This window comes from Rhinatrema bivittatum, chromosome 3 (genome assembly GCF_901001135.1).
Source record: "Rhinatrema bivittatum chromosome 3, aRhiBiv1.1, whole genome shotgun sequence".
NCBI classification, from domain to species: Eukaryota; Metazoa; Chordata; class Amphibia; order Gymnophiona; family Rhinatrematidae; genus Rhinatrema; species Rhinatrema bivittatum.
The window spans coordinates 282620798-282681745 of NC_042617.1; the positions used below are offsets into that span (position 1 = coordinate 282620798).

The 60948-nt window shown below is 44.8% G+C and overlaps 1 long non-coding RNA gene across 1 annotated transcript; it reads right to left on the minus strand.

Annotated features, from left to right (window-relative positions):
• Positions 1-26438: 26438 nt before the first annotated feature.
• Positions 26439-59329, minus strand: LOC115088749. Its single transcript, XR_003855851.1, has 4 exons — positions 59247-59329; positions 35940-36016; positions 27107-27174; positions 26439-26571 (listed from the first exon to the last, which is right to left on the minus strand). It is a non-coding gene; the product is annotated as an uncharacterized LOC115088749 (long non-coding RNA).
• Positions 59330-60948: the final 1619 nt, after the last annotated feature.

The window sequence follows — 60948 nt, forward strand, 5'->3', positions numbered from 1 at the left end:
AAATGCTTCTAGTCAGTCAGATTTCACAGTCTTTGATCGTCCTATCTTCTGGCTAGTTTAATCTTAGTTTATTACATTTAATATATCAGTTTTCTAATAATGATCATAGCAGTGCCTTTATCTTCAGCATCACATTGTTTTTTAAGAGTAGCAGGACTTTCTTGTCAAGCCATCATCTGGGTGCAGTAGAATATATTTTGTCCATCTACTGTTGATTCAAGGATGTCTATGTTGTCAAATGTTTCTAGTAAGTGACAAGACGAAGAAGATCGGTGTAAAAAATGCCTTTATTAAAGAGTTGCCCGACTCTGGCCGATTTTTTGTAATATTGTTTGGAATATACTGATGACCAGTTCTCAAATTTCTCTAAGATTGTTTGAGCTATGGTAGTGTCAGTCCTACACACTGTATTAATACCAATGGTATGGTTAGCAACATGGAACAGCTGGACAAAGGCTTCACATCATGAGGCCTGTTATAGGGCAGCAAGGCCTAGATTAAGATGCTTGGGTGTCAGTTTTCAACTGCTGCATACTGCATAAACAATGTTCTGAGCAATACTGCATATCTTATGGGTTATATCATTATCTTCATCCCATTCTTTGTCTATTTATTTATTTATTTATTTTATTTATTTTTGGTTTTTATATACCGATGTTCCTGTAAAGAATACATATCACACCGGTTTATAAGGAAGAAACTGTCGCCTCGATGGCGGTTTACATTGAAACATTTAACAATTAACAATTAACAGCAACATGAAGGCGCAAAGAGGAACTTAGTGGCGCTTACAGTGAACATTCATGATTATATAAATATCAATGACGAAATCTTAAGGAGCTTATGTACAGAAAGGGCTGGGGGACAACGACTATGCTGATAATGTCATTCTTCCTGTTCTTAGCTCTCTGGGAATGCTTGTGTGAAGAACCAAGTCTTAAGTTTCTTTATGAAAGTACTATGGCAAGGTTCAAGTCGCAGGTCTATGGTATCTGATCCCCCAAACAACCTGAGCATGTTGCTCAGGTATAACCTGAGCAACATGCTCTTGGTCAGTGCCATGCCAGTATCAAACTGGTAAATGAGCAGCTCCCATACTTGGTGATCCCTGGTGCTCACTGCTGGCAATGCCTACCAAGGCTGAACAAGGTTAGTTTAATCTCATTATACATTAACAGCAGGAATAAACTATGCAGCTTTAAGGGGAACAAGGCAAGGTCAGGAAACACACAGTCCATAAAATCTAGTGTGCCCCCCCCTTATGAATTACCCCTATGCTCAGAGTGGGGAGCACTACATGAGAAATTATATTTACTAATATGATTTATCTTCGGGTTCGTAGCCTGAGTAGGGGATACACATGTTGAAAAAAATAAAACCCCTACTACTACCAAAAGACTTTTGATCTGTTACCCAGGCTTTAATACTGTCCACACTAGACTACTGTAATGCTTTATATTTTGGATTGCCTCAAAGTTCACTTCAGCCACTGCAACTTGTTCAGAACACAACAGCTCGTATGCTTTGTAATGCCACACGCAGCGACCATATCACACCAACTTTGTATCACTTACACTGGCTTCCTATATCATTCCGTATTTCATATAAAATTCTATCCACAATTCACAATTTAATACACAACCCTAATTCAATATGGTTATGTTCTATGTTAAGATTATACAAGCCCAATTGACAGCTTAGATCCATAGATAAATGTATGCTGGAAATCCCAACAATAAAATCCGCAAGTTTGGCAGTAACCAGAAAAAGAGCTTTTTCTGTTGCAGGACCGATTCTGTGGAACTCAATTCCTGAATACATCCGACTAACAGTTAACCGTAACGAGTTTAAAAGAGCATTAAAAACGTATCTATTTACCTGTGCATATAATATAACTGAATGACTTTTTCAATATCTGTGACATTCATCAATAACTGTTGCAAGATAATTATTATGTAATGATTTTTCATGTAAGCTATGACCTTTATGTTACGTATGACGCTATTGTGCATGTTTTAACTTTTGTGAACCACTAAGATGGATAGACTACTACCCCTAGTGCGGTATATAAAAACTTTTAAATAAATAAAAATAAATAAATGAGACAGGGTCTCGGTAACCCTGATACTACAATTCTTTGCTCTTTCCAAACAATCTCTCACTTGTGGCACCACAGACCAAATAAAATCATCACACCAGAATAAAACAGTAATTTAACCCTTTTACTAGTATTGTGTAAGTAGACAGTAAATCCAACTAGACATTAATGGGAAAAGTACAGTAGTGAAGTATAATATAAACTTGCAATTTTCTTATTTTTAAATCAAGCAATGCAAAAATAACACAGGGTATGGTCTGTTATCCCATGAAGTTAGCAAGTAGCACATTTAAGACTAATCAAAGAAAATTCTTTTTCACTCAACGCACAATAAAGCTCTGGAATTTGTTGCCAGAGGATGTGGTTATTGCAGTTAGTGTAGCTGGGTTCAAAAAAGGTTTGGATAAGTTCTTGGAGGAGAAGTCCATTAACGGCTATTAATCAAATTTACAGGCCGATACAGTAAAGTGCGGCTGCAGTTACCCCGTTTCTAACCCGCTGTGGGCGCACAATTGGGACGCGTAAGGTGATCCCGCGATTCAGTATCCGGTTTCACGCGTCCTTAGTGCTTCTTGAAACAGATGCGTATCCCTTTCCGCACGCGGCATGTATATGATATGTTAATGATCGGATTAGCTATTTCCACCACAGTAACGTGCGCTCCAATTATCTCCTTTCTAACCTGCTATTTTGCCGCGTCTTTAACTTGTTAATTTACCGCCTACCCTTTACCTGGCGTTAGTGTTGTGTTCGATCAGCTTCGTACCGGACTGCGCCATGGACAACCTGTATGTTATTGCTCTGGTGCTATTTTTCATTCGGTTGAGAAGGAGAATGAGATATGCTCGACTGAGAAACGCAGGAAATGCTCGGCAGATTGGAGAGGTGAACAGGGGGCGGGGGGCTGCAGCAAGGAGAACCCATCCGACCGGAGAACCCAGCAGCAAGACCGGAGGAGGTACGTGACCTGTTTTTGTTTAGCTGTAAAGAATGGCGTCCGTGTCTTCTGGTGCCTCTATTGACGCCGGAAGATGGGCGCCCTTAAACATAGGCGTCCGTAAAGGCGGAGACGAGAACGCCTCTACGGACGCCGGAATATTGGCGCCCAGAGAGATGGGTGCCCGTAAACATAGGTGTCCGTAAAGGCGGAGACGAGAACGCCTCTACGGATGCCGGAAGATGGGCGCCCAGAGAGATGGGCGCCCGTAAAGGCAGAGACGAAAACGCCTCTACGGACGCCGGAACAGAGCCATACTGTCACAGCGGAACCGAAGGGACGCCGAAGTCCAGGCTTCGGCGTCTGTTTAGTTCCGCCGTGGCAAGATGGCGGTGAACGAAATGCGCGCCCAATAGAGGCACCTGAACAGAGTGATATTGTCATGGCGGAACTGAAGGGACGCCGAAGTCCGGGCTTCGGCGTCTGTTTAGTTCCGCCGTGGCAAGATGGCGGCGAACGAAACGCGCGCCCAATAGAGGCGCCTGAACAGAGCCATATTGTCACGGCGGAACCGAAGGGATGCCGAAGTCCAGGCTTCGGCGTCTGTAAAGTTCCGCTTTAGCAACATGGCGAAGTAAAGGGGCCGGAAGCAGGTGGCATGGCGCTCGCACGTGCAACGCCACACCCGGACGGCCATTTTGACAAAGTTTGTCAGGATGCCACAAGGGCGAATGCCGAACTTTTCTGATGCGGATGTACGGCTGCTGGCCGAACTAGTGGACGAGGACCATGGAAGTCTGTTCTTCAGCCCTGGGCGCCCGCGGGACCAGGACAGGGCCGATGAGGCCTGGCGGGCGCTCAGGGCCCGATTCAACGCCCAAGCTTCCTTTCCGAGGGAGGTATGTTCATAGGCCTTTGTTTCTTGTTATGTTGTAATTGAAACATCATACATTTGTGGGTTTGTTTTGTATTGCTGTGTGTGACAATGGGGAAACTGACACTTGAGTAGTTAGAACCAAGCAATTTAAATTTATTTGGGTGGTTGCTTTGTATAACTGTGCGCCACGACAGGACAACTGGGACTTGACTTGTTGGAAGTTTTTGGGTACTAGTTTTGTATTGGGATGGGTGATGACAAATATTAAAATGACACTTCACACTTCACTTGTAAGACTAGTTTGGTTACAATTTATTTTTGCCTCCATATCAAAATTTGTAGTTCAACTTCTGTTTCCTTATGCTATTGTATAACCCGCAAATAGAGGCACTGAAGAAGCGGGCTTGCAGAATCAGGAAGGAGGATCCTGAGTACCTGAGGGCCCTGCGGGCCCACAGAAGAGAGTATGGTACGTGCAGTTAATAGATTTCACGGTTGACCTGAAAGCGATAAAGACATTTACTGTTTTTACCATTCTCGATCTTTGCATGCACAGCTGTGAAAATGTGCATATTTCTGTTTTCAGAGCAGGGGTCAGAGAGCGACACAGATGATGGCGGCAGTGTCGAGGGGCCTGCTCCGCCGGAACAACGCCGCGGTGAGCCTTTAATAGCATTGGCATAGTTTATGACATTTGTCACGCCGATGAAATTTGCACATGCAGATGTCATTCTTAATGGAACAGGTTATGTTCCTGGTTTCAAGGTTGCAAGGCTCTGTTTCTTACTGTTGTGCATGAATTCATGTGGGACAGCATTAATACTTACATTTTTTCTCTTTTCAGATACATCAGACGAAAACATGGGGCTCCACCCTCATACAATGCCCACCCCCATTTGTGAGCGTCCAAGTGTCATCCTGCCCGTCCCTGTTTTTCACCCCCCCCCCCCTAATTTTACAGCACAAATCCCTCCTGCTCCCCCTTTTATCCCGCCCACCCCCATTATGGAGCGTCCTACCGTGATCCTGCCCGTCCCAGTTTTCCACCCCCCCTCCTCCCCCACCCCCAATTTTCCTGTACAAATCCCTCCTACTCCCCCTTTTACCCCGCCCACCCCCATTTTGGAGCGCCTCTCCGGTATCTTGTCGGGCCCCTCCCCCCAATTTTCCCACACAAGTCTCTCCAGCCCCACATACCCTGCCCGCCATGGGAGTGGAGGAGGACATCGTCATTGACGTTGTCGGCCAAGGCTCTCCAGGGATGCCTGGGGCTGGTGGTTGGCCGGACGACGGCGTAGTGTGTGGGGAAGGGCCCTCAAATATTTGGGAGCACCCGGACGCTATGCCGTTCGTCCTGGCGCAGTTCGCCAGCCGTCTGGACACCCTGGAGGGAATGGCAGTGCAGGCGGTGATGATCCTGCACGACCTGCGTCTTGGCCAGCGGGAGATTATTGAGCTCCTCCTGAGCAATCGCAGGGGCTCAGTCCCTGCTGGTCTTGGCGCGGGCTCCTGCAGGACCGTCACCGCCTGAGGACCGTCAATGACGATGCTCCTCCTCCTCCCCCATGGCATGCTCCACCCCCTTTTTTCCCCAACGCCCACCCCCAATGACCGCCCATGTAAATATATTTTTGTTAATTGTTAAATTTTATTTTTCAAATATATATATATATTTTTTGGAATTTAAAAAGTTGGTTCGTTTCCTTTCCACAATTGATTGCATGAGACTTATGTGTTGCTACTGCAGCCATAATCAAGATCAGAATGACTGCCAAGGATGAGGAGAACATGCAGAGCATACTGGCGGAAAAGAAAGGGAGAAGTAACCGTAAGAGGAGCACATGGAATACAAAGGCAAACTGAGCTGAAACAGAAGAGGAGGACATAGAATACAAGAGAAGAACATAGAATACAAGAAAATCTACAAAACACAAGAAGATCACATGGAATACAGAGGGAAACTCTACCGAAACAGAAGAGGAGCACATGGAATACCACAGTACAATGGATCGGACTAGCAGAGGTCGGGTACATACACCAGTGCATGGGACAGGGATTGTTAGAGCCGGGGTCAGTCACAGCTGGATATGACATAGGCGTTAGAGCTGAGGTAGGGTACGTACATACACCAGTCCATGGGACAGGGATTGTTAGAGCAGGGGTCAGACACAGCTGGATATGACATAGGCGTTAGAGCTGAGGTCAGGCACGTACATACTCCAGTGCATGGGACAGGGATTGTTAGAGCAGGGGTCAGAAACAGCTGATATGACATGGGCATTAGAGCTGAGGTCAGGCACGTACATGCTCCAGTGCATGGGACAGGGATTGTTAGAGCAGGGGTCAGACACTGCTGGATATGATATGGGCGTTAGAGCTGAGGTCGGGCACGTACATACACCAGTGCATGGGTCCATGAATGCCCGAAGTCATGTCTTGGGCGTCCAGCTTGGGAACTCAAGACAGCGGGAAGGTCCACCAAGGACACTTTGAGCTGCACACTAAAGCAGCATCTTGCACGCCGTTCGTGGACCTTCCCGCTGCCTTGAGGGCCCGCCTGTATGTTCAATCTGGGCGCTCAAGGCAGCAAAAGCACGTCCGTACGAACACCGGAAGATGGGCACCCATCTCTCTGGGCGGCCAGAGAGATGGGCGCCTGTAAACAGAAGCGTCCGTAGAGGCGTTCCTGTCTCCGCCTTTACTGACACCTCTGTTTGCGGGCACCCATCTCTCGTAAACAGAGGAACGCCTCTACGGGAACGCCTCTAGGGGAAAGCGGCTTACAGCAGCCCACGCCGGCGAAGGTGGATGAACGATTTTAGCCCAGCGCCTTGCTTCGGGGGGAGAGAGGACTGGCAATCCCCGATGCCCGAGAGTAGGAGAACCATCCACTTCCTGGTACCTGACATTTGAAATGACAGGTGCCAGCGCACCCAGGATACTGTATAGGCGCCATTTTTATTAGTGGCAGCTGACGGCCCCGAGAGCGGGAGATCGCTCCCGAGACTTCCACTGGACCACCAGGTACTTGTAAAATGTTTTGGGGGGGTTCGGGAGCGTGGGGAAAGCTAAGGGAACAGTTTTAAAGGGTTGGGTGGGTCTGGCACAAATATAGAACCCTGAAGGGATGAGGTGGCACAACATGCGTGTTTAGCAAGATGGTAACACATATAGGGCATTAGCTATCAGGGCAAGCTCTTGATATCTGTGGGAGCAGTAGGCCTATTTATTTATCACTGTGTGGCATTTACTATATAGGCAGCTTTTTGGCTCATAACCTCTTCAGCAGACAAGACTTGGTTTACCCAAAATGCAATACACAGAGGACAACATGTAGGACTACACCTGGACTGCTCAGAACTAACAGTAGAAACCTGATACGCCACATGATGCTCAGCCTAGAGCAGCGGTTCTCAACCAGTGTGTCGCCAAGCACCAGCTGGTATGTGGCGGCTCCCGGTGTCCCACAGCCCCAGTTATACTTCCCTTTACCATTTTCCTGCCCCCGTGGGCCAATGTGAAGCCTCCTCTCTTCTTCCTGCCCCCATGGAAGTCTTGCCTCACAAATCTGCTTCACTTTTTTGAAGGAGTTAATAAACATGTGGATAAAGGTGAACCGGTAGATATAGTATACTTGGATTTTCAGAAGGTGTTTGACAAAGTTCCTCATGAGAGGCTTCTAAGAAAAGTAAAAAGTCATGGGATAGGTGGCGATGTCCTTTCATGGATTGCAAACTGGCTAAAAGACAGGAAACAGAGAGTAGGATTAAATGGACAATTTTCTCAGTGGAAGGGAGTGCCTCAGGGATCTGTATTGGGACCCTTACTTTTCAATATATTTATAAATGATCTGGAAAGAAATACGACGCGTGAGATAATCAAATTTGCAGATGACACAAAATTGTTCAGAGTAGTTAAATCACAAGCAGATTGTGATAAATTGCAGGAAGACCTTGTGAGACTGGAAAATTGGGCATCCAAATGGCAGATGAAATTTAATGTGGATAAGTGCAAGGTGATGCATATAGGGAAAAATAACCCATGCTATAATTACACAATGTTGGGTTCCATATTAGGTGCTACAACCCAAGAAAGAGATCTAGGTGTCATAGTGGATAATACATTGAAATTGTCGGTTCAGTGTGCTGCGGCAGTCAAAAAAGCAAACAGAATGTTGGGAATTATTAGAAAGGGAATGGTGAATAAAACGGAAAATGTCATAATGCCTCTGTATCGCTCCATGGTGAGACCGCACCTTGAATACTGAGTACAATTCTGGTCGCCGCATCTCAAAAAAGATATAATTGCAATGGAGAAGGTACAGAGAAGGGCTAACAAAATGATAAGGGGAATGGAACAACTCCCCTATGAGGAAAGACCAAAGAGTTTAGGACTTTTCAGCTTGGAGAAGAGACGATTGAGGGGGGATATGATAGAGGTGTTTAAAATCATGAGAGGTCTAGAACGGGTAGATGTGAATCGGTTATTTACTCTTTCGGATAGTAGAAAGACTAGGGGGTACTCCATGAAGTTAGCATGGGGCACATTTAAAACTAATCGGAGAAAATTCTTTTTTACTCAACGCACAATTAAACTCTAGAATTTGTTGCCAGAGGATGTGGTTAGCAGTTAGTATAGCTGTGTTTAAAAAAAGGATTGGATAAGTTCTTGGAGGAGAAGTCCATTACCTGCTATTAAGTTCACCTAGAGAATAGCCACTGCCATTAGCAATGGTAACATGGAATAGACTTAGTTTTTGGGTACTTGCCAGGTTCTTGTGGCCTGGATTGGCCACTGTTGGAAGCAGGATGCTGGGCTTGATGGACCCTTGGTCTGACCCAGTATGGCATTTTCTTATGTTCTTATGTTCTCTTGGCAGGGTGATCGACAACAGATTGCTAACTCCGCCCTCCTGGTGGGGTGACCACTAACAGATTGCTAACTCCTCCCTTCTTGAGGAGTAAAGCACAACAGATTGCTAACTCCTCCCATCTTGAGGAGTAAAGCCTAACAGAACAATGACCTTGCACCAACCTGACATCTCCAGATATGTGAAGCTATGTGTGATGGGATAGTTTAAGGCAGGAGACTCTCACACATCTAAACTGTTGGCCTGTATGATATGAACATTTGATGAGGATAGATGTGACTGCTGTAAGAGTGCTTATAAACTATACAGTCATGGTGACATGTCAGAGGTCACAGCAAAATATAAGTGAAGGCAGGACACTATCTGATTCTCAATCCTGCCTTCATTGAGCTGGACATACATCCTCCTGTTGACTCCCTGAGAAGCCAACTCGACTTACATGACATCCTGACAGGCAAGGCCCTCACGTGGGGGAGCATGCAACCACAGAGATGAAAGGTACCTTGGAAGGAGCTGTGCACATACTCTAAACCAGTGGTTCTCAACCTTTTTTTGGCCGGGACACACCTGACAGATGGTTCTCACATGCGTGACACACTGAACATGTGACCATCACGGGGCTAAATGTAAACATGCACTCTGCATCCACAGGAATCCCCTCAACCCTCAGCAATGAGTACAGAGCAGAACTAGGGCATTACCTGTACAACTCGCCATACAAAAAAGATATTCTGGTTCTGATGACATCTCAGTAAAAGCAAAACAAACTCCTTTACTACCGGGCACAATAGCCTTCCTTATGAAATAATAATAATAATTTACCACTAATGCATATCCTATTGAGAAAACACAACAAATAAGATTGATACAAATGCCTACTTGCTAGTTAAACACCTCACCTCGGTCACACACACTTCACCTAGTACAGAAAAACCACAAATTATAAATATAGAGACAGAAACTGGAATAGAAAACAGGAAAAGCCACTCTGCATGCAGTGCGAACCTGGAGAAATGGAAAGAGAAATACAGCACCTAACAGACTCTCAGGATTTGCAATAATGCACACAAAGTTACACCTGTATTATGGAACACACAAAGTTACACCTGTATTATGGAACACACTCAACAGTAACAACCCTATCTAAGAAATACAACTATTAAACCAGGCCCTAAACACTAATACATTTCCTATTGGGAAAACAGAATAAGCCAAGCTGCTATAGAACCCCACACAGAAATAATCGTAAAGCTATACTAAAAATGTTACAAAACAGCTGCTGAACAGAATAATATCCAACAATTAAAAACTCATAAGAAATTATTTAAGCATGTCCAAATATCAATAAATATTTCAAAACAGCAGACATCGCATAATACCCAATAATTAAAATGGCAGTCAATCAAGAAAAATAACTTTAAAAAGCCACCTTTACTTACGCTCTCCAGCAACTCTCCTACTCCTTTCCCTTCCAGGCCAATAGCACTCACCAGAAGCAGCAAGGGCTGCTGAAGCTCTGTCCTCACAGTCCTCTTCCTTAGCACCCACAACCAGTCACCCCCCAATTAGACCCCACGACCAGTCTCGGTCTCTCTCTCACACCAGTCATCTTCCTGACCAGTCTCTCTCTCTCACACAGAAACACATCACCACCCTGACCAGTTTCTCTCTCAATCACACTCATGGTCTCTTATATACAAGCTCTCAATCATACACAAATGCTCTCGTACCCATTCACACCAGCTCTCACCCAGAGGCTCTCACCCTGGCACCCATTCACACCCACAAGCTCTCACCCAGGCATCCATTCACACCCACAAACTCTCACCCAGGCTTCCTTTCACACCAGCTCTCACCCTGGCACCCATTCACACCCACAGACACAAGCTCTCACCCAGGCTTTCATTCACACCCAGCACTCAGCCAGGCACTCATTCACACACAGACGCACCAGTTCTCACCACAAACTTCTTTCTTCACTGCAGGGATGGGCTCCAGTTCCGCCGCAGCTTTAGTCCTGCTGGCCTTCTTTTTTTGCCACCACAGGAACGGGCTCCCGTGGTGGCCTCGGTCAGGGTCGGGTTTCCTCTTCGCCGCCACGGGTTGTGGTGGCCTTGCTTGGTCGGGGTCGGGTTTCCTCTTCGCCGCCATCGGAATGGGCTCCCATGGCGGCTTTGCTTTGTCGGGGGTCGGGTTTCCTCTTCACCGTGCGGCCTTCCTTCGTCGGAGTTCAAAAACGTCTATTCCTCCCTCCCCACCCCCGGGCATTCTGATGCCTGCCTCACCAACCAATCAAAGGCTTCCTCCCTTCTTCCTACTCCCACTGGTAGGGAGGAGGCTTCCGATTGGCCTGCTCGGGGGCAGGCAGAATGAAGGAGGCTTCCCATTGGGCAATGGGGGTAGGAAGAAAGGAGGCTTCCAATTGGCCCGTGGGGGCTGGAAAAAGGCAAAAGGAAAGTAGAACGGGGCAGTGGGACACCGGGAGACGCGACACACCTGCCGGTGTTTGGCGACACACCAGTTGAGAAGCGCTGCTCTAAACTGTGCCAGATAGCACAGCTGCTTTCACCAAGGCTGTAATGGAAAGTGTGCTCCTACAGCACTGTGATGTGTGTATTACTGTTGGCATGTAGCTCCAATTTTCTGGACACGTAAATCCTGTCCAGCTTTGCAAGTATGAATATGCTGCCATTTGATCACATTTCCTTAAATGTATTTGAAGCAAAACCAAGATTCTCGATACCTCCAGGCATGGTAGTAAGATGAGGACTAGATGTACATATCCTAGAAATCGGTATGGAGTTCTAAATCCTAGTGTACAGTGGCTCTTTAACTACTAAGACACTGGTGTGACGTTGGTCTGGGCATGCCCATGTGACTGTAAGCACACACCCAGTACAGGGGTATTACTTCACCTGCACACCTTTAAGCACTTCAGAATGAGGGTGTAATATTGGAAATCTGTCACTCAAACCTTTAACTGTCTACCTGTAACTTTCGCATGAACATTTCACCTTCACAGCTATTTCAGATTTACAGCATTTGTATAGGTATAGCTCTCCAGGGTCAAGGACCAGGAGGGGTGGCATCACACTTATGGCTTATGTTCTCAACATGTGAGCAGTGAAATGCGGTCCACTGGCGAGGGCTCGCAGGCCACACCGTGCTAGGTAGTGTAATGCCACACGTGCCTCTTTTACCATCACTATCAGGCAGAACACATGTGCCAGCGACATGTCTTTCATGTAATCTTTACTTTCACAACTGTATTTCAAGTACAGTCTAGTGGTGCATTGTGAAGACAAATCCTGAGTAGCCGTACGTGTTTCATGCAACACGATGACAAACAAGGCCAAGCAGTGAGAGAAAGAAAGAGGATAGCGAGGAGAGGAGCATCTAACAGGCTTCAGGCACCTGTCCCCTGGAAGGGGAAGTGGTAGGTGAGGCCTATCAGGCAAAGTGTCTTTGTATAAGATTTTGCCGAATCTGGCTGCCACTCAGTGTGGTCTCCTGGGCTCATGCAGGGAGATATGGGGGATCCTGGGGGATATCCAGACATAGGTCCATTGGTACTCCATGGAGTACAGCCAGATTATGGAATGTGCAGAAAAGCAACACTATCTTAGCAACTTTGGGTGGGGCATACATTAAAGCTCCACTCGTCTTGTCCAAACAGCGAAAGCGACTTTTTAGGTGCGATCTATGACACAGCAGGTAGCACATACGGCTTTGTTGTACCTCGTCTCTTCTGGTGTGTTGGGAATGGCAACGGGCATGAGAAGCCAGGGTCTGCAACCGAATCCTGCATTTCCTGCGGCAATGACCGAAGAAACACATGAATGATAGCACTGTCACTTGCAGATGTGAGTGGCAAACCACACCATCCAGTAATACTATATAAGGTAGCCTGTACCTTTGCTGAGCCTTAAAGTCTGATTGACGTAGCCTAAGTGCCTTTCACATAGTTGTTGGCCACTATATGTGCAGGCTAGATATAGCCTAAAGGAGCTCATCTGTTCATGACTACTAAATCAGATGTGGTTATTGGAAGTACTTCATGGCAGGCCCTTGCAACCCAGCAAAGGCTACTGGTATGTATCTTCCTGCCAACCTTGAAGAGATACGTAAGAGGTGACACACCCATGTTAGCACCAAAAGCTGTACCTCATGCTGTGCATGTGAATGCCTGTGGCAGCTCTGCAGTCTGTCCTCCATAGAAACCCATTAGTGAGCCCACACACAGGAAATCTGGCAGGCCACCAACATGCACAGGACACTGCTCGTAGTACAGGTGTGTGAAGCTGTACAGAAACAGTGTGCGACAATCTTCCTGCTGCCTCTGTAATGGCCCGCATGTGATGGTGCTGTGCCAGCAGAGTGGACAGTTCAGGCTTGTAATTTAACAGTGACATTATAAGAGCTGCCAAGGGGAGGATAGGAATAGGGCCATTTTGGTAATAATGAAGACGTGCAAAGTGTATAGTGGTTCCTCACTCAGCAACCTGTGCATTGTTTGCCGTCACTGAAGTGTTGCAGTACATCTCCTCCCTCTGATGGGGTGGAATGATGGCCATGTGAGTGCAGTAAATTGCTTCCACAACATTGGGAAAGTTGTGCAAAGACATCAAATCCTGACTGTCATGAAGAAATGTTATATAGTGAGGAATACAGGCAGTGACTGCTTTGATGACCTGGTTGAGATGGCATGAGAAAGTGGTTTCAGACATTCCCCCCCTTGACTCCTACTGTGATTTGGAAGGAACCACTTGCAGTGAAATGCAGGGTGGCCAAGAGTTTGGTGGGGACGGCGTGGAACCTTTTGGTGACCGTATCCAGATCCCCCTCGGATCTCTTCATATAATTCCAGGATTGCCCGAGAGCTGATCTGAATCCTGCTGACCCCAAAGTTCTCTGGCATGCCCCAGCAAGGATGTTCGCGGAGGAAAGACTCGCTCTCAGTATCTCCGGCGCCGTGGTTACCTGCATGCCGGCCGCTGGGCCGGGGCCTGAGCCCGCACCACTGGTGCCTCTGCCTGCACTGCTGGTACTTCCCTCGAAGGTCTTGGAACCGCCCTCGCCTGTTCTTCTTCCACGTGTCGTCATCTGCGGTGAGCCTGGCAAGGCATCAAGCATGCCTCTACACGTACGCTTGCCACAAACAATATGGCTTCAGGAAGATTGACCCGGTAAAAACAGGTCTTTTTATTGGGCTAGGAAGGCCTGGTAGGTGTGTCTGTTATCAATGGATTTTTTTACCACGCGCGATAATCGCCACGATAATAGCACGATCTGCGATATAGGCCACAATAATTACTTTTTTGACCGTACCGGCAAGAAAAAAAGGTGCGGTTATTTCCCGCAATAAAACCCACAATAATGTGCGATGCATTATCGCATGCAGTGCTAGCAGACCCTATTTTACAATAACCCCGCCCAAACTCCACCCACTTGAATGCAAATGCACAATTTGCATATGCAATTTGCAATGCGCTGTTTATCACTTGCGTTACAGCATTAACGATAACGCCATACCACATGCAATAACGGCCTATCGCAAATTGATGAATGACCCTCTTAGCCAGATACGAGCTGGCATTCAGCTTTATCTGGCTAAGTTAGGCCTGCCTAGCAAATCTAAAGGTAACTGGATAAACCTATCTGGCTTTTAGATAGCCGGGCATATTCATGGTGCAACTATGTTAGCCAGATGTGTTTATCCTGCTAACTCAACTGCTTAGTGGCTGAATATCTACCTCACAGAGTCTGCTACAGTGACCAGAGGTGGATGGGTGTTGGATAGTGCTGTCTATACCACCTAGTTTTGAATCATTGCTTTCTTAGTCTTCATAAGAACATCTTTGATGTGAAGGTGCCACTTTATCACTACTGAATCTATATGTCCTGACTCAATTTAGGATATGTAGTTTACTATTACACAACTTCCACCTCTGATTACTGTCATTTAAGGCACAATCTTCCCCTCCATGGATGCTATCCTGATTGGTGATACAGCAATTTGGCAAAATACATAACAAGAGTCCACAGTACCAGGATTGATTTTTCTCTTGATGGTGAAAACAGGTTCCTTTTCAGAAGTATTGTCATCACTGTACTGTGTGTGGCTCTCAGGGAGTTACCGGTAATCAGGGCTTAAAGAGGAGGCAATGTTTGCCACAGCAAAAAAATTCACATGGAAAGAGAGTTGTCTATTACCCTTATGTGATAAAAGCAGTGCTTTCTAAGAACACAAATGCATCTTGGATCCCAAACAAGGGGGCTGATGTAAGAAGCCCTGCGTTAAAACTGTGCTCTCAAATTCAGTGCAAAGTTTCTTAAAGCAGACCCTAAAAAAAAAAAAAAAAATTCACTCCGGATGCAGCAAGCAAATGTTAATGCATCAGGAATTTAAAATGTGAACAAACACAAATATGTGCAGACAAACCTCAGTTAAAATGTGTGCTCAGCTCAGGCTGATCGCGCATTTAAACTCGGATGGAGAGAGTCTCTTGGACATGATGCACACAAAAGACTTTTGCCCAAATTATGATATATGTTTGTTTTGTGCTCACAGAGCATGATTTTTGTGCACAAAAATGCTTTAAGCGCAGAAACATTTTTATGTGCACATCGATCATATTTATGAACCAAAAACATGCTTTGTGTGCACAAAGCATGATTTGCAATGCATACAAATTCTGATTACAAGTCATGGTGTTTGAATTTCAGCTACTGCCTGCAGACTAACACTAGTGCTGGAAACTTTACTGCACCTCTGACGAGTACAATTTTCAGCGCTATGAAAACATGAGGTGGATTCTATATAAACTGTTGAATAGTTGTAATACGTTCCCATAAATATTACATATAAAAAGAGGTACCTCTCTGCATTGGGAGAGGGGAGTAATAGTTAATGCCATCATTAGCATGGGATTTCCCTGCGAGAGTGCTAAGCAGCATGCACAGTTTTACACCCTTAAAAGAATAAAAATAAATTAATTAAAAGAATAAATAAAACTTGCTGGGCAGACCGATGGGCCACTTGGATCTTTTTCTGCCATCATTTGCTATGCTACTGTTGCACGCACATTTTTTTGGCGCGCAAAACTCCTTGCTGCATCGAGAGTAAAGCTCGCACCCCAAACAAAAAAAAATGTGCGCAGTTGCAGGAAAAACTTGTGCACTTATTAGATTGGGACCCCAGAATTATAGTCCAGTGCTGGAGGTTGCCTGTCATAAAACCCCTTCACATTATAGTTATTAGAAATTATTTTGAGAGAATGATCTATCAGCATTGCTGTCCTACCCCAGGCATATAAGTGATATGACCGTCTCTCCTATTTCCAGTCATAACCGTCAGTATTGCTCAGACATGGACAATCAATACATCAAACCGTAGGGAATAAGGGGGCTACTTTCCAAAGGTTTATCGCACGCGATACGGCCATATCACGTGCGATAACCCTCTTTCACATGCGAAAAGGCCCTTTTCGTGTGCGATAGCATGCAAATTAGATTGGGGCGGAGTTGTGGCTGGAAGGGGGCGGAGTCGGCGGTCTCTTTGCTGCCGGTGATAATGTTACTAACATTATCATCGACAGTAGCGCACCGAATAGCACCACTTTTCACAGTGGTGCTATTCGGTGCGAAAGCTGGCAGGTGGCACACTGCGGCTGCCGAAATCGCACCGCCGTGGTGCGAAGGCTGCGGGCTTTCGCAGGCCCGCCCCTTGTTTTCACAGGATTCATCATTCTGCGAGGAATGATGAATCCGGGCCTAAGCTGGCTAACACATTTGCAACTGGCTTTAGTTAGCTATGTGCGATGAGTAAAGCAATATTTCACTTCAAAGCTGTTTTATTTTAACTTTATTTCTGATATTTTTGTAATCTGAGCGCTTGTAGCATTTCACCTATCCAACATCCATTTCCATTTCTATTGGTATGCTTGGTAGCTCCATTCCTTACCTTCATTTTGGTGTATAATGTGGTGAATTTTCAAAACTTTACGCACAGAAAAATGAGCATATACATACATAAGGAGCCTCTACTCTCGTATTCCATATTTTATAAAAGTAAAAATTTTGTGTGTTTTCACTTTTGCGTGCATGTGTACACATGCAAAAAGGGGCGGGCTGGGGGTGTTCTGGGGCGGAGCCACCACTTGCGTACATACGTTGCTATTTTAAAAAGGCACTTACATGTGTGCATTTTCCAACTAACTCATGTATGTTTACATCTGCTCATTATCTGGCAAAAGTGACATTAAATGTGTTTATTATGCAGCACTGCGTGGGAGACCTGGATGGACTAGGGGGGGTGGACAGTTCAGGCCGAAGAATCAGAAAGGTCTCAATGACCTGGAGAAGGACTGGGCAAACTGGTGGACTAATTGGTAAACTGGTTAATTTCATTTAGGTGCACATGTTTTAAAATTGGCCAAATTATGGGCCGTATTTTCAAAAGGTTAAGCGTGTAACCGGCCTTACGCACGCCGGGCTTATTTTCAAAAGGCCTGGCGACGCGCGTAAAGCCCCGGGACGCGTGTAAGTCCCGGGGCTTTACTAAAGGGGTGGGGCGTGGGCGGGGCAGTCCGGGGGCGAGGCGGGGGCATAGTCAGAGGCTCCAGGCACAGCGGCCATTTGCTACTGTGGCAGGAATCGCGCACTGGCAGTTGGCCGGTGCGCACAACTTGCTTCAGCCCCAGGGCTGAAGTAAGTTTTGGAACAAAACAAAGAAAAAAAAAAGGTAGGGGGGAAAGGGTGGGGGAGATAGGGGAAGGGAAGGGAAGGTGGGGTGGGGGTAGAGAAGTTCCCTCCGATGCCGCTCCAATTTCGGAGAGGCCTGGGAGGGAACAGGGGAAGGCAGCGCGGCTCGGCGCACGCAAGGTGCACAATTGTGCACCCCCTTGCATGCACTGACCCCTGATTTTCTAACATGTGCACGCCTGTGCGCGCATGTTAGAAAATCGGGCATACATGTGTGCATGCCGGGTAGCGTGCGCACATGTACGCCACGCGCACTCCTTTTAAAATCTACCCCTATGTGCGTAAATCAGGACTTATGCGAGTAAATCCTACTTTACTTTCACATGTAAAATATATACACATAGGGGCGGATTTTAAGAGCCCTGCTCGCCTAAATCCGCCCAAATCCGGGCGGATTTAGGCGAGCAGGGCCCTGCGCGCCGGTGAGCCTATTTTACATAGGCTCACCGGTGCGCACAGACCCCGGGACTCGCGTAAGTCCCGGGGTTCTCCGAGGGGGGCGTGTCGGGGGCGGGCCCGGTCGTCGCGGCGTTTAGGGGGCGTGTCGGCAGCATTTTGGGGGCGGGTCCGGGGGCGTGGTTACGGCCCGGGGTGGTCCGGGGGCGTGGCCGCGCCCTCCGTACCCGCCCCCAGGTCGCATCCCGGCGCGCTAGCGGCCCGCTGGCGTGCGGGGATTTACGCCTCCCGGAGGGAGGCGTAAATCCCCCGACAAAGGTAAGGATGGGGTTTAGACAGGGCCGGGTGGGTGGGTTAGGTAGGGGAAGGGAGGGGAAGGTGAGGGGAGGGCAAAAGAAAGTTCCCTCCGAGGCCGCTCCGATTTCGGAGCGGCCTCAGAGGGAACGGAGGTAGGCTGCGCGGCTCGGCACGCGCCGGCTATACAGAATCCATAGCCTTGCGCGCGCGGCTACGCGCGTATCTACTAAAATCCAGCGTACTTTTGCTTGCGCCTGATGCGCCAGCAAAAGTAGGCCAAATCGCGCGGTTTGAAAATCTACCCCATATATTTTAAAATGGGTAGTAAAAATTTGCAGGTTCAATGCACTTGCACATATTTGCATGTAAACCTACATGCATGCATATGTCATGGAGTAGAGATATGCATATTTTATAAAACACGCATATATTATATATGTGGGTTATAAAATACTTGCATATATCTGCTCACGGCCATATATGCAAGTATATGCCACAACACACATTTGTACTGGGACCCGTGCTTTTCAATATATTTATAAATGATCTGGAAAGGAATACGATGAGTGAGGTTATCAAATTTGCAGATGATACAAAATTATTCAGAGTAATTAAATCACAAGCGGATTGTGATAAATTGCAAGAGGACCTTGTGAGACTAGAAAATTGGGCATCCAAATGGCAGATGAAATTTAATGTGGATAAGTGCAAGGTGATGCATATAGGGAAAAACCCATGCTATAGTTACACGGTTAGGTTCCATATTAGGAGCTACCACCCAAGAAAGAGATCTAGGCATCATAGTGGATAACACATTGAAATCGTCGGCTCAGTGTGCTGCAGCAGTCAAAAAAGCAAACAATGTTGGGAATTATTAGAAAGGGAATGGTGAATAAAACGGAAAATGTCATAATGTCTCTGTATCGCTCCATGGTGAGACCGCACCTTGAATACTGTGTACAATTCTGGTCACCGCATCTCAAAAAAGATAGAGTTGCGATGGAGAAGGTACAGAGAAGGGCGACCAAAATGATAAAGGGGATGGAACAGCTCCCCTATGAGGAAAGGCTGAAGAGGTTAAAGTTGTTTAGTTTGGAGAAGAGATGACTGAGGAGGGATATGATAGAGGTGTTTAAAATCATGTAAGGTCTAGAATGGGTGAATGTGAATCGGTTATTTACTCTTTCGGATAGTAGAAAGACTAGGGGGCACTCCATGAAGTTAGCATGGGGCACATTTAAAACTAATCGGAGAAAGTTCTTTTTCACTCAACGCAGAATTAAACTCTGGAATTTGTTGCCAGGGGATGTGGTTAGTGCAGTTAGTGTAGCTGGGTTTAAAAAAGGTTTGGATATGTTCTTGGAGGAGAAGTCCAATACCTGCTATTAATCAAGCCGACTTAGAAAATAGCCACTGCTATTACTTGTTGCCCTGGGAGTGGACCCTTGGCCTGGAGCAGGATTGGTACGGCCCTCCGGTCGGACCCGGAGAGCACCTGCCATCAGGAGGCGGAGCACAGGAGGAGACAGAGGCTAGCTGGAGCTTCACCAATAGCAACCCGGGGTTCCCTCAGGTTGAACCCTTGGTTACCTGGGCCGCCTGGTCTTAGGTGGGCCTCGCAGGGTTTCCTAAAGAGAAAGTTCAAAGGAGTGCCCACCACGAAAAAGGGTGCGCGGTAGGTTTTCAGATAAGGAGAACCTGAGGTCGCAGGAGGCCAGAATAGAGTGTCTGAGTGTATGGCTAGAATCAAGGTCAGAGTCTATATGCAGAATGGTCAGCCAGGCAGGGCTAGTAGCAAGGTCGTAGTGAGGTCAAGCAGGAGGTCGGGTTCCAGATGGCAGATGAGAGTAGTCGGTGTTCCAGGCAGAGGTCAGGTCAGGCGGCAATCAAGGATAGTCGGAGTTCCAGGCAGAGGTCAGGGCAGGCAGCAATCAAGGAGTAGTCATGAACAAGCAGAGATCAGTACCGTGAGATCAGTCCGAAGGGTAGTACCAGGAATGGAGAGACGAAGGAGCAGGAGACGCTGGAACGGGAGACGCTGGAACAAAAGAGACTGGAACAGGAGACACAGGAAACGCAGGAAGGCAAACTTGCTATCACAGCGTGATCGATCCGATTGCCAAGGCGAGGTCCTGGGGACAGCACCTCGCTATTTATGCTGGGACTGAGTGACGTCATCGGGGCGCGTCTCGGCCGGGTTTCCCGCGCTAGTCCCTTTAAAGAGGATGATGTCGGTCGCGCGCGCACCTAAGGGTGGGGCCGAGGAGACGCTCGACGCAGAGCCCCGGGACGCCGAGGGAGCCTGAGAGCAACGAGGGCAGCCGGGACCGGCAGAGGAGGTGAGACCGGAGCTTGTAGACGGCTGGGAGAGGTGAGCAGGCCTGGCCGCGGAGCGGACGCGGCCGGGAAGAGCAACATTATTAGCCTCAGTAGCATGGGATAGACTTAGTTTTTGGGTACTTGCCAGGTTCTTATGGCCTGAATTGGCCACTGTTGGAAACAGGATGCTGGGCTTGATGGACCCTTGGTCTGACCCAGTATGGCATGTTCTTATGTTTGAAAGTTATTCTCAGTATGTCCAGATTGGTTTATTAAATTTGGAGCTGTGACCATTTTCCCAAGCGTAGCCTTACCCATGGCATTTGGCAACCTTTTGACCTAAACATTGGCTTTTAAGAATGTCATCAACCTACACGTCATTTGTCACCCTATGTACAAATGATCTAGCCTGGATGACAGCCTTTAAAGCACAACACCTAGAACTCTTTTTATGAAGCATTTTTTAAGGAGTTGGGCCGCTTAACTTCAGGGCTCTATTTAGTCTCCAATTCTTTTCCATATCCGTGTGCAGCCTTTGGTGACTTTAATTAAAGAAGCAGGTATTAAATTTCAGATCTATACTGACATTTTTGAGCTGTATCTTCCTTAAGGATGAAACCATGATGAAGCTGTTATAAAATTAAAAACAATGGTTAGGAAACATCTCAATCTGGATGAAGCAAACTAAACTGAAACGGAATCTCTCAAAGACTGGGGTGTTATGGATCAAGAAACTTTCAATTTAAGTTCTTATGTCCTAGGCTAGGCTAGAAGAGGTTTAAATACCGTGCTATTCACAATCCATGTATTTTAGAACATAAGAACATAAGAAATTGCCATGCTGGGACAGACCAAGGGGCCATCAAGCCCAGCATCCTGTTTCCAACAGAGGCCAAAAACCAGGCCACAAGAACCTGGCAATTACCCAAACACTAAGAAGAACCCATGCTACTGATGCAATTAATAGCAGTGGCTATTCCCTAAGTATAATTGATTAATAGCCATTAATGGACTTCTCCTCCAAGAACTTATCCAAACCTTTTTTGAACCCAGCTACACTAACTGCACTAACTACCTTCTCTGGCAACCAATTCCAGAGCTTTATTGTGCGTTGAGTGAAAAAGAATTTTCTCCGATTAGTCTTAAATGTGTTACTTGCTAACTTCATGGAATGCCCCCTAGTCCTTCTATTATTCGAAAGTGTAAATAACCGAGTCACATCTACTCGTTCAATCTACCTCTCATGATCTTAAAGACCTCTATCATATCCCCCCTCAGCCGTCTCTTCTCCAAGCTGAACAGCCCTAACCTCTTCAGCCTTTCCTCATAGGGGAGCTGTTCCATCCCCTTTATCATTTTGGTTGCCCTTCTCTGTACCTTCTCCATCGCAACTATATCTTTTTTGAGATGCGGCGACCAGAATTGTACACAGTATTCAAGGTGCGGTCTCACCATGGAGCGATACAGAGGCATTATGACATTTTCCGTTCTATTTTCCGTTCTATTAACCATTCCCTTCCTTTAGATTTAATTATAGATGATAGTCTTAGTATGATCTCCCAAGTGTCAGCTTTATCAAGGATTTCCTTTGCCCAGTTACATCTCATTAAGCAATTTCATCCATTTTTCAATAACCAAGGTCTGGCAATGATTATGCATGCATTAATAATTTGACTTGATTATTTTAACTCATTGTTTTGGGTGTTGCATAAGCAGTTACCCAGAGGCTCCGACCGATACAAAACGCATCTGCTTCATCATTGGCTGAATTAAATTTTAATGATCATAATCTCACTCTCAACATTTTACATTGGTTACCTGTTCCTTTTAGGGTGAAGTTTATGTTGTTAATGATTGCTTTTAGATTATTAATTCCAGATCACTCTGTTTGTGCCATATAACCCAATCAGGTTGCTTAGATCTGCTAACGAGGCACTACTCCAGGTCCCTTCCATAAAGGAAGCTAAGTTAAAAGGCTTTCTTTGTTATAATTCCCAGACTCTAGAACATCTTGCCAAGCAAAATTATTCTATCAAAGGACCACCTGAATTTCAGAAACTACTGAAGTCATAATTATTTACATCTGCATTTTAAATTATTTAACTACAAGTCTAATTATTTTTATGGTTAATAAGACTGCATTTGACTCAGTTCATTATTTAAATTTGCATTTTAAATTATTTAACTATAAGTCCAATTATTTTTATGGTTTATGGGGATTGTATCTTGACTTAGTTAATTCCTTTTCATCAGAGCTGATGGTGAGTTGTGGGAGTGGTTTAGACTTCTGTTAATATTTCATTCTTAAGTTTTATGAGCTTCTCTTTTCTCTGTTTTCTAGAATATTGTTTTATTTCCAAATGTATTTGTGTATTTCAATCTCTTTGTATTTTGGTGTATTATATTTTTTTTATTGTCCAAATGTATGTTTTATTTATTTTTATCTATTATATGGTGTTTTATATTTTGTAACTTTATGTTTTTATCTTGTTACCCTGCACAGGGCATTTCATATTTCTCTGGAAAAGTGGTTTAGAAATCCAAATAAATAAAAAATCTAGGAGCACGGTATTGTTGATTCTCCAGAAGGCTAGAAAGCAGAAACATATAAGCAGCTGAAGAAGGGGGGAATGGGTCCTAGATCAGGCAAGACAGAGGAGCATGGGGGAAAAAAGGATGAGATTTGCATGGGAAGGAGGAAAGGACTGGTCTGTCAGCAGGTTTGACTACAGCGCCAGCCTGCTGGGAAACCTTACGGTGGGCCCATGTGGTAGTCTAACCCTGTCTGAATTTAGCAAAGACTTCATGGTTTTGAAACTCCAAAATAATATTGAAAATCCTTTAAAAAAAAAAAAAAAAAAGAAACCTTTGGATTTAACAGAATCAGCCCAGACAGAGGTTTGCAAGAATAAAGTGGACAATTTTCCTAAGCTTCTGTGGGGATCTGAGAAGCAGAATTAATAAAGGATAATTCCAGCCTGTGGAGGCTGAGCGTGATGGACAAACGTCATTTTCTTATACATTTAGGGGCTCAGGGCTGCGTGGCAATGATTTTGGTTCTGGAAGAAGCTTGGCCCACGTAGTGCAAACTGCTCGGAGATAAAAGGGGCAAAGCAAGGGCGCAATTCACAGCTGGAGAAGTGAAAATGGCTGATTAGGGGCCAAAGCAATCGTAACTTTGACATGTTGATGCAACATGGGCTGATTAATGAGCTGTTTTTAAACACAATCACATGAAATACTACCTCCTTCATTCTACACCCTCTCTCCCCTTCTCCTTTTCCCCAGGACAAGATAAAAATGGCACACTGGTTGAGAAAAATGCCTCCCACCAGGGCAGAATCCTGCCTAATGAGGTTCTGCTCCCCTCTACCCTCCTAGTTAGAGGTCATGCAGGTGGTCAGCAGAGAAATATTACTCGGAGGCATGTGCACTGGCTGTCAAAGAAATGAATGACACAGAAAAGACATTTGAAAACTCGGGCTAGAAATTTGGAAGCCTGGAAGAAAAATCTATAAGCGGGCAGAAATCCTTTCCTAAGTCCTGATCAAGAGCGCAGGCAACAGGGGAAGTCCTCATCCATGGCTACATATCTTTTCCTTTTTTTTTTTTTTGTAAATCTGTCTTATTCAAGTCACAGAAGAAAAATAGGGGTAGATTTTCAAAGGGTTACGCGCGCAATCCCCGAAAACCTACCCCTGCGCGCGCCGAGCCTATTCTGCATAGGCTCGGCAGCGCGCACAAGCCCCGGGATGCGCGGATGTCCCGGGGCTTTGAAAAAGGGGGGGTCCGGGGGCGGTCTCGAGTCCTCCGGCACAGCGGCCGTGCCCGGCGCGCGCAAGATACGCCTGCAACAGGCAGGCGTAAAAAATAAAATAAGATGGGGGTGGGATTTAGGTAGGGCTGGGGGGGTGGGTTAGATAGGGGAAGGTAGGGGAAGGTGGGGGGGAGCGAAGAAGAGTTCCCTCCAAGGCCACTCCAATTTCGGAGCGGCCTTGGAGGGAACGGGGAAAGCCATTGGAGCTCCCCTCGGGCTCGGTGCACGCAAGGCGCGCCAATCCTGGATTTTATAACATGCGTGCGGCAGCGCGCGTATGTTATAAAATCGGGTAGCGCGCAGAAATGTACCCCGCGCGTGTAAGATTTAAAATCTGGCCCATAATGAACAAACATGATCACAGTAGTTGTGTACAATAACGCAATTAAGGGGTTGATTTCATAAAGTTGCACGCGACCCCCAATTTTATAACATGCGGGCGCAGGTGCGCGCATGTTATAAAATTGGGGGTCGGCACACGCAAGGGGATACACAATTGTGCAGCTTGTGTGCGCCGATGCCCGCGGCTTTTCCCCGTTCCCTACCCCCTAGCCTGACCTTTCTACCCCTTCCCCTTGCCTTCCCACCCCCACCCTTAAACCTAACCTAAACCCCCTCCCCCCCCCAAATTTGTATTTTATCTGTTGCGCCTGCCTGGAGGCAGGCGCAAGTAGCGTGGGCCCGGCCCGCGATCCCCCAGCACAGCAGCAAATGGTCCTGTGCCGAGGGCCTCTGGCCCCGCCCACTCCCCGATGCCCCGGGACATACGCACGTCCCAGGGATTTATAGGCGTGGCCGGGCCTTTTAAAATAGGCCTGGCGCACATAAGGCCGGTCACGGGCGTAAATCCCTGGTATTTATGCGCGTAACCTTTTTAAAATCTACCCAAACAGTACAACCAATAAGCATCGATGACAACTAATATTCCTCTGCAACTTTATAGTTTACTTCTTTCAGCATTCCTCTCCAAAATAACAAGATGCATACCCCCCCTACAATTACTCACATCCAAACACACAACATTCACACTCTCATTCAGTCTGGCTGATTCTTAACACAACCTTTCGGGCTGATGCCATACCTTGCGCTGGCTGCAGTGCACGGTTACCCTGCAATTGGACGCACACTTTGGACATGCGTCCATGTTCCCCATTGCAAATCAGCACAGCGTCCGTTTCCCTAAGTGGCTGACAGCCACCTCTCCAGGCGCCCGCTGCCAAGGAAGCGCTAAGGGTGCGCAATTTCCCCTCGCGCCTCCTTTTTACCACGATAGTCCATTTGCATGTAGCATTGGGCGCCCCGGAGAGGTGGATCGGCGTGCGGGCGCTCAATCATGAGAGCCCCTTTAACGTACGCCGCTATTGCATCGGCCCATTTGTTAGCTGTTTTACAAGTTTTGCATATGATTCTAAAATAGTCTGACAATTTTTTCCCACAAACAAAAATACCCATGCATCATTATTATCTGTTTAGGATGATGCAAATCCTGTTTCTGCAGAACTTCCATATGCCTCATCAGATCTTTCCAGTCCCTCACATGTGGCAACACATCGGATTTCCAGTGTAACAAAACATGTTGTTTTGCTAGCATAAGAGCTACAATGATGAATTTGTTGCCCCCCCCCCCTCCCTGGAAGAAGTTGCAAACTGTTATCCATTAAATGTAAATATAATAAAGGCCCTGACCGAGGGATCTCACAATCTAAGACCTTATCCAACAGACCACAAATTTGTCCCCAGTACTTTTGCATTTTAACACAACCCATAAACATGTGGCAGAGTTCCTGTCTGAACAGTACATTTATTACCTAGGTCTGATGCCCACAGATACATAATACTGACCAAGGATCTAGTAATATAGATCCCATATAAGAGCTTAAATTGAATCTCTCGCAAAAAGGTGTTCATATAGCCATGAAAAGGCCAGCTTCAGATCCCCCTCTTCTACTATTACACCCAACTCTTCTCTCCACTTCCATGCGAAATGATGTAAGCGAGAGTCTGGCAAAGTAGTTTTTAAACGATCAGCCCAGATTGCAATTTTATTAAATTTAGGAATGGTTTCCAGAAAGGTTTCCTCCTCATCTGAGAGAGACAATAAGCCCAGATCCCCCTTAGCCAGTTGGAAACAATGGTGCTTTCTCTGTAGGTACGCGAAGGATTACCCGTGCGGTATCCCCCAGGTCTCTTGTAGTTGCTGAAAAGAATAAATAGACATCAAATCAGCATCAATCTATTGTGACACAGAATGGAATCCATTGTTAGCCCAGTCCCAGAATACCCGACTGTCCCTCCCTGGCAGAAAGTCATGAATGGGGATACAGAAACATTGCAACTAATACTTTTCCTCCACCAAAACCATGCTTTGCACAAGGCTTTCAACCAAAAGGGTGGGCAGAGTATAGAAGCCAATTTAGACCCTGATATATGAAGTAAGTTAATAGGATGATATGGTGTGGACCAATCATTCATCAGCTCCTTAACATCAAATTTTTTCTGATTAGTGACGTATGAGACATAGGAGACAGGAAATGTTATAAACCACCTTGCAATTTTCCCAGCCGGCGCGTGTCAAATTTGATGCACACACATTTGCACCCCCACCCCCCCACACACCCTTCCAAATGAAAGAGCCTATGGCTGTATTAAAAGCCATCAAAATCTTTATTTTTAATCCAGAGCTGTATCACCTGTAAACAATATAGAAATCTAGGGAGAATGATCATTTTTACCAAGGCACACCGCTCCATAAGCGACAAAGGCAGGTCTTTCCATCTCTTCAACTGCAACTTAGCATTCTCTAGAATGGAGGTAAGAGATTATAATCATAAATCTCTTTATCCTGTCTCGCCCAAGTGATCCCCATGTACATCAGACCACCCCTTGCCCAAGCCAGTGGAAACTCCCCCTTCAATCTATCAGGCAGAGAACAATCCAGAGGAAATGCCTGGGATTTATCGTAATTAATTTTGAGACCAGCAAAAGCCCCAAAAGCATCAAGGATGTGCACAATATGGCCCAGGCAAGTCACAGGGTTATCCACAAATAGCAGCATGTCATCTGCAAACAATCCTAATTTCACCCTTTTATTTTGTATGTGTATACCATGAAAAGATTCCAATTCACACAATTTTATAGCCAAGGGCTCCAAAGACAGGACGAAGAGCAATGGTGATTACGGACAGCCCTGCCTAGTTCCCTGGCCCAGGGTAAAAGAATGTGAGAGTACCATTTACCAGCAATTGAACCTGTGGCTGATGATATAATAATCAACTCCACTGAGTGAATGGGGTACCTAGGCCAAATTTCTGCAACACCCACATTAGATATGGCCATGCCACACAATCAAAACCTTTGGCGGCATCTAAGCTGATCAACATCCCTTCTTGTCCAATATGTCGAGGGGACTAGGTCGCCAGGATTGCTTTTAATAAATTGTTATGAGAAAGCCTGCCTTTGACAAAGCCAGACTGATCCTGTGATACCAGGGTCTGAATGACAGCATTCAAGCGGGTGGCAAGCACAGCTGCCAAGATTTTCAGATCCTGGTTCAATAGCAATATAGGGCGATAGGCCTCAGGGCAGCTCGGATCCTCACCCAGTTTGGAGAGTAAAATTACAGATTACATCAAAAGAGCAGTTTTGAAATGCAGCAGTGGACCTAAGTCGCAAGGGAGTTAAAGTTTTGTCTCCCAGAATTTTATAGAATTCGGGGCCCAGATCATCGGCCAATGTCAGCAGTTTGATAACCAAAAAAATCTTGGCCTCTGTAAGAGGGGACTCCAAACTGTGCCGAACAGTATCAGACAACTGGGGGATATTCAAGTCATCAAAAAATGCTTGTCTGTTTTCTTCCACAACGGTGCCGCTGCATAGACCTTTTCATAGCACTGCAGAAAAGCTGACAGTATATCAGCAGTTTGCGAGTAAGGACAAGAATTATATTTAAGATGAGTAATCAGACCCCCTAGGCCCTTTATTATTTTTTACCAGCTTAGCTAATAGTTTGCCTGGTTTGTTTCCCCATTGATACAATCTGCATTTATAGTATACTATATGGTTTTGTGCCTTAATGATCAAAACCTCATTAAGCTTGTTATGATTCTGCTTGTGGGAACAAGCCCACAAGCAGCCTCCTACCTTTCTCTGTTCTCTGCCAGCCTCCCGACATCACTGGAGCCACTGCTGCTGATCGCCATTCCTCTGCGGCCTGGAGGCCGCCGTCAGTCTGCCGTTTCCCCGCGGCAGGGAACCGCCGCCGTCCGGGTCCTTTCGCGGCCTGGAGGCCGCCGCCGCAGCCGCTCCTCTTCGTGGCCTGGAGGCCGCCGCCGCAGCCACTCCTCTTCGTGGCCTGGAGGCCGCCGCTGCTCCTCTTCGTGGCCTGGGGGCCGCCGCCGAAGCTCCTCTTCTTGCAGCAGGGAGTCGCCGTCATCAGGGCTTGCTTCCTCCTGTGCGGCAGGACACCGATCTCCAAGGTCCTGCCCTCCTCTTAGGCGTGCAGCTGCGCCTCCTCTGTCCATTTAAAGGGCCAGCAGTGGGCAGTCCTCCTGGGCTCCTCCTGCTGACGTTCCAAGGCATTTCCTCTTCAGCCCTACAAAAGGGCTCAGCCTTCAATCAATCTTCGCCTTTGCAAGGAGTCAGTCATGGAGTTGGACTGCTCCTGGATATTCAGTTCCAGCTCTTCATTCCAGGAGTCCTCCGTGATCCCTCTTCACTTCTTCAAGGCACTCTGTTTCTCGTTGGTCCTCCTTGTCTTCGTCCATGGTTCCTGAACCTCCGTTGTCTTCTTCGTTCCATGTCCTGGTCTCTCGATGGATCCCGTCCTCTTGTCTTCAGATGTCCCAATGTCTTTGTGTCTCCAGATGTCCTGATGTCACCGTGTCTCCAGTTGTCTTCTCGTCTTCAGGTGTCCTGACGTCTCCCTATCTCCGGATGTCCTGATGTCCCCTTGTCTTCGGATGTCCAGACGTTCCAGTCTCCTGATGTCTTCATCATGTTCCAGTCGTCCCTGTGGTCCTCCTCTCTAGAAGCCCCCCCCTGTTGTCCAGATGCCTTAGATGTCCTGATGTCCCGAGGTACCAGTGCCCATTCATATCCGATGTCCTACATTCTAGCCCTAATGTTCCAAGTCTCGCTTCTAATGCCCTCTGTCAGGTTCCAATCCTGAAGTTCCGTCAGTCCTTAAGTTATAGGTTCAGCTCGCTTGTCCCGGATCTCGTCTCCAGCTGACCATTTCCTGGGAGTAAATCTGTTCCTATCTGTGTCCGTTTCCTGGTGGCTGGAGTCCTCTTCTGGCAGGATTTGTCTTCGAGTACTGCCCGGATTCCTCCCAGTTCTTGAGCCTCTGTCTTCATCTGAGTATCCTGAGTTCTTATCTTCGTCTAAGTCTTCCCCAGTTCCAAGTCCTCATCGGAGTATCCAGAAGCCTCGCCTGACTCTCTAGAATCCACCTCTGATCTTCATCTACATCTGAGCGTCTTGTGTCTGAGCTCCAAGGTTCCTCTTGTCCTCGTCTCGTCTGAGCTCCCAAGTATCAAGCGTCCTCGTCTCGTCTGAGTCCTCAAGCATCCTCGTCTTGTCTGAGTCCCAAGTTCCACATATCTTCATTCCATTTGAGCCTCCAAGCTTCCTCGCCTTCTTCAAGCCGTCAGCCTAGTACAAGGCCAAGGTCCCGTCTTGTTCCAAGCTCCAGTACCATCGCCTGTCCTCGACCTCTGTCCATCCTGCCGCATCTACTGTTACCCAGTGACAGGTCCAAAAGGGCTATCAAGTGGCCAGAGGGCTACCCCAGAGACCAGCATTGCGTTGTTGGGTCTCTACCGGTGCGTGCAGGTTCGGCGGAAGCTAGGGCGGTGGTCAGTCTGCTCCTCCCATGCTTGGACACATCTTGCCTGCTGCGGCGCTTCCACAGAGCTCCTCTCTGCAGTCACATCATGATCCAAAGGCACACATCTCCCCAGAATCGGGAACACTCCCTAGCGCTCCCTCCCACAGTTCCCAACAAAGCTCCCTTCTAGCTGTCAGCAGCTCTTCCTTAGCATCTTGGGAGAGGTCACCCATATGCTGCCTTTTTAAGATTTGGAGATGTTTCATGAGACTTACGATCTTTTTATCTCTTTCCTTTTTTGTGCTGGCTTGGTAAGCTATTATTTTATTTATTTATTTAAAAACTTTTCTATACCGTCGTTTAGTAATGCACCATCACAACGGTTTACAAATAGGCACGTAAATACATTTGGTTTGGTTTATAAATTATCTAGAAGGTGCCAATAAATTTTTCGGTTACATGTTTCAATAATATAATCTATATGTAAAATGGATTGGTAATTCCATTTATATGATTAATAGGATAATCATATATGTTTTATACTGTCCTCTTAAAATAATACTTAATTATGAGAAAAAATAATAAAGTAAGCAATTTCGCTATTTGGTGACTTCCAGCTGTATGTAGGTGTTCTTTGTTTGTTCATAACTCACCGACCTTCACTGTGAAAAGCATTTTTGAAGAGCCATGTTTTTAAACTTTTTTTGAAGAGTTTAAAATCTTTCATTAGTCTTAATTCAAGTGGTATTGTGTTCCATAATATTGGACCCGCTAATGATAGTGCTCTCTCTCTAACTTGGGTCAGTTTTGCTGTTTTGACCAAGGGTATGGTTAGTAGAGCTTTATTGGCTGATCTGAGATTTCTCTGGGGGACATACAATTGTAGTGCAGTGTTTAGCCAATCAGCATTTTCATCATTGATTAGTTTGTGAATTGTACAAAGCGTTTTAAATTGCACTCTTTGTTCTATTGGCAGCCAGTGTAATTCGGCAAGTGAGTGATATGCCCTCGTATGACCACCTTAGCAGCATTCCAATATGTTATATTATTAACTTCTGGGGACTTATTAAACTCTACATACTCATCCCATTTTTGTTTAAGAAAACCTTTAAAGCATTGATCATCATATAACCAGGGAGACATCTTCCATTGTGCTATCCCTCCCTTCCCCATGGTACCCACTAATGAAGATATCACCACGTCATGATCCGAAAAAGGGACAACTGCGATAGTACTGGATTCCAGTCTAGCGAACAAGGTCTCCGCCATTAAGATGTAATCCAGCCGAGTGTAAAGATTATGGACATGAGAATAATAGGTAAACTCCAGCTCATCTTGGTGTAATGTACACCAGATATCAATTAATTGCAGCTCTTGACAAAGAAAACGAATGCCAATATCAGCCTGTTTTTTTCTCTGAGTTTTAGCTGGCCTGCAGCCCACCCTGGGGTTGTCAGTAATGTTAAAATTCCCTCCCATGATGATGACATAATAGAAACATATAGAAACATAGAAATGACGGCAGAAGAAGACCAAACGGTCTATCCAGTCTGCCCAACAAGCTTTCACTTTTTTTTTCCCCCATACTTATCTGTTTCTCTTGTTCCTTGCAAATGACTTTTTGTTCTATTTCCCTTCCACCCCCACCATTGATGTAGTTAGCAGTGCTGGAGCTGCATCTAAGTGAAGTATCTAGCTAATTGTTTAGGGGTAGTAACCGCCGTCATAGCAAGCTACTCCCACGCATGTTTATCCAGCCTGTGCAACTCAGTCCTTGTTGGTTGTTGTCCGAATATAAATCATCTTTTCATCATTCCCCCTGCCGTTGAAGCAGAGAACTATGCTGGATATCATTGAAAGCGAATTATCAGGCTAATTTGGTTTGGGGTAGTAACCGCTGTATCAAGCAAGCTATTCCCCTGCTTTTTTGTGGATGCAAATCCTTTTTTTTTTCCATTTCCTCTTCCCATTGAAGCATAGAGCAATGTTGGAGTCGCATTAACTCTGTGTATGTTTATTTAATTAGGATATTAATTTCCAGGTAGTAGTCGTCATTCCCGCAAGCTGCCCCCATGCCTCTCCACTTCATTCACATCCTCTATACTTTATGGATCCACAGTGTTTATCCCACGTCTCTTTGAAATTCTTCACAGTTTTGGTCTTCACCACTTCCTCCAGAAGGGCGTTCCAGGCATCCACCATCCTCTCCTGAAGAAATACTCTCTGACATTGGTTCTGAGTCTTCCTCCCTGGAGTTTTAAATCGTGACCCCGGTTCTGCTGATTTTTTTGCAACGGAAAAGGTTTGTTGTTGTTTTTGGATCATTAAAACCTTTCAAGTATCTGAAAATCTGTATTATATCACCTCTGCTCCTCCTTTCCTCCAGGGTGTACATATTTAGATTCTTCAATCTCCCCTCATAACTCATTTGATGAAGACCCTCCACCTTTTTGGTCGCCCTTCTCTGTACCGCCTCCATCCTGTCTCTGTCCCTTTGGAGATACGATCTCTAGAACTGAACACAATACTCCAGGTGAGGCCTCACCAAGGACCTGTACAAGATCATCCCACTTTGCGATTTTTGAGATTAACTTAATAAAGAAGACGTGAGAATACTTTTTAGGCACATAGACACTGACCTATAATACTTTCAGGCCTTGGAACATTCCACACACTATCATAAATCTCCCCTCTGGGTCACTGATCACACTGTAACAAAAAACACCTTCTTATTGATCAATATTGCCACTCTCCTCTGATTGGTTGCATAAGAAGAAAAGAAGCAATCTCCTACTCAATCTCTCCGCAGCTTTTGGTATTCTAAATCATTTAAGTGGGTTTCTTGTAAAAGAGCGATAGTGGTATTTTTTGCTTCAATTCAGATAATAGTTTCTTCCTCTTAATGGGAGAATGCAAGCCAGCTATGTTGAGGGCGCAGACATTGATATTAGCCATACAAATTATTATGGAAAACAAATTGCGACATAAAAAGTACATTTTGAAGAGGACAGGTCCCCTAGCCTAGAACTCTCCTCCTATCCCACAGACTCTCATAGGTGCCTGCTGCAGACCCACACAGTAGGAGTTCAGAATCAGTCACACAATCACACATATATACCATTGCCAATCACACCACTAAACTGCAAATCCCCATAACTCTCAGACCCAAAGTTCCGTCCTGCTCCAGACTCCGACATGGTTTCTTCAATGGAAGTCTCCTTTCTGCGTCATATGTCATGGAACAGGAATCATAACCTTGATGCTCCAGAGAACTGCAAAGTAACTGTAAAAAATATTATTAACCTGCGAGATGTAGCCATCAAGCGCTGTTCTTCCCAAAGTACATGGTCCAGCTCAAGCTCCACAAACAAGCAGAGCACGCCCAGAGTAGAAATAGGGCTGGAAATCCAAAGGGCTCAAGATACGTCAAGTATCACAATTGGGAAAATCAACCCCTAATTGGAAGTCCTGTCACATTTCTTTGAGAAATTTCTCAATGTCCTCCAGACGATCGGCTCCTTGATGAAAAACTTGCACCTGGTGGGATACTGCAGAGCAAAGCAAATTCCTTTATTGAAAAGCTGCGTGCAGTATGGAGTGATTGCTCGTCGCACCGCCATGACACGTGTGGAGAAGTCCAGAAACAAAAGAATTTTGTGACCCTCATAAAGAAGCTCTTTCTTCTTCTTGGAGGACTCCAGAATTTTAGCCTTATCAATGAAATTGAGAAATTTTGCAATCGCTTACCAGGGCTTGTGATCATTCGCTGATTAAGGGCCTAATCTATATGTGTGCTCAATGATCTGCCACTCCAAGGTCACCAACCCTAAGGCCTCCGGCAGCCACTTCACAAATCACAGCAACAGAGCTTCACCTTGGAGGGTTTCAGGCAAGCCCAGCACCCGAACATTGTTCCGCTGACTGTGATTTTCTAACTCATCTAGTTTGTTTTCCAGCTCTAGATTTTTTTTTTGCAGCGACACGATGGAGGCCTCGGCACCATCTTCCCTTTCCTCTTGCCGGCTTACCCTTGCATCCATAGCCATCAACGCCGTGTGATTGTTTTCCAATTTATTGTACAATTCGTCTAGAGATGACTGCAACTTTTGCAGCTAATTGTTTAGAGCCGCCAAGTCTGCCTTAGTTAGCAGACTCAGCTACTTCTGAGGTATGCATGTCTGCTGCCATCTTGTCATTCTGTAAAGCCAACTTTTCTACTGCCGCTTTTCTCGGTCTCCCTGCCATTCAAAAGATGTAAATCTCTAGCAAAGTCCATCTAAGTTTCATTAACAAGTAGGTATCCCAGTTGGTACTCAATTCGTAGGTTGAGAGGATTGAGTAAAGAAAAATTCACAGACCTCCGAGGAGCCGAGAGTGCTGACAACTGCTCAGCTCAGCGTCATCACCGGAAGTCCCTCCGTATCTTTTCCTGGACTAATTTACCAATGTATAATGCACTGAAACAAAACTGCACCAACACGATTGTCTACATAGCCATTTTGGCTAAAATCAAACGTGAGGTCTGAGCCATGAGCCGAGGATGCTCCCTTGTCTTTTTGGCTGAGGTTGACTGCATATATAAGATGGGGAGTTGACGTCCTGTCAGCTGGTCCCCTTTGCTCCCTCACTAAACCAGGAGGATTAAACCTTACAAAAAAAACCAAAATGAAATTGCTGCAGAATACATACTGATAACACAGAAAAGATACCTACTTGCCAAAAGAATGCACAGATTATTAACATTTTTCTCTTCCTTCACCTTGTACTCTTTGTAATTAAAGATGTCCACATTTTAATATGGCTAAAAATGCTTAGGTTGTAAAATTTTACATGCCCGAGTTCACATTTCAGCTATTCTAGCTATATCCAAGCTTTCTGCATCAGAGTATGCATTCTGATAGTATTCAGATTAGCAGTTCTTGCTCTGAAGTAAAGAAGTGCTTTTACAGGGCTCGATTCACCCAGTTTGAGGCTGGAAGTGAGGCCGTTGTGAATGACTATTCAGGGAAGATCTGATAAACATTTTAAATTCTGTTCACTGACTACTAAGCAAAGGCTGTGCAGGAAACTAAATAGCAGCAAATTGGGCAATAATGAGTGTCCAGCATCTGGGTCTGGGCTGGCTGAGAGCCACAGACTGCATCATCAGCCTCATTACAATATCCATGACCCTCATTATCCCTTCTCCAACATGCAAAGTCACTCTCATGGCACTGGTCCCCTGTAGAAAAAATGTAGATAAAATACACAAAGCATGTGCAGTAGAAACTCAGGGAAAGAAGCCAAAAATGCTTATCCACAAGCTGGTCTCATTTGCATGCTCTCTAACACTTGTTTGGCCTGGCTCCATAGAAATCAATGGGTAAAACCCCAGCCCTACCACATCCAGCTATGACAGTAAGAGAAGTTCACAGGAGACACCAGAAACATTTCCTGCACGTCTCACAACAATTTCTCCGCCAGGTACCTCCTGTGTCATTGCACCACCATGGCTGTTGCTGCAGAAGGGGAGAAATAAAAACAGTGGTGCCAGCAGGGCAGTGCCAGTGCGAGGGTGTCCAGCTACCCTAGGCGGTGACGTCATGATGACGTCATATTCCTTCACATTCTCTCCCCCCCCCCCCCCCGACCAACGCATCCCAGCGCGCGAGTCCTACAATTTCAAACCTGACGCCCGACTCCTTCGCGTTAAAAAGAATACTGCCCTCACGTCTTGCAACGGTACTCTGCCCACTTACGGTAGTCCACCTAATGCCTCGCGCCGGCCTTGAAGCAGGGAGAAAAGCAGTAGCTGTGTCAGTCATCAGGCTGGGACCTGGGGGAGAAAAGAATAGTAGCTATGTCAGTGCTTGAGTCAGGAGGATGGGGAAGAACCGTAACTGTGCCATTACTGGGGCTGGCAGAGAAAGAATGATTGTTCTAGTAGATACACGGAACAGCCACCTCGTAGAGGGATCTGAATTCAAGAAAGCATGACATAAACAGAGATCTCGGAAGAAATGGTAGGGATTGTAAAACTCAGAAGTCGGTGTGGATGGGTAGACTAGATAGGCCATAATGGTCTTTTTCTGCCGTCATGTTTCTATGTTTCAGGAATGCCCTGGGATTTGTTCTAAAATTGAAAAGAAACATGACAGAAAAAGACCATTATGGCCTATCTAGTCTGCACATCCACACCAATTGCTCAGCTTTATAATCCCAATCACTTGTTCAGAGATCCCCTGTGCATGTCTCATGCTTTCTTGAATTCAGATACTGCCCTTGAATTCAGATACTGCCCTTGTTTTCACCAATACCTTGTTTTCACCAATACCCTTTCTGTAAAGAAATGCTCCAGTAGATTACTCCTGAGTCCTCCCTTTCACCCTCATCCCATGATCTCTTGTGCTAATCTAGAGCCTCCTGTGCATGGTAATTTCTCTATCATATCTCTCGTATCCCACCTTTCTTCTAGGGCAGTGGTTCTCAACCTTTCTAATGCCGTGACCCCGTAATACAGTTCCTCATGTTGCGGTGACCCCCGCCCTCGCCCTGCGAGGGCGGGGCAAGGGCGGGGCTTTGGTCATATGGGGCGGGGTTATGGATGGGGTTGGATTTTAGTGCATACTTATTTATTATAACATTTATAAACAGAACCACCATTCCTCATAAAACAATAAAATTAAGAAACATAAAGCATCAGTTATAATAGTAAAACCATACTAATAAAAGAATATTTTAAAATTACTGATAAATAGAATTTCTATTAATTAAAATCATATACATTTTTATAATTTCCCAAACACCAATAATATTTCAAAACAGCACATATATCAAATAACACACAATAATTAAAACTAATAAGGATTTTAAAAAGCCCCTGCTGTCCATACATGGGAGCTCTTGATTTCCAGTCACCCTGATATTGTCGAGGATTAGGAGGTTATCCTCTCTCTCTCACACATACTCACATGTCCATTCTCTCTCACACATACACTGTCACATACATACACATTCATGCTCTTATACCCACCATAACCTCTCACTCTCACAGACACTGACACACTCTCAGGGTGTAAGACACTCTCTTCCCCCCCCCCCCCCCCCCCCCCCACTCACACACACTCTTACTCCCCTGGATTTTCTCATACACACTCATGCTCTCACTCTTACTGGCTCCCTCACAACCTCAGAGCCTCTCAGATAAAACTCTATGCAGCAGAAATAATGCTGAATGTTGAGAATTGTGTTATGCAGACTAATCTGGAAAATGCACTAATTTCTACATGAGTCATAATGAATCAGTCCTCAGCTGCAGGCTTCAATTGATTATCCTGGCTCCCTTTAATTTAATGTTTGCCAAATACAGTTCATGTGTAACAGCAATCCTAATTCTCCACCAGATCAAGCTGATTTCACATCCCACTTCATACTTTGTCACCTCCAGCTGAGTCAAACAATTAATCTAATTACTGCCACTGCTGCCACGTGGCTATTGGGGAGGTGCTGATTGCTGCTATTGGCACTGAAGCCCATTCTGCTGCCTCCTCTGTGCAGGCCCCCTGGGTTTCCACTTCCTCTATGTTGATCTCGTACATTGTGAGATCCGCATAGAGAAAGTGCTACTCTTGCACATTCCCAAAGATTACATGTACCAATCAGTAAAAAGTAATTTATTTTTTTTTACATCTGCTTCCCTTTATTTTTTTGCCATTTCCTTTTATATTGCCTTTTGTTCTGTTTCTTTTCTCTCCACCTGTCTTCTTCCCTCAAACACACAGTCAGGTTCTCATTCTCACATGCATTTCTCTCTCAAACACACATACACACACAGGATCTCACTGTCACATGCTCTTTCTGTCATGCAATCATTCATACACACAGTCTCTCACTGGCACAGGCTGTCTGAGTCTCACACACAGGATCTCTCACACCCCCACATGCTGCCTTGCTCAAGCACAGGCTCTCACTGTCACATGCTGTCTCTTTCACACACACAGAGGCTCTCACATGCTGTCTCTGCAAACACACACAGTCTCTCAATTCACTCTCACACACAATCTCTCAACTCATCTCATACTCGCACACACCTCTCTCTCACCTCTGGGCCTCTTCTTTACGGGTTACCACAGGATGGGCTCTGCAGCGGCCCTAGTCTTCCCGGCCCCGCTGCTCCTCTTCTGCACGCGGCTGACGCGCCTCCTCCTTCCTGCCCGTGCGGCTCCGGCAACATTTGTCTTCCGGGGCAGGGCGGGCAGGAAGTAAGTAGGAGGAGCACCGCGAAGCGCTCCCTTTTGGGGTTGGAGGAGGCAGGTCTCCAGCTTCGCCCCGCCTCCCCGCAGCAGCTGCGGCGCCGCGGACCGGCAAAAAACCCCAACGGCCCGGTACTGGTCTGCGGACCGGGCCGTTGGGGTCGGTCCGCAGATCAGTTTTGGTCGAACGACCAAAACACAGGCGACCCCTGTGTTTTGGTCGTTCGACCCCCGCCGGGGTCGCAACCCACAGGTTGAGAACCGCTGTTCTAGGGTATGCATATTTAGATATTTAAGTCTCTCCTCATACGCTTTACAATGAAGACCACTGACCATTTTAATAGCTACCTTCTGGACCTACTCCATCAGGTTTATATCCTTTTGAAGGTGTGGTCTCCAGAACTGTGCATAGTATTCCAAATGAGGTCTCACCAGGGACTTGTACAGGAGCAATATCACCTCCTTTTTTCTGTTGGCCATTCCTCTCTCTATGCACCCAAGCATCTTTCTGGTATTTGCCATTGCCTTATCTACCTTTTTGGCCATCTTGAGATGATCAGATACAATACATCCTCAGATCCCGCTCTTGATTGGTGTATAGTGGAATTTCACCCCCTAGACTATATCTCTCCCTTGGGTTTTCTGCAGCCCAAATGCATTCATTTTTTAATATTTAATCTTACTGCCAGACTCTAGCCCACTTCTCAAACTTTGCTAGATCCCTTTTCATGCTTTTCACATCTTCCTGGGTGTCTATCCTGTTGCAGATTTTGATTATCATCCACAAAAAAGACAAACTTTTCCCACTAGTCCTTCTGCAATATTTCTTATGAAAATGTTGAAAACAACTAGTCTAGTAACGCCTCTCTCCTTCGAGTGAACTCCATTTACTACTAACCTTTGTTACAGCCTCCCACACAACCAATTTCTGATCTAGTCACCCTAGGGCCCATGAATCGCCTATGTGGAACCATGTCAAAGATCTTACTGAAATCCAAGTATACCACATCGAATGCTCTATCTTGATCCTACTGGAGGTGCAGTTGTATGTACTACTTTCTTTCCTGCTTTGCATCTATTCTTTTCTGTGTTGTTTATAAGGTAATCTCTTTCAGCCTCACCACGAACTGCTGCGGCAAGAAAAGGGAGAGGAGGCCTCCAGATGCAGAGAGGTCCACCAATTTCACCTCCCCCCCCCCCCCCCCCAATAAGGCAATGGGATCCCACCCCCTGCCTTCCCCCACAACTGTTATATTTCATTTTAATTAGGAAAAATGTATTTATTTGGGGGTAATTTTGGAGCTCTTTGTTGCTCACGGCTTTAGCAGCGTGTGAGAGTAAATGATAGGTGTGCGAGTGCCCGTGTACAGTGTAGATCCAAGTAGTGTATACCTGGAAAAGCAGGTTTACGTTTGGGTGACTTTGGGTGAATAACTTTATTCTCCTTGTAGATCCAGGACTCTGCTGAAAACAAGATGTGTGTCTTAATCTGATTTTCATAGTCAACCCCTTTGAATAAATAATCGCCACCATTAAACTGCAGCAATTGTGGTACTGTCTCTTTAAAAAAAAGGCAGAGGAGATTGGGTAAAGGAGCCAGAGGAGACGCGTGGAGCCGGGGGCAGAGCAAGAGCCAGCTGACTGCCTCGACGGAGGTTTCCCCTGTGAGTGTGTCTGATGTCATCCTGAAGCGACGCCGGAAAGGGCTATAAAATCGGCTCCTTTGCGGCACGCAGCTGCCACCGAAGCCACGCGCACCAAAGGGGCGCACGGTTTTGCTTCGATTTCTTTGTTCCATTTCTGATTTGGCTTCCTTTATTTGCCCATCTCCAGGAGGAGCGATCAGTGGTTTTCAACGTAATCCAACTAAGCTAAGTGCTCTTCCATTATTTTATGACTTTAATTTGAATATTAATTTCCTTGATATGCCACACTCGACCCGGAAATGTCGGGTTCGAGAAAGGCTATTAATGGAGGGTACGGCAGCAACACCTCTATTGGGCCCGATGGATGCCCATATCAGGCGGGGGAGAGTTTTTACCGGGTGAGGTGTCGCTTGAAGGGAACCAGGAAGGTGTGGACTCCCTTCGTGACTCTATAATCTCTTTATCCCCGGTTGTGAGATCACCACCTGAAAACCCTGTGACTTTAAGAACAGTAACTAATGTGGAGAACCTACCGCCTATGAGGGTGACAGAGGATAACCCCGGGACATCTACGATACTAGCCGTGGAGGAAGGGTTGTCTCCCGGAGGTACAGGTGGTAATGTGAACGAGGGGCAGGTGCTACACCAAGCGGATAATTGTTCTTATGAACCTTTAAGACCTGAAATTGAAATTGTGCCTATAATCAGACCGCCTGTTTTCACTCTAGAATCCATTTGGGAAACGTTAGTGGTGATAAATAAAAACTGTACATTAGCCTTAGTGCCTTTGGCAAAAAAAAATAGAAAATGTTGATATTAAAGTTAACAAGGTATTATCTGATGATGTTATAAGAGATCTAATTATTGAATCAACTAAGGCAGATGTGAGAAAATTGCAAGAACAGAACATAATGTTAATTAAACAGAATCAATGTGTAACAAGAAAGATGGAGAACCTGGATCCGAAATAAAAATTTAAGACTGGTTAATTTTCCTAAATTACCCACTATTTCTGCATAAGAAATGTGGAACAAATTTGCAGTGGAGTTTTTAAAGATTCCAGAGCAGACTTTGCTACCTTTGAATCATATACCATATACTATCTTCCTTCTTGGAAGAAAGAGGAAAAGGATCCAGGTTTTCAGGAACTAGCTCCTTTGAATATATCAGAATTTCTGGAAACATCCCTTGAATATATCTGAATTTCTTGAAACATCAAACATTGGAGAGGCCCAACTGGCTACATTGATTATCTCTTTTTTGTTAAATACTGACAAAGATTGGGTCTTAAAGCTGTATTTCAGAAATATCAAGGAGAAATTCTATCATTTAAATGTCAGAATATTTCCTGATGTAACTAAAGAAACTCAAGCGAGAAGAAAACAGTTTTTGTTAATGAGGCCAAAGTTGCTACAGATGGGAGCCTTATTTAAGTTAAGGTTTCCATGTAAATGTTGTGTATCTTATCAACGTGTCAAATATTGTTCCTTTCAACCTTCACAATTAACAAAATTTATAACGGAGAGAACTAAAGATGAAGTATCTGGTCTAGCAACCCCATAAGTTTCACGATGTTCTCACAAATTTAGTAATTAGACTCCCTAGGTTGGAATGCGTTTGTAATTTCCTTAATTTCTTTAGATATGATTATATATGACCTTTAATAATATGTATGATCTACTCCTCCTATAGTGGACTTTGGAAACTATAGTTAAGGATAAATTTATTGCTTGGGTTTGTTTTGTTTTTTTTGTATTTTCTTTTACATTTGGAACTCTTAATGTTAAAACCATATGATGTTAAGATGTCAGGAATTTCTGATCATATATTTTTTAAATATTGATAAATGAAAAATAAATAAATAAATGGCAAGCTCTGCCTTAAGGATTCGTTCTTATTCCCTTCCACTGATATATGAAAGAGAAAAAGGAAAGAAGTTGGCAGAGCATGCCTCCCAATGAGTGAAACTTTCCCTCCCAAAGGGAAAAGAGGCTAAAAGGAGGGACACAAGACCTGTGCAAAGGCATGGGCAAATAACCCTTTTTGTGCCGGCTAGAGGGGGAGAACTTTAATGGACCCGCTATGATGACTCCCCCTCCTGCATGATGAAGTATTCAGTTGTTCAGAAATACACCAAATATTTCCTTTTATAATAGCAGATGTTTAAAAAAAAAAAATCTATGTTAGGCAGCCAAATGGAGGCCCAAACCTCAGGAGTAAATGAAAGTAAAGATCTTTCTGCACCAAGATCTCCTTCCCACTGATAAAAATTCAGGATGAAAGAGGAGGTTTGCAATGCTTTCACTAGTAGCTGAATTCTCTAACAAACTCTGACTGACTAGTGCTGAGACTTTCATTGAACTGTGAAACAATCTGAGTTTTCAGCTCCTTAGGCTGTAGAGAGAGAATGATTAACGTAAGCGACGACATTCCTACATGCGATGAGAGGGATTGGCATGCTGTCAAGCATCGTCCGTACCAGCGTTTGAACATCTTTTGAGAAGCAGAGAAAATTGTATATGTTGCTGTGTCCATAATTAAGTTTAATCTTGGGTTCTTTCTACACCTACAAATTCATGAGCAGTGATTATAAGAAGAAAAGTGAAGCTAATAAAATGCAGAGAAGGAAAAAAAAAAAAAGTGAATTAAGAACATAATTTACAGACTAGTATTCCAGGATGCATAGGTCTCATTTTAAATTGCTACACGGAGTCGAATTCACAGTATGTCACAGATGATGCTATGAAATACTCAGTGCACTGAATAATATACTGTTTACGAGGCGCTGGCTGCAGCCGGACCCATCTACCAATGACAACTGGCAGCTGTCTTCAGAGCTGCAGATTCCTTAAAAGTCTGTGGAAGGCTAGAACAGACTCCTAACAGCTCAGTCTGTGCCCACCAGGGGAATCAGTAATAGAGTAGGAGAGATGTGATTCAAATAACTATTCAGAGCAGAGGTGGGAGATGGGGAATTGGAAATGTAAAATGGACAAACCCCCACCCACCCACACTCCAGTTTTCCATTTTATCTCTCTGGGTTCCCGGGAAGCACTTATAGTTTTTGTACAGTTCTTAAGACAGATGAAATATTCATAGAAATGAGAATCATGCCTACTTGCTGTGAACCCCCAAACTAATGACTGAGAAGGGGCAGCAGAGGAAACGACCTCCTGTTACCAAATTGCAACCCGTAGCAAATCCCTTTACTTCCCTGTACCTCAATTCTTTTTCGTTTTGGGCCCGGTAGTTCCAGCTCAGTAGGACCCAGGGCTGGGATTCTGGTGCCATGAGCTTTTATTCTCAAGTACCCAGGGATCTTTATTCTCCTCTTTTAATAGACACCCCCTCCCCTCTCTCACTGCTCCTAGTCTGGTCATTGCAGCAATGGTCCAGAGGCCTTCCAGAACTCTGCATCATGGCCCCTCAATCCAGGGGTTGCTCTTGAACATGGTTTCTCTTTCTTCCCCTCCCCTCCCCCAGAGGCTGCATCCTTAGCATCCCCCACCCTAGCTGACCCAGGGTGTGGAAGGTCCGGATATAGGGATCTTCCATTTGGCAGTGCACAGAACTGCCGCTAAGCAGCTGAGCCGCCCCTCACTTCTAATCCCTGGCTCTGCCTGCCATTGGTTTATGGCATCGAGCAGGGCCGCGTATTTTGAAAAATCAGCGCTGAAATTTTGCACCACTTTTGGTGCAGGTTTTATTACATCGGCCCCCCCCCACCCCCCCCGTGTGACTTTGGGTGAATCCCTTTAGCTCTCCTTGTGCATCCAGGACACAGTCGAAAACAAGATATGTGTCTTCATCTGATCTTTACACAGTCAAAAAACATTTAAATAAATAAACGTCACCATTAAATAAAATCTCAAACTACACAAGCAGACCCTGCCAACTGGGAGGCAGCTACCACGAGGATGGGCAGCCCCTGGGGGATCTAATGATGGCATGCGCTGTCCCTGCCCTCCATCAATGGATTTTTAGAAGTTGCACAGTTCCCAGTCATATGCTGATCTCTCAAGAGAAACGGCCACGGGCTTTTTCCCAACCCCCTCCTCTCCTCTCTCTCCAGGGCCAGAGGCAGGAAAGCCCAGCTCACTGCCCAGCCTGAATGCAGGAGGGTGGTGGGGAAGGAAACACAGACAGAGCAGGGCAGAGAAACCCAGAGAGAGAGAGAGGGAGACGGAGAAGAAAAAAATGGAAATCAGGGGGGAAAGCTTTGGCTTATTTGGCTAAAAAAAAAGTGCATCACTTCTTCACTGGCCACTCTCTCACCCTCCACTGAGATACACAAAGCAATAGCAAAAATGGAAGCCATGCCACAAAATAAAAAGCTGCAATGGGTTGCATTTTACACAAACTGCAGAAGACTGAAGTAATTATTTTATTTCCCTCTCTCTTGCTCTGGGTTTTTTTTATTTATTTATTTTATACTCTGCCTTTCAGCCACTTCATAGCAAATTACATTCAGGTACTGTAGGTATTTCCCTATCCCCAGAGGGCTCACAGTCTAAGAGGCCTCATTTTCTAAGCATTTTCCCCACAGACCCAGAATGGGAGAAAAGCCTCAGTAAATCAGGCCCCAAGATTGTACCTGAGACAACGACTTGCCTAAGGTCTCAAGCAGCAGCAGCAGTGGGAATTGAATGCTGGCTTCCCCGTGCTAGGCTACTTCTTCACGCTGTCTGTCTCTCTCCCTCGCTCATCTGTCTCTCTTGAGAGCAGTTAAAAAATTTTTTTAAAAGTCTTTAGAAAACCGTCACACTTTCGGTTTGCCTCTCTCCCTCGCTCTCTTGAGAGCAGTTATAATAATAAAAAAAAAAATCTTTAGAAAACAGTCAATTTTGTCTGGCTTCTCACAAGAAGATTGCAGCCGGGGAATAGCTGAGAGTTTTCTATGTGTTTATTATTCAGGATGAGCAGCCAATTATTCTAATAGTACATTTTTCTTCTGGTGTCTGCATCATCAAATAATAGAAAATGAAACTTAGGGGATTGAAACTCTGGATTTGTCAGAATTTAATCCATCGCCCCCCCTTCCCCCCAAAACCCCGCTATACCGAGGCAGTTAACCACTAGCAGCAGGGCATCGGCTCTGCTGGCACCGGTGACGCCGTAAATGGGTGCAAAGCGCAGAGAAGACCACAATAACCCCGAAAATGCAAATACCCTACGAATGCACACAGAGGTAGGCCCGAAGCACCAGCCGGTGGGGGAGAGTAAACTGCGCCTTCCCTCCCCTACCCAAGGATAATTGTTTCAGTAAGTGACGCCCCTCCCCAACCAGCACTTACTTCTGTGGCAGGGTCAGGCCCTTTTCTGATCAGAGAAAAGATGAAATTGCTCAGCAGCAATCATGCAGCATCTGGACGGGAAAAAATGAGCAGAGAGCCAGAGCAGCAGCAGCAGCAGCAGCAAGGGGTCGCAACCCCAGATGGCAAAAAATTGGATTCAAGGGGCTAGATATCATTTCTACCTCTGTGGTGAACTGGGAGGTGTCCCCCCCGCCTCAGCAATTACCTTCCAGCATTGCGGGGTGCTTCAAAATAAGACCTAAAATTGCTTTGCATTAAGAGCATGTAAGCTTTCCCTCGCCCTCCATATATCCCTGTCTTCCGTCCTTCCTTTTCCCTGGTCTAGCCAGCTGCATGTAGAAACGCTGTGCACTCCAAGCCATCTTTAGGTTGGAGCAGGGCCTGATGTGGTAGTTAAATGCAGGCCTTTTCATGGGCTCCACACTCACTGACAGCTAAAATTAAAGGATTCTCTACTACGGGGGTAGAGGTGGGGTGGTCTCTACCCACACCTGAGATTTGGCTAGAGAGGGATCGTGGGGATGTCCTCATTCATATGCATGAGACTTGGTGAGAACTTGGCTCCAAGTTATTGAGGGACAGGTGCGCCCCTGTATCTCATGACCTGGGGCCCAATAATTGCAGGGGGTTGAGAGAACCAATGTCTGATTGATAATTAGGGGTCCACTGCAAGATGAGCTGAATTATTCAGTGGTGTTTCTGAATGCAGAGCCTTTTTCTTTAACTGACGGATACTCATTATCTGACAGCAAGGGCATGGACTCCCCCTATCCACTTCCCCCATTCTCCTTCCATGGCTCTAAGGCCCTGACAAATCTGTCATCTAATTAACTACACTGGTAATTAGGTTGGATCTGTGCAGACAGAAGGATCTGTCTCTCTTGTTAGCTGCTAACTGTGCCTGACATTTACACCCAGGAATTTCCAGCACTGACGCTTAGGGGGCAAGCTCCGCTATGGGCTGAAGTTTATAGGCAGACAAGCAACTTACTGATCATGACTACAAATCTGCTTTCTATTCTACCCCGGAACTGATCCAAAGGGACCTAATTCCCCTTTGTGCCTTTAGGCTCCATTTGGGAATATCATTGTCCCTTATAGGTGGGTCTCATTCCTAGGGTCTCCTGGTCTCAGGTGGAAGCTCCAGGAATAAAGTGATTTAGGCCAGATACACTACAGGGCTTTTTCTATTTTGTGTCTGGGGGTGGGGGTGGGGAGGGGAAGCTTAGTATTGCATCTTGCTTTCTAAGAATAAAAAAGATTTATGTCCAGGAACAAGGGATTCATATCCCAATGAACGAAATGGAATCTGGAAGTCTAAATGATTCATCAGCAGGCTAACTGCTTAGAGAGTTTTTAGGGGTGAGGGATGGTTAATCTGTTCATAGATTAAATAGAACTTCTCAGAAATAAAGAATTCACCCAGGAGCAAAAGGCAAGGCTCTCACTAAATGAAAGAAATCCTCTGGAAATGAGCTAATCCCCAAACAGATTTGGTATCTCAGACCCAAATAATGAATGCCCTTGCAAGCCGGCTCATCCGCGATTCTTCCCTTTCTTTCGGTTCCTCTCCAGAGAACTTTTACCATCATTAGGCACACAGAAGTTCACCTTGCAACCCAAGCATGAGCATGGGATCAACCTTTTTTCCCAGCAGCTAGGCTGAGGAGTGGGTCTAAGCACATCGCCAGCACGTGCCATCTCCCCTTGTAAAGGATGGGGAGCATGGAACCACCCTGCTTCTCATCTGGGGAGGGGGGAAAGCATCCTTATTTATTTATTCATTTAAAATCTTTTCTATACCGTCGCTAAGTCACATACCATCGCAACGGTTTATATGTAGGCACATAAATTAAGGTAGGTGAATGCGTACTATATTACATTCTAACAGGTGCCACAAAAGGTTCAATTGCAATATATCATAAAAGACAATCGATAGTTTAGTGAAGTAGGTCATGACCAGGCGTGCCTGTAAGTTACTATTCACAGGTAAAATTCATATTCTCTGTGTTTTACAATTACGTTTGTTGTGAAATAGAGTTGGTAGACTATTATAATGCACGTTCTGAGAATAGTTCTGGTGCTCTTCTGCCTATTCCTGTATATTTTCTATTCTCCAGTCTCTTTATAAAATGCTTGTTTAAAAAGCCATGTTTTTAAACTTTTCTTAAAGGTTTTGAGATCTCTTTGTAATCTGTTCTCTAGAGGCATTGTGTTCCAAACTATGGGGCCTGCTAGTGATAAGGCCCTTTCTCTCACTTGGGTTAGTCTCACTGTCTTTACTGAAGGAATAGTTAAAAGTGCTTTGTTTGCTGAACGAAGGTTACTGTGTGGGACATGTACTCGCAGTGCTGTGTTTAGCCAGTCCGCTTTTTCATCATGTATTAGTTTATGTATGGTACATAAGGCTTTGTATTTTATTCTGTGTTCAATAGGTAGCCAATGTAATTCCGCTAGAGTTTCAGTTATATGGTCCCTCCTTCTTTTTCCGGTTAGTATTCTAGCTGCTGTGTTCTGAAGTATTTGAAGCGGTCTTAATGTTGTATTCGGGAGTCCTAGTAAAAGTGCATTACAGTAGTCAGTGCTTAAGTTCTTAAGTTTAGCATTATTAGAATGTTTACCGCTATCAAAACCTTTTAGAATGTTATCTGTTAGCGAGAGAAGTAGTGTCTCAGTGCTGTAGTGCTTGCGAAATCCATGTTGTGATGGATACAGTATGTTATTATTGTCTAGGTGTTCTGTACCGTTTTTTCTATTAGTTTAGCTATTAAGGGAAGATTTGAGACTGGGCGGTAGTTGTTCAGGATCAGGGGGTCACTGTTTTTTTCCTTTTTGATTGGTTTTATAATTGCCCCTTTCAGTATATCTGGCATTGTTCCTTCTTCCAGGGATAGGTTTATGATCTTAGCTAATGTTGGAGAGACTGTGTTAACTGGGTTTTTTTTTTAGGTCAAATGTTGGTATTGAGTCAATTTTGTGTGGAGCCAGGTTTAGGTTTTTTAGCATGGATTCAACTTCCAGCTCAGATATCTCAATAAATGACAACCATTGGTTAACGTCTCTTTTTTGCATTTTAATTTCTTGTTTGGTAGTGTTTGGAATTTTGGTTCTTAAGTTTGGAATTTTGTCACTGAAGAATTTGGCAATTTCGTTACATTTTGATTCTGGTAGATTTTGAGGTGATTCTTGTTTGTCATTGGTGAGATTTGATACTATGGAGAATAAGGTTCTTGGGTTGTTAGCAAACTTTTCTATTTTATTGCTGTAGTATTCTTTCTTAACATTAAAGATTAGTTGTTTGTAAAAAGCTCGATGTTTTTTGTATTTAGTTAGGGTTTCGGTTGTTTTGTGTTTTCTCCATCTTTTTTCTATTGTCCTGAGAGTCCTTTTTGCATCTTTTACTTTTTCGTTATGCCAGGGATTATTTTGTATTGATTCTTTTTTTCGTATTGATTTGATGGGGTTTATTTCATCAGCTATTTTTTTGGTTGAGTCTAACCATGTTTCCGTAGCAGAACTGTAGTTGTTGTAGTCAATATCCAATATGAACTTCCATTTCAAATTATTATTTGTAAATAAATTGTAATTACAGAAGATCAGGCCCGGATTTAGACATAATCAATATAGGCAACTACCTAGTGTGCCAAATTTTGAAGGTGCCATTCTCAGCTGCACCAGGAGCCTCCCTTCTACTGTGGGCCCCTATCTGGCATCTGGGAGCTCCTTGACCCCATGGCGGGGTGCTCGACCCAGTCAGCGGAACAGATATCTGGCTGAGCCTGCCAGTAGCATATGCTTACCCCATAGATTAAACCATACATGTGTAAGTATACAGGGCCAGTACAGTGAAAGTGCAAATGACTCCTTAAATCAATTTTGGTTCCTTTAATTGTGCCATCTGTTTCCTAGATAATGGTGATAGTAAATCAATAAATGCCGGCAAGCACTGCCCTCTTGGCATGCATGCAGTTATCAGACCAAAACCATTCCAGGCTCAACCGGCTGCTTTGGTGACGCTAGATAATCTCAGGCAGATTGCATGTCCTTGTGATGGTGACAGTACATTTGGATGTCTGCACTATCAACTTTTGATGGTTCTTTCTTTGCCTATCATGGTGACCACAGGCTCTAGGGAATCAAGGTTTGTTTCCAGAGAGGAAGCCTTCAAAACAAGTATGACATTCAAGGAAGGCAGCAGGCATATAAATTACCTACCCCAACTCACGGCGGTAATGATTGAGTACACTTTGAAACCTTTAATGAGGATCACTGGAGAGCAAGTCTGGTGCCAACACCCACTGTAATTCCAGATCCAGTTTCTGGGAATGAAGGGCTCATCTACAGAAAGAATTCAGAGAACACCTGTTTTGTTTTTGTGTTCATATGTTTTATTTAATTTACAAGGATTTTTTTTTTTTTAATAAAATTTCCATTTCGTGAACATAACAATTGGAAGAATAGCATTACCATATCGTACAACAGATTTTATCTAATGATACAACAGAAAAAGTTGCAATTACAGCACCTGAGATACACAGTGAGCTGCAGGTTACCAGATTTCCCCACAATTTTCTAAGTCTGTTCTATGTTTTGATTGCAACAGCTTTATGTTTGTAGTGAAACATAATATATTCCACCAGATTTATACTATATTTCCACAAAGGAACTATTCTTCCAGGTATTAAGGCTGAATTTTAAAGTCAAAGACTGTAAAATATTGATAAACTTATTACAGGCAGAAATATCTTCTGCAGGGCCAGATGTAAGCTTTGTGTCACCCCTTAGGCAGAGTGCCAAGACAGTGGCCCCCTTTGAAGCTATGCTGGCACATAGCCCTAATCAAGCACGAGGCTTTTCTATGGCTTGGATATTTGGCACCTTCAAAATTTGGCACACTAGGTAGTTGCCTATATTGATTATGTCTAAATCCGGGCCTGATCTTCTGTAATTACAATTGATTTACAAATAATAATTTGAAATGGAAGTTCATGTTGGATATTCATAGGGACCTTCATTTTCAATTTTTTTTTTTTTCCTGGGAATTTCAAAGCTATAATTGGAAAAAAAAAATCATGATTTTTCCACTGATTTTTCTCATAAGAACATAAGAAATTGCCATACTGGGTCAGACTGAGGGTCCATCAAGCCCAGCATCCTATTTCCAACAGTAGCCAATCCAGGATACTGGAATGTGCCCAAACATTAAATAAATCTCATGCTGCTAATATTGGTAATAAGTAGTGGCTATTCCCTAAATCAACTTTATTAATAGCAGTTTATTGACTGCTATTTTAGCCAAAAGAACTTCCTTCAAAAATTGGAAGAAGGATCCATCTGAAGAAAATAGGAAACAGCACAAGCATTGACAGGTTAAATGTAAAACATTGATAAGTCAGTCTAAAAGAATTTGAAAAGAATTTGGCCATAGAGGCAAAAACATATAATAAAAACTTTAAAAAATAATATATACGAAGCAGGAAGTCTACAAGGGAGTCGATTGGACCATTAGATGATCGAGGCGTTAAAGGGGCACTTAGGAAAGATAAGGCCATTGCAGAAAGACCAAATGAATTCTTTGCTTCGGTGTTTACTAATGAGGATGTTCGGGAGATACCCGTTCCAGATACAGTTTTAAAGGCTGATGTTTCAGATGATCTGAACCAAATCATGGTGAACCTGGAAGATGTAGTAGGCCAGATTGGAAAACTGAAGAGTAGCAAATCACCTGGACCAGATGGTATACACCCCAGGGTTCTGAAGGAACTAAAAAATAAAATTTCAGACCTATTTCTAGTAATTTGCAACCCTTCATTAAAATTGTCCATTGTACCTAAAGACTGGAGGGTGGCCATTATAACCCTTATATTAAAAAGGGCTCCAGGTATGATCCAGGAAACTATAGACCAGTGATCCTGTCTTCAGTGCCAGGAAAAATTGTGGAAACTATTCTAAAGAACAAAATCACAGAACATATAGATCAGGGGTCAGGAACCTTTTTGGCTGAGAGAGCCATAAACGCCACATATTTTAAAATGTAATTCCATGAGAGCCATACAATATGTTTAAAACTAAATACAAGTAAATGTATGTATTTTATGTAAGATCACACTTTTAAAGTACAATAAGTCTCTGAAAGTATTACACCAGGCCTTAAGACACCAATACATCTCCTATTAGGAAAACGGACCAAGTCAGGCTGCTATAGAGTCCTACACAGAAACTATACGCCAGCAGAAAACCTCACCTGAATCACGTGCTGATCCTCTCCTAACATAGAATAAAGAGACCAAAACGCATAACTAGAAGCATGCAGAAAAAACTGAATTGGAAACTGCAACAAGCCAGAGTCTCTGTATGCAGTGTAACAAAGGAAAAAAGAAACATCACCCATCCTTATAAAACAAATCAAGAAATATAAAATCATCACCAGTAAAACTGTACTAACAAAAAGAACATATTTCGAAACAGCTGATGAGTGGAATATCCAATAATTAAAAACTCATATAAAAAATTTCCAGATACCAACAAAATATTTCAAAATAGCAGACACAAAGACCCAGTAATGAAAAATAATAAGGATACAAAAAATGTTTTGCTCTGCATACCTGGGAACGTTTGATATCCAGGTGTCCTGAGATTGTTTTGAATTAGCAGGGGGGTGGTTTGCTTGGAACTTTCTCCTCTCTCAGTCACATACCAGCGCTCTCTCTCACACTGGCTCTCAATTACACACCTATACACACATGCTCTCAGTCACTCACATATACACATGCTTTTTCTCTCTCACTTATATAGGCTCTTAATTACACATTTACACACATGCTGTCTATCTTTTCACGCTTACACACACACACAGGCTTTCAATCACAAATACATGCTGTCTTTCTCTCACACACAGACTCATTCACATGCTTACAAACATGCTCTCTCTCTCTCTCTCATTTACACACAGGCTCTCAATCACATACCTCACATGCTCCATCACCTAAACCAGCTCTCAATCACACACAGACACACATGCTCTCTCTTACTTATACACACAGGCTCTTAATCGTACATACACATGATTTCTCTCACATACAAAGGATCTCAATCATACACACTTACTCTTTCACACAAACAGGTTTTCAACCACAAACTTACACATACAGGTTCCCAATCGTAAACTTACATTCATGCTCTCTCTCTCACAGGCAGGCTCTCAATCAGACATACTCTCTTTTACATATACAGGCTCTCAATCATTCACATACATGCAATCTCTCACTCACACACACAGGATCTCAAACACACATGCTTGCTCGCTCATTCATTCACTCTCTCTCTCCCCCACCCCCACCCCGGGAACTCGCGGCAGCAGCAGCCTCCTCCCAACGCTAACCTCCTTCATTTTCAGCCCTCGCGGAGGAGGAGTCCCATCGGCGGCGGGGGTTGACGCTCTTCTTTATTTTCTTCCGAGCCGTGCTGCCCAGTCTTCTTTCCGTCGGACCGACGCTGACCACACTAGCGTGGTCTCTTCTTCCCGCACACGCACCCGATGCTCACCACTTCCTCTTCCGGGCTGCGGGGGGGGGGGGGGGGCGGGGGGCGGGAAGAAGAGAGCATGCCGGTGCCGCCGACTCCAGCTATTCTGCCGCTTCCTCTTCCGGGCCGCGGGTGGGGGGTGGGAAGAAGAGAGCATTCTGGTGCCGCCGACTCCAGCTATTCTGCAGCGTTCCGCCCGGGCTGACAGCATTTTAAGCCCGGGCGGAGGAGGACCGGGGAGCAGCTGGGTCAGCGGGGGACTGGAAAGTGTGGCGACACACTGATTTGGATTTGTCTGCGAGCTAGATGCAGCCATCAAAAGAGCCATATCTGGCTCGCGAGCCATGGGTTCCCGACCCCTGATATAGGTAGATATGCCAAAGAACAGACTCCACGCTGGACTCTGGCAACACTCTCTTCAACTTTATTGTTAAGCAACAATAAAAAAAAACGGTAGCTGGTTTGAGCAGTTCAACAAAACAATCGTAACTTACAGTTAGTATTCTCGAGCCTACTGTCTCTCTCCCTGGGCCTCTTACACCCTTCTGGCCCTGGACTTTTATCCCTGCTTGCAGTGATTCACCCTATCCCAGAATCCCTTGCTGAGTTGGGTCTTAAGGAGGATCAGTACCAGTGGCGTAGCCAGAATTGATTTTTTGGGTGGGCACAAGGTTAACATGGGTGGGCTGTAGGCATGCAGGTCTACTAGTTGTTTTTTTACTGATAAATAATGCCAAATTATGCAGCATAGCATTCACATCTACGCCTAAGTATGAGGTTTACTTAATGATACAAACATAATTCACGGTGATTTGTGGTACTTTAGCCTTCTTATTATTACGATTTTATACACGGCTCCTACCTGTCCATAAATTTTGAGAGAGCGGTTGTGTTGCTTATATTTAAATTGCTAACATCTCAAAATATAGATATATATTTTTACCTTTGTTGTCTGATCTTTGTATTTTTCTAATCAGTTGGTCCTGGTCTCTTTTTCCCATTTTTTCCCTTATAGCTCATTTCCTAATTCCTTTTCAGTGTCTTTCTTCTATTACTGTCTTCTTCCCTTCCACACACACACACACACACACACACACATACACGCTTTCTCTCACAGACTCCCTCTCACACACTCAAGCTCTCACTCTCATATGCTCTCCCCCCCCCCCCCAAGCTCACATTCAAGTTCTCACTTTCTCACCCCTCCCCAGGCTTATATTCTTATGCACACACAGACGCACATCCAGGCACCCATTCTCACCCACACACATAAACCCAGACTCCCATTCTCACCCACAAACCCATGCTCCCAGGCTCACCCACACATATTCAAGCTCCCATTCTCATCCATACATATACACATTTAAGGTACTATTCTCACCCACACATACACACATTCAAGCACCCATTCTTATCCACATATTCAAGCTTCCATTCTCACCCACCCACACAAACCCAGGCTCTCATTCTCACCCATATATACACACATTCAAGCTCCCATTCTCACCCACCCACAAACCCAGGCTCCCATTCTCAACCACACATACACACATTCGAGCTCCCATTCACCCACATATTCAAGCTTCCATTCTCACCCACATACACACCCAGGCTCCAGTTTTCACCCACACACACTCCCATTCTCATCCACACATACACATTCAAGCACGTGCACAGCTTCCGCTTTCTCCCCCAGAGAAGGAAGATCAGCTGCCTCTCCTGCTGCCACCGGACTCCTGCTATCTTCGGGCGTCCGAACTTCCTGTCGGGGGGGGGGGGGAGCGGAAGCGCAGCGCACAACGTCCGCTTCCTCCCTCCCCCCCCCCCAAGCAGGAAGATCGGCGGGCAGTACGGCCCGACGCCCGAAGATAGCAGGAGGCCGGTGGCAGCAGGAGAGGCAGCTGATCTTCCTGCTTTGGGGGAGAAAGCGGAAGCTGTGCGCGGCGCTTCCGCTCCCCCAAACAGGAAGTTCGGCGGGCCGTTTGGTCCGAAGATAGCAGAACGGGTGGCAGCAGGAGAGGCAGCTGATCTTCCTGCATTGGGGGGAGGAAGCGGAAGCTGCCCGCGGCGCTTCCGCTCCCCCCCCCTCAACAGGAAGACCGGTTGGCCATACGGCCGCAGCAGCGCTTCCCCATGTGTGCCGTGATGGCGCGCGAGGCGTGGGTTCTCTTGTTCGCTGTCGCGGGGATGGGATCCCGCGACAGCCTTGCAGTTCCGGTGCCAGTTGGGTGGGCCTGGGTCTAAGTTGGGTGGGCACCTGCCCACCCAGGCCCACCCGTGGCTACGCCACTGATCAGTACAGATAGCTATACCTGGTCCTTTAAGGCATTTTGAGTGAGTTCCTTACATGCTTCCTTATATACTCTCCCCCTAAGCTTGGCCTTGTCAGGCCAGGCGTTCAGACATGCCCAGGCTAATTCCTGGCTATTCCTCATCGATGACCCAGCCTTACTGACTCCCTGTAAGCTGGGTCCACAGGATTATAAATTGGGGACCATTGTGTCCCAGAATAATCGGGTACAGGAGTAATCAGGAAGGACTCCCACTTCCATAATGGCTTGACCTGCTGTGAATATCAGTAGAACCCGATTGGTTGGGTATTCTTGTTTGTCTCCATGTATGCAGGCAATTGTCTATTTGCTCTTGTGGTTAATGCGCTCCTTTTGGAGGAGGTCCTCATGAACAAGAGTCTTGCCAGATCCTGAATCCACCAATGCTTGGGTGGGGACTTCATCCAGTTCCACCTGGATTATGATCTCCTTGAGACGCTGATGAGGGATATCCTCTCATATACAATTTTGTAGCTTTGCGAACATGTTTGCCCACTCATCTTCCCATTTTGCTTCTCATTCTGATATTCTATTACTGCCCCCTTCTCTTCCAGCTTATATTTGTATTCCATGTCCTCTAACCATGGACACTCTTTGACATTATGGTCCAGTGCTTTACAGTAGGAGCATGCCGCCTGTGTGGCTTCATCTTTGCCTTTAGTTAATCTCCTTGAGGGTTCTTTATCTTCATCCTTTCTAAATGGGCAGCGGTCCTCCTGATGACAATTCCTGCAAAAAGAGCAGAGAATGAAAAATAGTCCAATGTTTCGTTCCTGGGCTGATGTGAATTTCCTACGATACTGTTCTTCCAGGGTAAGGACTTTTCCTGCTTTGGAGTTTCTCCTTTATTCCCAGAGACTTTACAGCCTAGTGTTGGCTGGTTAACTAAGCTGATGTCCATAACTTCAGGCCCCTCAAAACAACAGTCCCTTGCTAAATGCCCTATCCAGCCACAGTAACAGCACGAGGAAGAGACTGAGGTCTGAGTTCCGGGACCAGAAGATGGAATCTCTGCTTCTGCGGGTTGCTGCTGGGAAGCTTCAGTCTCTGTGCTTTGCCTGGAAGTTTGTGTGGGTTGTTCTTCCTGGTCTCCTTACCACATCGTGCATTAACTGTACTTGACGGAAGATGTCCACCATAGAGCTCTTTCTAACCTGAACCCAGTGTGTTGACAGACCCAATTTTGCATAGGCCAGTCAAGCCCATTTAGGTATTGTTCCAGGAGCCCCTGTCAAGCTACTTCGAGGCCAGTCTTTGCCTCTGGCTGTAGCCACTTAAGAACATAAGAACATAAGAAAATGCCATACTGGGTCAGACCAAGGGTCCATCAAGCCCAGCATCCTGTTTCCAACAGTGGCCAATCTAAGCCATAAGAACCAGGCAAGTACCCAAAAACTAAGTCTATTCCATGTTACCATTACTAATGGCAGTGGCTATTCTCTAAGTGAACTTAATAGCAGGTAATGGACTTCTCCTCCAAGAACTTATCCAATCCTTTTTTAAACACCGCTATACTAACTGCACTAACCACATCCTCTGGCAACAAATTCCAGAGTTTAATTGTGCGTTGAGTAAAACAGAACTTTCTCTAATTAGTTTTAAATATGCCCCATGCTAACTTCATGGAGTACCCCCTAGTCTTTCTATTATCCGAAAGAGTAAATAACCAATTCACATCTACCCGTTCTAGACCTCTCATAATTTTAAACATCTCTATCATATCCCCCCTCAGCCATATCTTCTCCAAGCTGAAAAGTCCTAACCTCTTTAGTCTTTCCTCATAGGGGAGCTGTTCCATTCCCCTTATCATTTTGGTAGCCCTTCTCTATACCTTATCCATTGCAATTATATCTTTTTTTAGATTTTATTTATTTATTTAATATATTTTTCTATACCGGACTTCACGAATGGACTTCACATCAGGCACATCAGGCACATCAGAGATGCGGCGACCAGAATTGTACACAGTATTCAAGGTGCCATGGAGCGATAGAGGCATTATGACATTTTCAGTTTTATTCACCACTCCCTTTCTAATAATTCCCAACATTCTGTTTGCTTTTTTGACTGCCGCAGCACACTGAATTGACGATTTCAATGTGTTATCCACTATGACGCCTAGATTTCTTTCTTGGGTTGTAGCACCTAATATGGAACCCAACATTGTGTAATTATAGCATGGGTTATTTTTCCCATATATGCATCACCTTGCACTTATTCACATTAAATTTCATCTGCCATTTGGATGCCCAGTTTTCCAGTCTCACAAGGTCTTCCTGCAATTTATCACAATCTGCTTGTGATTTAACTACTCTGAACAATTCTGTGTCATCTGCAAATTTGATTATCTCACTCATCGTATTTCTTTCCAGATCATTTATAAATATATTGAAAAGTAAGGGTCCCAATACAGATCCCTGAGGCACTCCACTGTCCACTCCCTTCCACTGAGAAAATTGTCCATTTAATCCTACTCTCTGTTTCCTGTCTTTTAGCCAGTTTGCAATCCACGAAAGGACATCGCCACCTATCCCATGAATTTTTTCCTTTTCATAGAAGCCTCTCATGAGGAACTTTGTCAAATGCCTTCTGAAAATCCAAGTATACTACATCTACCGGTTCACCTTTATCCACGTGTTTATTAACTCCTTCAAAAAAGTGAAGCAGATTTGTGAGGCAAGACTTGCCCTGGGTAAAGCTATGCTGACTTTGTTCCATTAAACCATGTCTTTCTATATGTTCTGTGATTTTGATGTTTAGAACACTTTCCACTATTTTTCCTGGCACTGAAGTCAGGCTAACCAGTCTGTAGTTTCCCGGATCGCCCCGGAGCCCTTTTTAAATATTGAGGTTACATTTGCTATCCTCCAGTCTTCAGATACAATGGATGATTTTAATGATAGGTTACAAATTTTTACTAATAGGTCTGAAATTTCATTTTTTAGTTCCTTCAGAACTCTGGGGTGTATACCATCTGGTCCAGGTGATTTACTACTCTTCAGTTTGTCAATCAGGCCTACGACATCTTCTTGGTTCACCGTGATTTGATTCAGTCCATCTGAATCATTACCCATGAAAACCTTCCAGCTGACATCTGTCGGGCAATGAAACAGACTTCGGGGGCTGCAGGAATTCCCGCCAGACCTGCTGCCGGTGGGTTTCTGAGTATACCCGGCTCTCTCTAGGATAGCGGCCTTGACTTCCACATCAGTAGCTGTCCCATCAGTGTTGGCTGCTTGGAAGGCTGCTTGACTTCTGCCTGTGAATAAGTTAGTCAAATACATATTCCAATTGGCTTCAGGCCAAGCTGAAAGACAGATGGTCTTTTCAAAGCTTCTCAGGAAGATCTCTGGGTCCTCACCTGCCTTTATTTTAAATAGGATGTGAGGTAATGGCTTTGCCTATGTGAAACTGGCCACAGCAGCCTGTGCTACCTGAGTTAACACTGTGTTTTGTTGCACAGGTTGTTCCCGCAGTGATTGCTGCTTGCCAAGTTGAGTTTGTATGATGTTCTGCAATTGCTGCTCCCTATAGCAAGGATCTCAATCGCATGCACCATCTTACCCATTTTTTAAGTCACTTCCCCACTGGGTATCTCTCCGGATGGAGAGTGAAAAAAACAAAAAAAACCTGCTGGCCTGTTCAACCCTGACTCACTGCTTGACCCTGACTGTAAGGCAGGGCTAGCCCCTTTAGCCTATTGTAGCTTCAGCTAGGGAGTGAAACTGGGAGATCCCAGGAGAAACCCAACAAACAAAAAAAAACTTGGCAGGGATTTTTTTTTTTTTCTGTTGCAGTTGTGGGCTTTGCCTGCACCTCTGGCTTAGGAAAGCAATCCCACTGCTATCACTATATGTAATGTTGAGCAGTCAGGACTAGCCAGAGAACAGACTCCATGCTGGACTCTGGCAACACTCTCTTCAAGTAACTTTATTCTTAAGCAACAATAAACAAAACAATAGCTGGTTTGAGCAGTTCAACAAAACAATTGTAACTTACAGTTGGTATTCTCGAGCCAGCGGTCTCTCTCTCTGGGCCTCTCTCACCCTTCTGGCCCTGAACTCTTACCTAGCTTGCAGTGCTCCACCCTATCCCAGAATCCCTTGCTGAGTTAAGGAGGACCGGTTTAGATAGCTGTACCCGATCCTTTAAGGTGCTCCTTACTTGCTCCCTCACAGTCCCCCATGAGAGACTCCTAAGAAAATAATAAAGTCATGGGATGAGAGGCAATGTCCTATTGTGGATTGCAAACTGATTAAAAGATAGGAAACAGAGAATAGGTTTAAATGGTCAGTTTTGTCAGTGGAAAAAGGTAAACAGTGGAGTATCTCAGGAATCTGTACTTTTAATATATTTATAAATCATCTAATGGTCCAACTAACTCTCTTGCAGGCTTCCTGCTTCAGATATATTTAAAAAAAATTTTATTATGAATTTTTTGCCTTTACGGTAGGCTTCTTTTCAAATTTTCTCTTTGCCTTTCTTATAAATGTTTTATATTTAACTTGACAATGCTTATGCTTTTTCCTATTTTCTTCAGATGGATTCTAGTTCCAAGTTGTGGCTAAAATAGCCTCTCTCACCTCCAATCTTTTGGCTAAAATAGCCTCTCTCACCTCCAATCTTGGCTAAAATAGCCTCTCTCACCTTGCCTTTTAATCATACCAGCAGTCATTTGGCCTTCCTTCCACCTTTCTTAATGTGTGAAATACATCTGGTCTGCAATTCTAAGATGGTATTTTTAAACAATGCCCATGCCTATTGTACACTCTTAACCTTTGTAGCTTTGCCTTTCAGTTTTTCATACTATTTTCCTCATTTTATCAAAGTTTCCTTTTCAAAAGTTTAGTACTAGAACTGTAGATGTACTTATTGTCCCCCTTCCAGTCATTAAGTCAAATTTGATCATGTTATGATCACTATTGCCAAGAATTCCCACCACTGTTACTTCTTGCACCAAATCTTGAGTTCCATTAAGATTAAGATCCAAAATGGCTCCCTCTTTCATTGGTTCCTGAACCAATTGCTCCATGAAGCAGTCATTTATTCCATCCAAGAACTGTACCTCACTAGCATGTCCTAACATTACATTTAACTAGTCAATATTGGGGTAATTGAAATCTCCCATTACTACTGCGATGCCAAATTTGTTAGCTTCCCTAATTTCTCATAGCATTTCATCATCAGTCTGATCATTTTGGCCAGGTGGATAGAAGTATACCCCTATCAACATACTCTTTCCCAACACACATGGGATTTCTACCCCTAAAAATTCTACTATTTGGTCTCCTTCATGATCTTTATCCTGTTGGACTCTATGCCATCCTGAACATAAAGTCTCACCCTCTCCCACCACTACCAAGTTGATCCACCCTATCATTGTGATACATGTTTATGTTTATTATTTCTTGATGAATCATATCTTATTACATTTGTAAAACAGAGTGATGTACAAATTAAAATGTAGAAATAGCTAACAAAGTAAAACTAGTTATAAAAAATTAATATCGGTATGAAATTAAATCATCATGTAAAATAATATAAACTGAAAAGAATAAAAAGCAACCTCATAAAGCAATAAAATAAGTAAATATAAAAACAAAACAATAAAAGTAAAAGGTAAAACAAGACAAAAAATAGTGGAATACTAAAATAAAAATACAAATATTTATAAAACATGCAGTAATATAAAGGTTAAGTG